The sequence below is a fragment of the Trachypithecus francoisi genome, unplaced genomic scaffold (assembly GCF_009764315.1).
Source record: "Trachypithecus francoisi isolate TF-2019V2 unplaced genomic scaffold, Tfra_2.0 Lachesis_group20, whole genome shotgun sequence".
Lineage (NCBI taxonomy): Eukaryota > Metazoa > Chordata > Mammalia > Primates > Cercopithecidae > Trachypithecus > Trachypithecus francoisi.
The window spans coordinates 51,941,374-52,008,009 of record NW_022681466.1 but is presented as its reverse complement, the minus strand read 5'-3'; the positions used below and the strand labels follow the sequence as shown (position 1 = coordinate 52,008,009).

The following is a 66,636-nucleotide window of genomic DNA, read 5'->3' as shown; positions in this document are numbered from 1 at the left end:
AAAAATACAAAATTAGCCAGGCATGGTGCCGCGGGCCTGTGGTCCCAGCTATTCGGAGGCACAAGAATTGCTTGAACCCAGAAGGCAGAGGCTGCAGTGAGTCAAGATCGCACCACTGCACTCCAGCCTGGGTGACAGAGCGAAACTCTGTCTCCAAAAAAACAACAATAATTATATACACAAGATCATCATTGTATTATTTATAATAGCAAAACTGGTAAAATCCAGTGATGCAATTGTGTTTTGTAACAAGGAAGAACGTTAACACCGTATTAAATTTTTAAAAGGGTTAGGAATAGCACAATCCCATTTTTGTTGAATAAATATATACACAAGTATACAAATAAATAAATACATATATATCAAAAAAAAGATATATATCCAAAAGATAAATACTAGCTGGCAAGGTAATCTTTCTTTCTTTTTTTTTTTTTTTTTTTTTTTTTGAGACGGAGTCTCGCTCTGTCGCCCAGGCTGGAGTGCAGTGGCGCAATCTCGGCTTACTGCAAGCTCCGCCTCCTGGGTTTACGCCGTTCTCCTGCCTCAGCCTCCCGAGTAGCTGGGACTACAGGCGCCCGCCTCGTCGCCCGGCTAGTTTTTTGTATTTTTTAGTAGAGACGGGGTTTCACCGTGTAGACCAGGATGGTCTCGATCTCCTGACCTCGTGATCCACCCGTCTCGGCCTCCCAAAGTGCTGGGATTACAGGCTTGAGGTAATCTTTCAACAATGAACATTTATAATTGTAGAGGACTTTGTTGTTGTTTATGGATCATTTGGATGGGAGAATTTTGATATCATGTGAAGTTTTTAAAAAGTACCTTTATAGGCCTGGCCGCGGTGGCTCACGCCTGTAATCCCAGCACTTTGGGAGGCCAAGGCAGGCAGATCACAAGGTCAAGAGATCAAGACCATCCTGGCCAACATGGTGAAACTCCGTCTCTACTAAAAATACAAAAATTAGGCCGGGCGCGGTGGCTCAAGCCTGTAATCCCAGCACTTTGGGAGGCCGAGACGGGCGGATCACGAGGTCAGGAGATCGAGACCATCCTGGCTAACACGGTGAAACCCCGTCTTTACTAAAATATACAAAAAATTAGCCGGGCGAGATGGCGGGCGCCTGTAGTCCCAGCTACTCGGGAGGCTGAGGCGAGAGAATGGCGTAAACCCGGGAGGCGGAGCTTGCAGTGAGCTGAGATCCGGCCACTGCACTCCAGCCTGGGCGACAGAGCGAGACTCCGTCTCAAAAAAAAAAAAAAAAAAATTAGCCGGGCGTGGTGGCGGGCGCCTGTAGTCCCAGCTACTCAGATGGCTGAGGCAGGCGAATCACTTGAACCTGGGAGGCAGAGATTGCAGTGAGCTGAGATTGCACCACTGCACTCCAGCCTGACAACAGAGCGAGACTCCATCTCAAAGAAAAAAAAAAAAAGTGTGTATAGGCCAGGTGCAGTGGCTCACACCTGTAATCCAAGCACTTTGGGAGGCTGATGCAGGAGGATTACTTGAGCTCAGGAGTTTGAAACCAGCCTGGGCAACATAGTAAGACATCATCTTTACAAAAAATTTAAAAATTACCCAGGCTTGGTGGTGGGTATGTATAGTCCCAGCTACTCGGGAGGCTGAAGTGGGAAGATCACTTGTGCCCAGGAGGTTGAGGCTGCAGTGAGCCATGATCATACCACTGCACTCCAGCCTAGGCCACAGAATGAGTCCCTGTCTCAAAAAAAATATAGATATAGATATAGATATAGATATAGATATCTTAGAGGTTAGAAAGATGAACAAAATTAGTAATATTTGCTTCTGGATGGTGAGACTTAAAACCTATTTCCTGCCTTTTTTGTTTGTTTGTTTGTTTGTTTTTTGAAATGGAGTCTCGCTCTGTCGCCCAGGCTGGAGTGCAGTGGCACACTGCAAGCTCCGCCTCCTGGGTTCACGCCATTCTCCTGCTTCAGCCACCTGAGTAGCTGGGACTACAGGCTCCTGCCACCACGCCCAGCTAAATTTTTGTATTTTTAGTAGAGACGGAGTTTCACCGTGTTAGCCAGGATGGTCTCGATCTCCTGACTTCATGATCCGCATGCCTCGGCCTCCCAAAGTGCTGGGATTAAAGGCATGAACCACTGTGCCCGGCCTTCCTGCCTTTCTTGTTTTACTGTACATTCCACTTTTTTGAAATAATTAAGTAAAAGTTGGCCGGCATGGTGGCTCACACCTATAATCCCAGCTACTTGGGAGGCTGAGGCAAAACTGCTTGAACCCGAGAGGTGGAGGTTGCAGTGAGTCGAGATCACACCACTGCACTCCAGCCTCGGCGACAGAGGGAGACTCTGTCTCAAAATAAATAAATAAATAAATTTAATTTAATTTAATTTAAAAAATTAAAAAAAAGAGGGTTGCTGCATCTGAGACTGCAAGTTCTACTCTGGGTTCTGGAAAGAGGACAGATCAGAACTAGGCTCTCCTTGGTACCAGCAAAGAGCCAAGGGACCACAGCACAAGAGGGAAGGAAGCCCCTGGAGGCCAGTTAGGGCAGCCACTACCAGTACCTTGGTGAGGAAAGTACTCTCCAGATGGAATGCAGCCCTGGGGACACTAGTCCTAGCAAGAAAAGAGTGTCCTTGTGCAAATTATCAAAAGGTAGTCTTTCCTGCAGGCAACACATTCCCTCCCCAGGGACAGCCACCAACAGCCTTGTAGAGAAGGAGCAGAGACTTAAGCATCCACTTAACCAGATGCCCTTGTTTGGTTAACAACCTGCAAAACTAGGCAGCAGTAGCCCCGAAGCCTGGAGCAAAAATCAGAATTTCATGGTTCCTTGAAGGAACACCAAAAAAAAAAAAAAAGAAAAAGAAAAAGAAGAAAGAGAAGAGAGAGAATTCTTTCCTCCAACTGCCCAAATAAAAAGGATCTCAGTGAACTAAGAATCCTCTGGGAGGGGCAGCATCCACTTGCTCAGAGACCTGGAGAGCAACCAGGCCGGGGTGGGTGTGCTGAAGTCAGGAGAGGGTCACCCCTTGTCAGAGAGACCTGCAAACAATCCCCCACCCACATCCTCAGCAAGGGCTGATGGTTTGCCAGTTCTCACCTCGGTCCAGAGAGCAGAAACTGCCGTCTTCAACCACTCCCCACTTGGCCACCACTCAGCAGCCCTGACTCATTAAGGAAACACAAAAACGGAGAGCAACCAGACACAACAGAAAAGGGGAACCCTGACCTGAGGAGGCTCAGACGGAGGGGAATAGGGCAGATCTCACTGAAGTAGCAATTAAATGGAAGAGACTTTATCAGAAATAGTAGGGAAAGCCCGGGCACTGACCCAGACAAAAAAGCATGCTTCTCCATGGTGACGAAATTAGTAATGTGGAATATCAAGTAGAAGATAAATTGTAGAACAAAGAGGTAAAAAAGCCAAGAAATAGAAATAAGGGTGGGAAAGAGATTTGAAAACACATTAAGGAGAGCCTTAATGGATGAATGAATTCCATGAATAATGGAAGTTTCAGAAGGAGCAAAAGCAGGAGGGTAATAAAGGAGAACTTCCATAAACTGAAGGAGACTGAGTACACTAAAAGAGCCTGCCAAATCCTAGGCAGCTTTGATTTTTAAAACAGAAGCACAAATATGCTATGAAATTCCTAAATTCCCAGTGAGAAGGGGGAGATTAAAGTATTCAAAAGGTCTCCTCTGGGGGCCAGGCACCATGGCTCACACCTGTAATCCCAGCACTTAGGGAGGCCAAGGCAGGCAGATCACTTGAGGTCAGGAGTTTGAGACCAGCCTGGCCAACATGGTGAAACCCTGTCTCTACTAAAAATACAAAAATCAGCTGGGTGTGGTGGCGCATGCCTGTAATCCCAGCTACTCAGGAGGCTGAGGCAGGAGAATCACTTGAATCCAGGAGGCAGAAGTTGCAGTGAGCCGAGATTGTGCCATTGCACTCCAGTCTGGGCTACAGAATGAGACTCTGTTTCAAAAAAAAAAAAAAAAAAAACCGGCCGGGCACGGTGGCTCAAGCCTGTAATCCCACCATTTTGGGAGGCCGAGACGGGCGGATCACAACGTCAGGAGATCGAGACCATCCTGGCTAACACGGTGAAACCCCGTCTCTACTAAAAAAAATACAAAAAACTAGCCGGGTGAGGTGGCGGGAGCCTGTAGTCCTAGCTACTAGGGAGGCTGAGGCAAGAGAATGGCGTGAACCCGGGCGGTGGAGCTTGCAGTGAGCTGAGATCTGGCCACTGCACTCCGGCCTGGGCAACAGAGCAAGACTCCGTCTCAAAAAAAAAAAAAAAAAAAGCCAGGCCGGGTACGGTGGCTCATGCCTGTAATCTCAGCACTTTGGGAGGCCAAGGCGGGCGGAATCATGAGGTCAAGAGATCAAGACCATCCTGGTCAACATGGTGAAACCCCCGTCTACTAAACATACAAAAAATTAGCTGGGCATGGTGGAGCGCACCTGTAGTCCCAGCTACTCGGGAGGCTGAGGCAGGAGAATCACTTGAACCCAGGAGACGGAGGTTGCAGTGAGCCAAGATTGCGCCACTGCACTCCAGCCTGGCAACAGAGCGAGACTTCATAAAAAAAAAAAAAAAAGGTGTCCTCTGGGGTCAAGGGGAGGCTGGGCTGGGGGTAAAGCCGCATGGTTCAGGGTGACAAATAGACAAGTGATGGGCTGCAGTCTGGATTGTGAGGAACTGAAAAACATGGGATCTCAATGAACAAAGAGGAAAGCAGGAAACGAAGAGAAACTTAAAAGACTGCAAAAGTAAGAAAAAAGGAAAATAGCATAAAATGTAATAAATATAATAGAAGTAATACAAAAAGAATAAAATCAGAGCTACTTCAAAAAATATGAATAGGTTGAATTTCCCCACCAAAACAGACTGTCAATGTGTTAGAAAACAAAATCTAGGTACATCTAAAAGTAACAAAGGCTAAAAATAAAAGGATGAACCATATACCATATAGCAGGAGGACAAAAAGAAGGAAGAGCAACACCAGAAATCCAGGCCAAGCCCAATATGACACCAAGAAGCATTAAACTGGACGAAGATGGGTATGTTAACAGGTTCACTCCATGAGATGACAGGCACTGAACATCACAGTAGCCAGATACATAAAACAAAACCTCCCAGACATACAAGACATTTATTAAAAAACAAAAATAAACAAAACACCACGATAATAGTAGTTGGCCTCAGTATTCTTTCAGAATTTTGGAAAATCAAGTTGGCAAACAATAATAACATCGAACATCTGAATAAAGCAAACATTCACTTATGTGATAGAATGTTTACAAAAGTTGACTGTTTATTGGCCACTGATAAATCTATTTATTTATTTATTTATTTATTTATTTCAGACAGGGTCTTGTTCTGTCAGCCAGGCTTGGAATGCAGTGGTGTGATCACAGCTCACTGCAGCCTCAAATTCCTGGGCTCAAGGAACCCTCTGCTTCAGGCTCCCAAGTAGCTGGGACTACAGGCATGTGCCACCACCCGCGCCCGTCCCTGCTAAGCTAATTTTTAAAATTTTTTTGCAAATATGAGGTCTCCCTGTGTTGTCCAGTTTGGTCTCAAACTCCTGGCCTCAAGTGGCCTTCCTCATTTGGTCTCCCAAAGTGCTGGAATTACAGGTGTGAGCCACCACACCTAGTCCCAGAAAGATATTCTCAAACAAGAAATAAATCACAGCCAGATGCGGTGGCTCACGCCTGTAATCCCGGCACTTTGGGAGGCTGAGGCAGGTGGATCACAAGGTCAGGAGTTTGAGACCAGCCTGACCAACATGTTGAAACCCCGTTTCTACTAAAAATACAAAAATTAGCTGAGCATGGTGGCATGCACCTGTAATCCCAGCTACTCAGGAGGCTGAGGCCGAGGCAGGAGAATCGCTTGAACCCAGGAGGTAGAGGTTGCAACGAGCCGAGATCATGCCATTGCACTCCAGCCTAGGCAACAGAGCCAGACTCCATCTCAAAAGAAAGAAAAAGAGAGAGAGAGAGGGAGAGGGAGAGGGAGAGGGAGAGGGGGAGGGAGAGGGGGAGGGGGAGGGAGGAAGGAAATCACACACAAAAACAGAAAACCCAAGTCAGAGAGCCATTAAGACAAAAAAAAGACTAATAGTGATGGAGTCAAAAATTAAAACTCGGCCAGGTGTGGTGGCTCACGCCTGTAATCCCAGCACTTTGAGAGGCCGAGGTGGGTGGATCATGAGTTCAGGAGTTGGAGACCAGCCTGGCCAGCTACCTGGGAGGCTGAGGCTGGAGAATCCCGTGAACTAGGAAGGCAGAGGTTTCAGTGAGCCAAGTCACGCCATTGCACTCCAGTCTGGGCAACAAGAGCGAAACTCCATCTCAAAAAAAACAAAAAAAAACAAATGCATATCTTTCAGCTCAGCAATCCCACTTCTCTATTCTCAAATAATACACATATGTATGTATAAAGAGGTACAAGAATGTTCACTGTTAACACTCTTGGTAGTAGCAAAAAACTGGAAACAATCATAATTTCTGTGAAGAAAAGAATAGCTAAACTATACTCACACTATGCTATTCTACACAACAGTTAATAATGAGGATATGTTTATTGATATGAAAAGATCAAGATGTGATTAAATAAAAAAATGCAACCAGGTGCAGTGGCTCCCACCTATAACCCCAGCACTCAGGGAGGCTGAGGCAGGAGGCTCACTTGAGGCCAGGAGTTTGAGACCAGCCTGGGCAACATGGTATGACCCCATCTCTATAAAAAATTTTTAAAAATTTGCCAGGTGTGATGGCACACACCTGTAGGCTGTGGTAGGATTGCTTGAAGTAAGGAGTTCAAGGTTACAGTGAGCTGTGATCACATAAGACGGAGTCTCGCTCTGTCACCCCGGCTGTAGTGCAATGGTACAATCACAGCTCACTGCAGCCTCAACTTCCCAGGCTCAGGTGATCCTCCCACCTCAGCCTCCTGAGTAACTAGGACTACAGGTGAGCACAACACACCCAGCTAATTTTTTTTATTATTTATTTATTTATTTATTTTTGAGACGGAGTCTCGCTGTCACCCAGGCTGGATTGCAATGGCACACAATCTTGACTGACTACAACCACCGCCTCCCAGGTTTAAGCAATTCTCTTGCCTCAGCCTCCTTAGTAGCTGGGATTAAAGGTGCCTGCCACCATGCCCGGCTAATTTTTGTATTTTTAGTAGAGACGGGGTTTCGCCATGTTGGCCAGGCTGGTCTCAGACTCCTGACCTCAGGTGATCCACCTGCCTTGGCCTCCCAAAGTGCTGGGATTGCAGGCGTGAGCTACCGCGCCCGGCCCGATTTTTTGTATTTTTAGTAGAGACAGGGTTTTGCCATGTTCTCCCAAAGTACTGGGATTACAGGTATGAGCCACCGTGCTTGGCCCCTGTATAATTTTAAAATTTTTTTAAAAATTAAAAATACCTGGAGTTCTGACCTTGAAAATCCCATCCTTGCGGGTGTTCCTTCCAGTCTTGAGGAGTGAACCTGGCCATCAGTGATTCTGAAGAGTCAGTGACCACACAGAACCCCAGCACAGCAAACTGAGAAACTGCCATTTTTATTGTATTTTATTGTTTCCTGTAGAGATAGGGGGGGTCTCACTATATTGCCCAGGCTGGTCTTGAACTCCTGGGCTCAAGCAATAATCCTCCTGCCTCAGCCTCCCATAGTGCTGTATTACAGGTTTGAGTCACCATGCCTGGCCTGGCTATCTATATTTCTTTCTTGTTGGTTTGTTTGTTTTTGAGACAGACTCTCAGTCTGTCTTCCAGGCTGGAGTACAGTGGTGTCATCTCAGCTTACTGCAACCTCTGCCTCCTGGGCTCAAGCCATTCTCCTGCCTCAGCATCCCGAGTCGCTGGGATTACAGGCGCACGCCACTACGCCCAGCTAATTTTTGTATTTTTAGTAGAGACGGGGTTTCACCATATTGGCCAGGCTGGTCTTGAACTCCTGTCCTCAGGTGATCCACCCGTCTTGGCCTCCCAGAGTGCTGGGATTACAGGTGTGAGCCACCACACTTGGCTTTTTTTTTTTAATGTGTTTTTTTTTTTTTCCTCAGAGACCTTTGTTCTGAGATCTTTATTTCTTCTCCCTGTTCTTTTTCCTTGTCTAGTCTACCTCACAAATCATTTCATGATTAATTTGCCTAAAGCAAAGAGCAAAAATTTATTAAGCATTTGCCATTATTTGTACTCAGTGTTTGGTAATGGCAGGAATATTTGAGGAAAGTTAATATGATAGTAATATGGGGCAATGTGAAGTTAAGAAAAGAGGGAGATGGCAACCAATCAAAAGACTATATCAGGCCAGGCTTTATTCATCCTGTTCAGAGGTGGTCACAGCTTCCCAATGCCTATAAAATAAAGGCCAAATTCCTGAGCCTTTATTTTATCCAAGACCGTCCAGTCTATCCTCAACATACCTTTCTGATCTCTTCATTACTTCTTCCCATTAAAAGCCTCCAATTCAGCCTTTTTTTTGTTTGTTTGAGATAAGGTCTTGCTGTGTCTCCCAGGGTGGAATGCATTACACCATCAAGCTCACTGCAGTCTCAAAACTCCTAGGCTCATGAGGTCCCCAGCTTCCTGAGTAGCTGCAACTACAGGTGTGCACCACCACATGCAGCTTCAGCCTGGCTTTCGCATGTGTGCATACCTCTGTTCACAGTTACTTCTCCTGTCTCCTTAAATCTTGCTTCCTTTACTGATTCATTGATTGAGATGGAGTTTTGCTCTTGTTGCCCAGGCTGGAGTGCAATGGCGCAAACTCAGCTCACTGCAACCTCCACCTCCTGGGTTCAAGCAATTCTGCCTCATCCTCCCGAGTAGCTGGGATTACAGGTGCCTGCCACCACGCCCAGCTAATTTTTGTATTTTTAGTAGAGACAGGGTTTCACGACATTGGCCAGGCTGGTCTTGAACTCCTGATCTCAGAGCATCCACCTGCCTTGGCCTCCCAAAGTGCAGGGATTACAGGCGTGAGATATTGCGCCCAGCCGAAATCTTGCTTCCTTTAAAAATAGGATCAAAGTTGTTGTTTCATGGGTACAGAGTTTCAGTTTTGCAAGGTGAAGAGTTCTGGAGATGGGTGGTAGTGTTAGCTGCACAACAATGTGAATGTACTTAACACTGCTGAATTGTACACTTAAAAATGGTTAAGACCAAGTGCAGTGGCTCATGACTGTAATCACAACACTTTGGGAGGCCGAGGCAGGAGGACTGCTTGAGCCCAGGAGTTTGAAACCAGCCTGGGCAACATGGTGTGACCTTGTCTCTACAAAAAATATTAGCCGGATGTGGTGGCACACACCTGTAGTCCCAGCTACTCCAGAAGCTAAGAGTGGGGAGATCTAAGTCTAAGTCAAGGCTATAGTGAGCCATGTTCATGTACTGCACTCCAGCCTAGGTGACAGAGCAAGACAGTCTCAAAATAACTCAAGAGGGAGACTGTCTCTAAATAAATTAAGTTTATGGTAAATTTTATGTGTATTTTACAACTGAAAAAGAAATTAGAAGCTGATTTAACTTTTTAAAAATAGACTCAAATCGGCCGGGCGCGGTGGCTCAAGCCTGTAATCCCAGCACTTTGGGAGGCCGAGACGGGCGGATCACGAGGTCAGGAGATCGAGACCATCCTGGCTAATACGGCGAAACCCCGTCTCTACTAAAAATACAAAAAACGGCCGGGCGCGGTGGCTCAAGCCTGTAATCCCAGCACTTTGGAGGCCGAGACGGGTGGATCACGAGGTCAGGAGATCGAGACCATCCTGGCTAACACAGTGAAACCCCGTCTCTACTAAAAATACAAAAACTAGCCGGGCGAGGTGGCGGGCGCCTGTAGTCCCAGCTACTCGGGAGGCTGAGGCAGGAGAATGGCGTAAACCCGGGAGGCGGAGCTTGCAGTGAGCTGAGATCCGGCCACTGCAGTCCAGTCCGGGCGACAGAGCGAGACTCCGCCTCAAAAAAAAAAAAAAAAAAAAAAAAAAAAAATACAAAAACTAGCCGGGCGACGAGGCGGGCGCCTGTAGTCCCAGCTACTCGGGAGGCTGAGACAGGAGAATGGCGTGAACCCGGGAGGCGGAGCTTGCAGTGAGCTGAGAGCCGGCCACTGCACTCCAGCCTGGGCGGCAGAGCAAGACTCCGTCTCAAAAAAAAAAAAAAAAAAAAAAATAGACTCAAATCATTCTCTCCTCAAGGCTTCCCTGAGTTCTCTCCTTTGAACTCTTAGAGCTCTTATTATCTTTACAGCGCACATGGATTGTAACCATTCACAATTTTTTTTTTTTTTTGTGAGACAGTAATGTTCTGTCACCCAGGTTGGAGTGCAGTGGCGCAATCTTGGCTCACTACAACCTCTGCCTCCTGGGTTCAAGCAATTATCCTGCCTCAGCCTCCTGAGTAGCTGGGTAGCGCCCGCCACCACACCAGGCTAATCTGTATTTTTAGTAGAAATGGGGTTTCACCATGTTGGCCAGCCTGGTCTCAAATACCTGACCTCAGGTGATCTACCTGCCTTGGCCTCCCAAAGTGCTGGGATGACAGGTGTGAGCCATGGTACCCACCCTTTTTTTTTTTTTCTTTTTTGAGATGGAGTCTCGCTCCATCACCCAGGCTGGAGTGCAGTGGCGCAATCTCCACTCACTGCAACCTTTGCCTCTCAGGTTCAAGTGATTCTCCTGCCTCAGCCTCACAAGTAGCTGGGTACTACAGGCACACACCACCATGCCCAGCTAATTTTTGTAATTTTAGTAGAGACGGGGTCTCAACATCTTGGCCAGGCTGGTCTCGAATTCCTGACCTCAAGTAATCCACCCACCTCAGCCTCCCAAAGTGCTGGGATTACAGGTGTGAGCCACCATGCCTGGCCACAATCTTCCATTTTTAGTAATTGTTTATGTCTTCTTTCCAATTTGGCTACAAACTTTTTTTTTTTTTTTTTTTGAGACAGTCTCATTCTGTCACCCAGACTGGAGTGCAGTGGCGCGAACACAGCTCACTGCGGCCTCAACCTCCTGGGCTCAATCAACCCTCCAGAGTAGCTGGAACTACTGGCTTAAGTCACAATGCCTGGTTGCAAACATCTTGATAGTGCTGAGTACATATCTGCTATTAATCGACTGGCCTCAGAAGCAAATCACAGTACAAAAGAAATGATAAACCAAAGTAACTGCTTTAATGTTAAAAATATTTATTTTTTTTCCTAAAAGATCACACAAAAGTTGGAAAGAGAAGGATGTCAACTAGACTACATCAAAATCTGGGCAGAGGGAGGACAAAGAGCTGCCTAAAGAAACTGGTAGCTGGAGCAAACTGCAGAGATCAAGATGGCGCTAGTCAACGGAACCAGCAGCCCAGGTCAGCCACATTCAGGAGCACCACCGAGGCACGGCAGGGAGAGCAAAGTTGCTGGCCCCAATCATTCCTCCTTTTCAGGGCAGGAGAGGCAGAAGCTCACTCTTTAGACATGTTCTTGATGGTCTTGTGCTCTTTCATGGCCTTCTCCCAATCACTGCCATTGAATTCCTCAGTGACCATACTCCGCACAGTGCCCTCATCCAGGCAGTGGGGGGCGATTCCTAGGAGAAAGTGGCACAGACAAAGGGGGATCCTCAGTATGGGTGAGACCAGATGGTGTACTGGCTCCTGGATAAGCTCCCACCTGCAGGCATCACCATGCTACACATTAGGGCTTCCAAAGGATATGCCACAGCTTATGGCTTCAGTGATGAGACCCACAGGCTGCCAGCTGGCTCAGAAAGCACGGGCTCTAGCCTACCGTGTCAGCCTTCTGGCTCACGTTCCTCAACTGCCAGATGGGAATCACACTCCCTGAACCAGGGATGGCCAAGGCTAGACATCATTCAATACCAAGTTGACAGTGCAACATGCAGAAAGGCACAGCCCAGAGCAATCTCTGACTGGCGGCCTAAAGAATTCACAGGCCTTCCCTGTGTTTAGATAGATAACTTTCTTTCCTCTTTTTTGAGACAGAGTTTAGCTCTTGGTGCCCAGGCTGGAGTACAATGGCGTGATCTTGGCTCTTGGCAACCTCTGCCTCCCGGGTTCAAGTGATTCTCCTGCCTCAGTCTCCCAAGTAGCTGGGATTACAGGTGTGCGCTACCAAAGCCTGGCTAATTTTGTATTTTTAGTAGAGACGGGGTTTCTCCATGTTGGTCAGGCTGATCTCGAACTTCTGACCTCAGGTGAGCCACCATGCCTGGCCTTAGATAGATAACTTTCTAAGAATTAAATGTCTTCCTATTTGTACAAGATTTCATACTTTTCAAAACTCTTTCCTGTTCTGCGAGGTAGACAGGAATGAGTCTCCATGTGAGAGCTGAGGAACAGAGCCCCTGAAGAGAGGGGTAAGGATGGGGGAGGGGTAAGGATGACACCATGCGCCCCTCTGCAAAAGACACTGACATAAAGCAAAAGACACTGACAGTCACAGCTGCTCTCGCAGCTCTGGAGGCTGCACTGACACAGAGAACAAGAATCCTCAGGAACATCTTCCACCTCTGCTTTCCCCTTCAATTAACACTACAATTGGTATGATTCTCAACAACTGTCAGACCCAAGTAGGCCCTGAAGCGGGGCTTGGAGGGTCCCCTGCTTGTTTATTTTTTAAAAAGAACAGAGATAGGGTCTTGCTATGTTTCCCAGGCTGGTCTCAAACTCCTGAGCTCAAGAAATCCTCCCACCTTGGCCTCCCAAAGTGCTGGGATACAGGTGTGAGCCACCGCAGGCAGCCAGTCCTGCCTAATTTTTGAACAACCAAAAAGCTTTCAAATGGCATTATCAATGCTCCCCAATCTTGCCTCCTTCACTCCCTTAACCCCTGTCATTATTAAACCTGCCTCCCCTGGCCCCACAAGCCCATCTCCCCACCCCTCTACTCCCTACCCTTCAACACGATCCCCAGCAACACCAGCTCTGGCAGCACCAGTGAATGAGAGTCACAACCTGGATGGGCTCCGACTCCAACTTCACCACATTCAGATATGGGATTCAGACAAGTTTCACCAGAGCCCGACTCACATTCTATCACGTGGAAAGCGCTCTGCTGAGGAACCCTGTTCCTCTAAGATATGCACGTGACAGGGTCTAGTCAGCGTCCCCCCGTCCAACCAAGACTTTAAGTGAGAGCACCACGGGCCTCTCTGTGACCCCCTGAGCTCGCAGTCCATCCCCATTACTCACCGAAGCCTCCAGGGTTTGAGCGTGGAGTATAGAAGCTCTGAACGCCACATCTCTTACAGAAGGTGTGCTGGGCTTTGTGAGTATTGAATGTGTAAGTCGTTATGTGCTCAGCTCCCTGGGTGAAAACAGACAAACAGGTGTTCTTTTTTACAAAGAGCTTTGTTTATTTATTTATTTATTTTTCGAGACAGAGTCTCCCACTGTCTCTCAGGCTGGAGTGCAGTGGCGCGATCTTGGCTCACTGCAACCTCCGCCTGCCCGAGTTCAAGAGATTTTCCTGCCTCAGCCTCCCAAGTAGCTGGGATTACAAGCGTGTGCCGCCAAGCCCGGCTAATTTTTTGTATTTTTAGTACAGACAGGGTTTCACCATGTTGGCTAGGTTGGTCTCGAACTCCTGACCTCATGATTCACCTGCCTCAGCCTCCCAAAGTGCTGGGATTACAGGTGTGAGCCACTGTGCCCGGCCACAAAGAGATTTTTTTTGTCACTTAAAAAATACACCTTTGGCCAGGCATGATGGCTCATGCCTGTAATCCCAACACTGAGAGATTGGGATTGCTTGAGCCCAGGAGTTCAAGACCAACCTGGGCAATATGGCAAAACCCTGTTTCTACAAGAAAACCCCAAAAATTAGCCCGGTGCAGTGGCGCACACCTGTAGTCCCAGCTACTTAGGTGGCTGAGATAGGAGCATCAGTTGAGCCTGGGGAGGTGGAGGCTGCAGTGAGCTGAGATTGCACCGTTAAAAAATATATATTGAAAAAATTTAATGGGGGGAGGTCTTTTGTAGGGCTCTTTGTATTAAGAGGCCATTTCCTATCTCCTATAAGAGACTGGGACCTTCTTGAGGACAGAGACCCATCTACACTATAGAGAGTCATGTCAGTCTGGAGTGTGACAGCTCACAGCTTCCCTTAGGTCAGCTGCACACAGAATTCAGCCTTGAGCCTTCCCTCATACATCACATCAGGGAGGGAGAGAGCTTGCTTCCCAGGGCCTATGTGGAGAAACAGTACACCCAAGGGACTGGCTCTCCATGTCCCCAAACAGAACGGCTCAAGGTCTTAAGAAAACTGATGGCTGTGCTTAATTTATCCACAAAGGACAAACCGGGAAAAAAATATTTGCCAGACATCATAGAGAGGCTAATTTCCTTAATGGAGAATACAAATGGGAGACTGGACAAAGGACATGAATGGCCAGTTCAGATAGAAAAATAAATCACTCTTTAGCTTATGAAATGCTCACCCAAATGAACTTCAATGAGATGTATTTCACTGTCAGGTGGGCAAAATCAAAGCTGTTAACATGGTATTGACAAGTATGTAGAGAACTATGTGCTCACATACATCAGTCACAGGAATAGGAATGGGTACAATTCAGCAACATCTACCAAAATTTTAAAGTGTACATACGCTTTAGCACATAATTCCATTTCTTGAAATTTATCTTACAAGTATATTCCAAATATCTCAATGACATAGGTATATAGATACTATAGCACCGTTTATAAAGGCTAAAGATTGGAAAAGTTGAAAATGTCCATCAATAGAGGACCGGTTAGGCATTATGGACACTCATAAAATGGAATATTCTCCGACTTTTGAGAAGAATGAGACAGCGCTACAAATACTAACATGGAACAATTGCCAAGGTTACAAAGTTAAGCAAGGTATAGGCCAGGCACAGTGGCTCATGCCTGTAATCCCAGCACTTTGGGAGGCCAAAGTGGGCAGATCACTTGAGGTCAGGAGTTCAAGACCAGCCTGGCCAACATGGCGAAAACTCGACTCTACTAAAAATATAAAAATTAGCCAGATGTGGTGGCGGGCACCTGTAGTCCCAGCTACTCAGGAGGCTGAGGCAGAAGAATCACTTGAGCCTGGGAGGCAGAGGTTACAGTGAGCCAAGATCACACCACTGCACTCCAGCCTGGGCGACAGAGTGAGACTGTCTCAAAAAAAAAGTTAAGCAAGGTATAAAACAATGTATGTGGTATACTACCATTCCTTTTTTCTTTTTTTTAAAGGCCATATACTGGTATGTGTGTTGTTTTTTGTTTTTGTTTTGTTTTTTTTGAGACAAGGTCTCACTGTTACCCAGGCTGGAGTGCAGTGGTGTGATCACAGCTTACTGCAGCCTTGACCTCCCAGGTTCGATTCTCCCACCTCAGCCTCCCGAGTAGCTGGGACTATAGGCATGAAACACCATGCCTAGCTGATTTTTTAATTTTCTGTAGACATGGGGGTCTCACTGTGTTGCCCAGGCTGGTGTTGAACTCCTGGGCTCAACTGATCGGCCCGCCTTGGCCTTCCAAAGTGGTAGGACTACAGGCATGAGCCACCCTGCCTGGCTTGTATGTGCTTTTATATGCATGTGTATCTTTGAAGAGGGATCCAAGAAACAATGGCCTACCTTTAGGGAGAGAAATCAGACAGCTGAAGGGGAGGGGTAGAGGTTTCTTATCATTGTTTTTTTTTTTTTTGAGGCGGAGTCTCGCTCTGTCGCCCCCGGCTGGAGTGCAGTGGCCGGATCTCAGCTCACTGCAAGCTCCGCTTCCCGGATTTACGCCATTCTCCTGCCTCAGCCTCCCGAGCAGCTGGGACTACAGGCGCCCGCCACCTCGCCCGGCTAGTTTTTTTTCGTATTTTTAGTAGAGACGAGGTTTCACCGTGTTAGCCAGGATGGTCTCGATCTCCTGACCTCGTGATCCGCCCGTCTCGGCCTCCCAAAGTGCTGGGATTACAGGCTTGAGCCACCGCGCCCGGCCAGTTTCTTATCATCGTTAACCCTCTTTACGCTTCCCCAGCCACTAACATACCATCCAGAATTGTGCTTCCTATAGAAATAGCTCCCTGAGGAGCCTTGCTCACTCCATAGCCACTGCAGGGCAGAAAAGCAGCAAAGGACTGCCAAGTGGTCCCAAGTCATCCAGCATTATCTGGATGGAATTAAAGCGCGCTCTCTTTCTCTTTTTTTTTTCACTGCTCCTTGTAGAGCAGGGTATAGAAGTGTGCCCAGAATAGCCAGATAACTGATTTCTAAGAGAATTGATCCTAAAGAAAACATTTCTAAATTGTCAAAAATTTATACCAAGGAGGTTCACCAGTGTTGTTGATAATCAGAAAAAAAACTAGACTCAACCTAGAAGTGCAATGATGCAGAGACAGTGATGGGATAAGTAGAGTAGGAAATCGGCTGTGGGGAAGACGGAGTCTGGGGCATGGGGACAGTGGGGAAAGACTTTTCACTGTGTATATATACATTTTCTTCTACCTTTCAAATTTTGTACCAAGTACCCAAAATAATAAAATTAAAGTTAAAAATATGTATTAAGCTTTTCATTGGGAAATGAGATAAGCAGATTATCAACAAAAAGAATGGTAAAATTCTATTTAATAAACATAAGACAATAGGTTTAGATGTATTCTCAGATGTATCTTCTCAGAGTAGAAAATAATACACAAGGACAGACACCAAAATATTAACAATGGTTACCTTTAGTTGATAGGATTTAGGTGATTTTATTGTTTTTTGATTCTCTGAATTTGAAAATGTTTCCACAATACCAAATAGGCCTCCAAAAAATAAAGGTAAAAAATAACACAACTTTTTATTTTTTATTTTCATTTTTTTTGAGATGGAGTTTCGCTCTTGTTAACCAGACTGGAGTGCAATGGCACGATCTTGGCTCACTGCAACCTCCGCCTCCCAGGTTCAAGTGATTCTCCTGTCGTGGTCTCCCAAGTAGCTGGGATTACAGGCATGCGCCACCATGCTCAGCTAATTTTTGTATTTTTAGTAAAGATAGGGTTTCACCATGTTGGCCAGACTCGTCCTCAACTCCTGACTTCAGGTGATCCACCCATCTTGGCCTCCCAAAGTGCTGGGATTACAGGCGTGAGCCACTGCGCCCAGCCCACCTTTTAAATGTCAACCTGAAACCAAAGCCCGTGAGAGGCCCTGCTATGCTCCAGGCCCCTCCCATGCTACAGAGGGCATGCTGAGGGTTCGTTGGGGAGTGTTGTAAATCGCACCAATGGGTTCTGCACTCCTTGACCCTGCTCTTAACCACTGACCTTCAGGAGCTTGAAGCGAGAAGCTGGAACAATGAAGTGTCTATTCTGCTTCTTCTTGCAAATGCTGCAGCTAGAGAAAGAGAGCAAATTCCAGATTGTGAGCAGCCACCTGCATCCTCTGTGCCTGAGCAGCCCAGCCTGATACGTTTTCAGAGCCAGCCGACCCCACAGATAAGGCTCTTTTCAGTACCATCCAGGGCCAAGGAGCTGGGGCAAAGGCCTGAATATCCAGGGCCTCTGGTTTGCAGATACAGCAGAGCCCAGGGGGGTCCCAAGTCAGCAGTCGAGGCTCTGCAATGCTCAGAACACAGGACCAACAGACATGTCTGTACTGCCCACCCCCCAGTTCTTTATAGTGAAGAGAAGCGCAGGACTTCAGAGACACTTAGAAAACAAATTTCAGACACTTCTACAACCTGATGTCTCTGAGACATCCACATCAAAAATGGACAAGGATGTTTAGGTTGCCCTCTTTCTTCATCACCACGTCACAAAAAGTCCAGCTCCAAGTAAAACACGTCCCCAGAATTACCATCTCTGGAATTAAACTGAAGTCCCCTCTTTTCAGGCCACCTTTGAAAAAGTTCTAATTTAGTATAGAATCCTCTCACAAGTTATTCCACAGTGCTTCTTTTCCAATCTGGACTCTATTGTTAGTAGCCTGGTCAGTTCTCCATTTGAGTAATTCCATCGTATGTGCTTATTATTCATATATAATTCCGGTACCTAGGGGCAAAAAGGACTGGATGCTGTTAAATAATTAGCTGCATGCCAACTTTGGGTCCCAAAGCCAGAGCCTGTCGTCCCTGCTCCATCATAATGCCGGGGAAGGTGGTACAAATCAGGCCCTCCACAGCCAGCAGCACCATCTGCCTCAACCAAAGAGCAGAGCGAGAGTGTAGGACCTGGGGAGCCTCCAGGTGTACACACCCTTCACTAAAGCACCCTCCAATTCTCCCCAACTCCAGACTCCTACGAAGATTCTGCCCAAGGCTTTCCACTCAGTACCCAGCCAGGCACACCTGCAGCTAACTGCCCCCGGCTCCTCAGCAGTGTCAGTCTGAGGGTGACGCTGCCACAAGTCACGAGCCCTGAGGACTCTGCTCTGTGTCACCTGGGCCATGCTGTTGAAGCTCTGTGGTGAGCCACACAAAAGGAGAAAGAATAGAACAATGAACCTTTCTGTCCCCATCACCTGACTTCAGCAGTTACCAGCCCATGGCCAATGTTTCCTCTGTACCCCAACTCCCCAGATTATTTTGAAATACTGCATTTTAACTCTGAAATTCTTTTAGGTCAATTTAGGGGAAAAAAAAATACTCACTTGCAGTCAAATATATGCAAGTCTGCTGAGGCCCAAACTTCAAAACGAACTGCTCCACAGTGGCAGCCTCCTGTGTGCTTCACCAGGCCCTGGTATTCACTAAATGAAACAAAAATCAGAAAGATAAGAATTTCTGAATAGCTACCTCCTGCTCTCTTTCTTTTTGTTGTTGAATGAAAGATGTAAAATTAGACAAAAGTCTTTTCTACATGACAACCAAATGCACTTCTGCTTTTAAGGAGATACTGTCAATTTTCTAAGTCAAGAATGGTTTCAGCACCTTCTTTATCCATGAGCTCTCTCTTCTCCAATTTCTTAAATTGTATTAAGTTGCAAAATAGAAGATTCCAAACATTTCGAAAATGTGAGGGATCCTAACCCACTACCAAACGTTTTTATTTATATGTCAAATACAAATTTTTTTTTATTTTTTATTTTTATTTTTTTGAGATGGAGTCTCACTCCATTGCCCAGGATGGAGTGCAGTGGTGCAATCTTGGCTCACTGCAACCTCTGCCGCCTGGGTTCAAGCAATTCTCCTGCCTCAGCCTCCCAAGTAGCGGGGATTACAAACGCCTGCCACCACACCCTGCTAATTTTTGTATTTTTAGTAAAGACAGGGTTTCACCATCTTGGCCAAGCTGGTCTTGAACTCCTGACCTCGTGATCCACCCACCTTGGACTCCCAAAGTGCTGGAATTATAGGCATGAGCCACCGCTCCCGGTCTCAAATACTAAAAATTTTTATGAGCTGGGCACGAAGGAGAGAACAGTAAACAAGACACAGCAGACACAATTGCTGCCCTTACCGACATTAACAAATTACTCATACAATAATTATGATTGTGATAAAGGAGGTACAGGCTGCTATGAAAATTAAGACTGGGTACCCAATCAAGTCCAGAGGTTCAGAAGAGCCTTTTGAAAAAGTTAATAAAGGCTCTTATATTTTTACTCTATTTCTTTCCACTATTCTTCATACACATGCGTTTTATATAGTTGTAATACACATTACATACAAATTTTTTTTTTTTTTGAGACAGAGTTTCATTCTTGTTGCCCAGGCTGGAATGCAGTGGCACAATCTCGGCTCACTGCAACCTCTGCCTCCAGTGGTGAAACAATTCTGCCTCAGCCTCCCGAGTAGCTGGGATTACAGGCATGCGCCACCACACCTGGCTAATTTTGTATTTTTAGTAGAGAGGGTGTTTCTCCATTTGGTCAGGCTGGTCTCAAACTCCCCACCTCAGGTGATCCACCCGCCTTGACCTCCCAAAGGGCTGGGATTACAGGCGTGAGCCACCTCACCTGGCCTATATACCATTTTAATCCTTTTAAAGCTTATATATAAGCCAAACTCAGAAATGAACATTAAGATCTGATAAATGTCATAAAATCGCTTTCCAAAAGGACTGAACACTCTTACCCGATATATAAATGAGAAAACATTTCACGGTACAGTCTCCGGCAATAATCACAGGAAAAATAGCTCACTGCAGTTTTAATTTGCATGATTAAGACTGATCATTTTTTCATGTTTCTTTACAAGTTTATGTATTTTAATTTTGGGGGCATACATAATGCTTATTGTAAAAAATCCAAACTTTACAGTATCTGAGAGTGCTCAAAGTGAAAGCCTCCTGTAATCTTTACACCCAGAGGGATCTACAGGTAATTATTTGCTATATATTCTCCCAAACTTTTTTCTATACAATATTGTAACGAAAATGGTACAGTTATACACACTTTTTGAATATAATTTAGTGGACTTTATAAGTACAAAGTCATGGCAATCTAGTGGGAGAAAAACATTTCTTTTATGTCACTATTTTAAATCTTTTTCTTGACCATTTATCAGTTTGTCCTAAAGTAAAAATTTACCTCAAATTTGAGTTTTACATTCCTTTTTTTCCTTTTTCTGTATGCCTTGAAGACACCATGAGTTTTACATTCCTAAGGATCTTCATATTCCTTCTGCCCAGAGGCAGCCGTCACCCCATAGGTGCTCAAAAAATGTTTGATGGATGAACGTTTTTTAAAAATTCAATGTGCAGTCCAAGATGAAAAACCAAAAAGTGAAGCACAGAGAAAACCAAATATGTATGAAGCACACAGAAAACCAAATATATATCTTCTGTCGGGGACGACCCATCCTAAGAGAATTTCTTCTGCAAGAAGCTCAAAGGAACATGTTCAAGAAAAGAAGTAATTCTCAGGTTATGCAACTGCTAGGTTATTCCTGTCGGTTTTTCCCCCTAGTGTTTTGATCGTTCTTTTTAATTCGTAAAATTGACACTGAAATACATTATCAGGCCGTTAAAATATCCTTCGTAGCACAACTTTTCCCCAAGGCAGGAATCCAGATCACATTTGGAGAAGAGAAGGCAGCCCTTTAACAGCCCAGTTAACAGCTCTTTTCTAACTCGCGGACACTCGGGATGCTCATTGGGCCATCTAAAAGACTGCGGAGCAGCCAGGGCGATGAGCGGCCGGGAGCATTAGCTGGCGGAGCACATAAAAGCCTCCTTGCGCAGGCATCCCCGCCGCCGCCGCCGCCGCCGGAGCATCTCTTTGCGCGCGCTTCTCTCCGGGATCAATAACCCCCGCCCCCTGCTCCCTCCCTGGCAGTGCTTGGAACAATGACGGGATTTCGCTTCCCAGTTAGTTCAAAACTACTCATGCTTCCTCCTTCAGCGCTTCTACCTTTCCCTTCCACCCACCCTCAAAAACACGTGTGCAAACATAAAAAAAAGGGATTCGGATAAGAGAAAGCCGTGGGATTTATCTTCTTTTCATTAGGAAAGGCCCCCACACCCTTTGCGCGCCAGCGAGACAATGTCCCCGAGCACGATGCTTGTGGCCGGGAAAGACCCTTTGTGTCCCAAGACGGCCGCGCGCGCCCTCAAGCTCCGGACGAAGCCCCCTTTCAATTCCCGGGCCACACAGCCCTAGAAGCACCGCCCCGCCGCCCTTAGAATTAGCTAACAACCCCGGTGCTAACGGCGGAGCCGCGTCGGCTCCGTAACGTGGAAGGATCAGAGCTGAAAGGCGCCCAAGGCCTGCGCGCGGGCGGCGAGCCCGACTCCTGCCGAGGGGGTCCGCGTGGCACCGGCTCCCGCGCGTCCCGGCCCGCCGCACTCACAAGGTGTCCAGCAGGAGCTTGGCGGCGCCCTCGGAGGTGAGCTTCTGCCGCTTCTGGAACGTCTCCCAGCGCTCCCGCTGCTCGCCCAGGTCCAGGTTGGACGCCGAGGGCGTCGGGGTCGCGGGAGTCGGCGGCGGCGGTGGCGGGAGCAACGCCAGCTCAGGCGGCGGCGGCGGCTCCCCCGGGCCCTCCTCCTGGGCCCGCGGCGACGAGCGCCTCAGCCGCGGCTTCTCCGACGGCGGCTTCGCCGCCGCCTGGCTCTTGCTCTCGGCCTGGCTCGCGGAGCGCCGTGTGCGGATGGCGCTGGGGGCCGAGGCAGCGGCCGCGGGGGCCCCGGAGGCCCCAGAGGCCCCGGACCGCTTCTGCCCGCGCAGCTTGGCGGCCGCAGAGCTCCTCGATCGCCGCATGGCTCCCGCAGCCTGGCGCGCAGGCCTCGCAGCGCGGCGCGCCCCCGCTGGCCCGCGCGCGCCCCCGCCGCCCGCCAGTCTTCAGGCCCAGGGGGCGCTGCGCCCGGCTTCCCCGCTCTGCCCGCCGCGTCCCGCAGCCAGGCGCCTGCCCGCAGGAGGGAGACCCGGCCCGCCCGGCCGCTGGGACGCACCTGCCTGTTTAGTCCCGCAGGTCTAGAGGGGCTGCGCCCGGCCTACGCTCGCGATACCCAGAATCCACTCGCACCTGCGAAGGCGCCCCTGCCTTATGTGAATCCAGCGGGCTCTTCGTACCTTCCTGACCTGGAGGGGCCTGGGTCGGGCCTGAATTCGCAGGCTTATCCGAGCGGGCAGCCTGGGGTAACTTCGTCTCCAAAAACGAGTTAATTTGTGTAAACGGCCTGCCACCTGCTACCTCCTGGGTAACAGCGGCCAAAACCATAGTTCTTCACCTTCGTCTTTTCTGTCACATTATAGAACAGTGTCATGAGGATACAAGTAGTCAACAGATTTGGGGTTTCATTTTAATTAAATGACCCGCGCATCGAATTTCATTAGTATGATTTTGATGAACGCAGCACCAAAGTTTAAAGACAAAAGGCACAAGAATCGTTGATGGAACCCAGATAGTCCCCAAACCTATTAGTTGCTCTATTTTAATCATATCTGCAAAGAACTCGCGTTTTCTTTGACTCATTTTTATTTTTCTACGTCTTTAATTTCTTCTTCTTTCTTCTTCTTTTTTTTTTTTTTTTCGGACGGAGTTTCGCTCTTGTTGCCCAGGCTGGAGTGCGAGGCTCACCGCAACCTCCGCCTCCCAGGTTCAAGCGATTCTCCTGCCTCAGCCTCCCGAGTAGCTGGGATTACAGGCATTCGCCACCACACCCGGCTAATTTTGTATTTTTAGTAGAGACGGGGTTTCACCATGTTGGTCAGGCTGGTTCTGAACTCCCGACCTCAGGTGATTCATCCTCCTCGGCCTCTCAAAGTGCTGGGATTACAGGCGTGAGCCACAGTGCACGGCCAATTTTTGTATTTTTAGTAGAGACGGGTTCACCATGTTAGCCAGGCTGGTCTTGATCTCCTGACCTCTGGTGATCTGCCCGCCTCGGCCACCCAAAGTGCTGGAATTACTAAGTAACCGCGCCCAGCCTATCTTTCTTTCTTTTTTTTTTTTTTGGAGTCTCGCTCTGTCGCCAGAGTGGAGTGGAGTGGCACGATCTCGGCTCACTGCAACCTCCGCCTCCCGGTTCCAGCGATTCTCCTGACTCAGCCTATCTTTCTTCTTTATTCTGATTTTCTTCGTGGTATTGTTAAATAGTTTACTGAATTAAAGGCGTAGTTTAACTGTCTTCCCCCCGCCCCCCATACAGGATCTAACATACTGGAGTGCAGTGGCGATCTCGGCTCAGTGTATACAACCAAGAACTCCTGGCCTCAAGCGATTCTCCCGCCTGGGCCTCTGGAGCAGCTGGGACAACAGGCTGCGGGCGCCACCATGCCCTGCTAATTGTTGCTATTGTTTTGTAGATACCGAGTTTCCCTATGTTGCCCAGGCTGGTCTCTATCTTACTCCTGGCCTCAAGCGATCCTCCCGCCTAGTCCTTCCCAAGTGTTGGGATTACAGGCGTGAGCCACCGAGCCCCACCTTGCCATTTTGTTGTTGTTGTTGTTGGAATTATGGTTTACACAGAGCAACGTGCAAATATCTTAAATGAACAAGCTTACGTGACCACCACCACTTCAGATACAGAACATTTTCAACCCACCAAAGTTTCTCTCAGGCAAAAGAAAACAGAGGTGATCACTGTTCTTTTACCACCATAGGTTGGTTTTGCTTATTCTTGAACATCATTTTAAAACGGCATGTAGGCCGGACGCACTGACTCATGCCTAATCCCAGCACTATTGGAAGGCCTAGGCGCGCAAATCGCTTGAGCCCAAGAGTTTTGTAAGACCAACCTTGGCCAACATGGTGAAACCCGTCTCTACAAACAAACAAACACAAAATAGTCGGGGCCGGCGCGGTGGCTCACGCCTGTAATTCCAGCACTTTGGGAGGCCGAGGCAGGTGGATCACTTGAGGTCAGGCGTTCGAGACCAGCCTAGCCAACATAGTGAAAACCTGTCTCTACTGAAAAAAATATAATTAGCCAGGCATGGTGGCACCTGCTGGTAGTCCCAGCTATTCCGGAGGCTGAGGCATGAGAATTGCTCCAACCCGGGAGGCAGAGGTTGCACCGAGCTGAGACCGCGCCATTGTACTCTAGCCTGGGCAACAAGAACGAAACTCTGTCAAACAAAAAAAAAAAAAAAAAAAAAAAGCCAGGCATGGTAGCTTGTGCCTGGGGTCCCAGCTACTCGGGAGGCTGAGGTGAGAAGATCGCTTGAGCCCCGAAGGTCGAGGCTACAGTGAGTGGAGATCACATCATTGCAGTCAAGCCTCAGCAACAGAGAGACCTTGTCTCAAAACCTTAAAAAATTTAAAAAATAAAAACAGCATTATCGCTTCTCGGCCTTTTGGCTAAGACCAAGTGTAAAAGCAGCATGTACTCTGTTACACCTGACATCTTTCACTCAACATGTTTTTGGGAATCATCCATGTTATGTATATTGATTTTTTATTGCTCTGAAATATTTGATTTGTGAATATATTAAAATTTATTCTGTTAATGGATATTTGTGTTGTTTCCAAATTGTGGCAATTATGAATAAAGCTCCTATTTACATGGACATTTGTGTACCAGGTTTTTGTGGATTAACATTTCTCTTCAGTACATACATTGGAGTGGACTTTCTGGGTCACAGGTTAGCACTGTTGTTTTTTGGTGTGGTTTTTGTTTTTGAGACGAGGTCTTCCCCGTCACCCAGGCTGGAGTGCAGTAACATGATCGGGCGCACTGCAACTTCCACCTCCCAGTCTCAAGCAATTCTTCCACCTCAACCTCCTGTAGCTGGGAACACAGGTGCCCGCCACCACACACCACACAAACCACCAACAGTCCAGTGGGGTTAGGGGGTTGCAACAATATCATAGCGGCCTATTCAAATAGCCAAAAACTGGAAACACCCTAAATGTTCTTCAACCATAGATTAAATAAAATGTAGGCCAGGCAAGGTGGCTCACACCTGTAATCCCAGCACTTTGGGAAGCCGAGGCGGATGGATCACTTGAGGTCAGGAGTTCAAGACCAACCTGGCCAACATGTTGAAACCCTGTCTCTACTAAAAATACAAAAATTAGCCGGGTGTGGTGGCAGATGCCTATAATCCCAGCTACTTGGGAGGCTGAGGCACGAGAATCACTTGAACCCGGGAGGCGGAGGTTGCAGTGAACCGAGATTGTGCCACTGCACTCTAGCCTGAGTGACAGAGTGAGACTCTGTCTCAAAAAAAAAAAAAGGTATAATCATTTAATGGAATACTACAGCACAATGCAAATGAGTGAACCACAGATATGTACAACAACATGGATTAATCTCACAGACATATTGAGTAAAATAAGTCATACACAAGAGTACATATTGTGTGAATACATTTAAATGAAGTTCAAAATCAACCAAAACTATTTCACAGTGATAATATGAGTGGTGGCTGGGTGTGGTGGCTCATGCCTGTAATCCCAGTACTTTGGTAAGCCGAAGCAGGTGGATCACTTGAGGCCAGGAGTTCCAGACCAGTCTAGGCAACAGAATGAGGCTGCATCTCTACAAAAAATACAAAAATTAGGTGGATGTCATGGCACACACCTGTAGTCCCAGCAACTCAGGAGGCTGAGGCGAGAAGGAGGATTGCTGAGCCCAGGATGTAGAAGCTGCAGAGAACTGTGATTGCACCACCATACTCTATCCTGGGTGACAGAGTGAGACCTTGTCTCAAAAAAGAAAACAACAAAACAAAAAACAAAAAACAAAAAACACTGGGTGTGGAGAGTGGTTATCCTTGAGGGGAACTAACTGGGAAAGAGAACAAAGGATTCTTCTAAAATGCTGGATATGGCCAGGCACAGTGGCTCACGCCTGTAATCCCAACACTTCGGGAGGTGGAGGTGGGCGTATTACCTGAGGTCAGGAGTTTGAAACCAGCCTGGCCAACATGGCAAAACCCTGTCTCTACTAGAAATACAAAAACTAGCTGGGCGTGATGGCAGGCACCTGCAATCCCAGCTACTCGGGAGGTTGAGACACGAGAATCTCTTGAACCCGGGAGATGGCGGTTGTAGTGAGCCGGAGGTTGCAACATTGCACTCCAGCCTGGGTAACAGAGCAAGACTCCGTCTCAAAGAAAAACAAGATGCTGGATATGTTCTCCACATTATCTTGATCTGGGTGGTAGTTATGGAGGTATGTAAAACACATAAAAACACTTCAGTGTATATAAGACTTAGCTCAATTTAAAAATGAAGAACGTGTCTGGGCACGGTGGCTCACACCTGTAATCCCAGCACTTTGGGAGGCCAAGGTGGCAGCTCACCTGAGGTCAAGAGTTCAAGACCAGCCTTGACCAACATGGAGAAACCCCATCTCTAATAAAAATACAAAATTAGCTGGGCATGGTAGCTCATGCCTTTGATCCCAGCTACTCAGGAGGCTGTGGCAGGAGAATTGCTTGAACTCAGGAGGCGGAGGTTGCAGTGAGCTGAGATCGTGCCATTGCACTACAGCCTGGGTAACAAGAGTGAAACTCTGTCTCAAAAAAAAAAAAAAATCCATAAGTTAGGGTTTTATTTTAAAGACATTATACCATTAAGTAGGCTTGAAGTGAAGAAAACAATTGAATAGTTATTGCAAACCCAAAACTCAAGAAGGCAATTAAAAAGGCATGTGCTGGCTGGGTGCAGTGGCTCACGCCTGTAATCCCAGCACTTTGGGAGGCCTAGGAGGGCAGATTATTGAGGTCAGGAGTTCGAGACCAGCCTGGCCAACATGGTGAAACGCCATCTCTACTAAAATTACAAAAATTAGCCTCGTGTGATGGCAGGTACCTGTAATCCCAACTACTCAGGAAGCTGAACGAGGAGAATTGCTTGAACCCAGAAAGCGGAGGTTGCAGTGAGATTGCACTCCAGCCCGGAACAAAACTCTGTCTCAAAAAAGAAAAAAAAAAAAAAGGCCGGGCGCGGTCGCTCACGCCTGTAATTCCAGCACGTTGGGAGATTGAGACAGGTGGATTACTTGAGGTCAAGAGTTCAAGACCACCCTGGCCAACATGGTGAAACCTCATCTCTACTAAAAACATACAAAAAATTAGTCGGGCATGGTGGTGCGCGCCTGTAGTCCCAGCTACTTGGGAGACTGAGGCAGGAGAATAGCTTGAACACGGTAGGCAGAGGTTGCAGTGAGCCAAGATCGTGCCACTGCATTCCAGTCTGGGCGACAGAGCAAGACTCCGTCTCAAAACAAACAAACAAGGCATGTGCCCGAACAGTCTGACTCTGGGAATGAAGTTGAGTTGATTTAATCATGGCATTGGAAAATCAAGGAGTAACTAGAATAAGATGAAAATTATTCATTAGGCTCTCAGAAGACTAGAAATGAAAAACTGAAAATTACAGGAATGAGGTTAAGGCTATCAAATTGGAGGAAGTGAGAGATTTTCATAGAAATACGATTGATAGGCTGGGCGCGGTGGCTCACGCCTATAATCCCAGCACTTTGGGAGGCCGAGACAGGTGGACCACGAGGTCAGGAGTTCAAGACCAGCCTGGCCAAGTTGGTGAAACCCCGTCTCTACTAAAAATACAAAAATTAACCAGGTGTGGTGGCAGTCACCTGTAATCCCAGCTACTTGGGACATTGAGTCAGGAGAATCACTTGAACCCGGGGGGCAGAGATTGCAGTGAGCCGAGATCGTGCCACTGCACTCCAGCCTGGGTGACAGAGTGAGACTCCATCAAAAACAAAACAAAACAAAAAAACAGAAATATGATTGACATAGCATATCACATCAGGCTTTTCTGTAGAAATTAACAGCCAATTCTATACTTTATGTGGATATGCACATGACTTAGACGGACCAAAACAATCTTGAAGAAGAACAAATTTGGAGGACTTGATTTATCTGATTTCAGAACTAAGAAAATAAGCTAAGTAGTTTAAACAAAGTGGAACTGGTCTAAGGATAGGTAAGTAGATCACTGGAACAAAATGGAGGATTGAGACATTGATCCACATGTAATGGATCACTTGATTTTTTTTTTTTTTTTTTTTGAGACAGAGTTTTGCTCTTGTTCCCCAGGCTGGAGTGCAATGGCACCATCTCGGCTCACAGCAAGCTTTGCCTCCCAGATTCAAGCTATTCTCCTGCCTCAGCCTCCTGAGTAGCTGGGATTACAGGCATGCGCCACCATGCCCGCCTAATTTTGTATTTTCAGTAAAGATGGGATTTTTCCATGTTAGTCAGGCTGGTCTCAAACTCCCAACCTCAGGTGATCCGCCTGCCTTGGCCTCTCAAAGTGCTGGGATGACAGGCGTGAGCCACCGCACCCGGTGATCACTTGATTTTTGTTTTTGTATTTGTTTTTGTTTTTTGAGACGGTGTCTCACTCTTTCGCCCAGGCTGGAGTGCAGTGGCATAATCTTGGCTCACTGCAACCTTTGCCTCCTGGATTCAAGCTATTCTCCTGCCTCAGCCTCTGAGTAGCTGGGATTACAGGCACCCGACACCATGCCTGGTTAATTTTTGTTTTTAGTAGAGACAGGGTTTCTCCATGTTGCCCAGGCTGGTCTTGAACTCCTGGCCTCAAGTGATACGCCCGCCTCGGCCTCCCAAAGTGCTAGGATTACAGACGTGAGCCACTATGCCCAGCCAACACTTTTAAATGAAAATAATTAATAGGTGAACTTTTTAAGAACTCAATCGACTTATCTTTTTTTTGAGATGGAGTTTCGCTCTTGTTGCCCAGGCTGGAGTACAATGGCATGATCTCGGCTCACTGCAAACTCTGCCTCCTGGGTTCAAGCAATTCTCCTGCCTCAGCCTCCCGAGTAGCTGGGATTAATGGCACATGCCACCACGCCTGGCTAATTTTTGTATTTTTAGTAGAGACAGCCTTTCACCATGTTGGTCAGGCTGGTCTCGAACTCCTGACTTTGTGATCCAACCACTTAAGCCTCTCAAAATGCTGGGATTACAGGTGTGAGCCACCATGCCCAGCCCTTATCTTTTTCTTTATACTGACTTGGAAAAGTTTTCTTCATTCCCTTTTTGCCTTTCTGTTGATTTGGAAATTCTATCGTTTGTCTTTATAATGGTGGTGGTTTCCCTTCTTATATCTAGTAGTTATGATAAAACCTGTGTTCCTCTAGTAATGTTGCCAAATTGATCAACAAATATGTTTCCCAAAATATTTTATCCACTCACTCCCCAACCCTTCACCTAGAGGAAAATTTTGGAAATTGAAATTTTTAGTTCCTCACTTTCCCACTGACCCCATGCCCAGCTTCTCTGAAGTAAACTTTCTTCTGAAGACTCCTTCATGAGCATTTACATTTGGTATTTCTTATTTGGTATCATAACCGTAAGGCCAGCTCCAAGAATTGCTGATGACTTTTGTTGTTCTTTTGTGTCCACAGAGCTAAGAACTGAGCCCAGCACTCAAAATATTTGTTGAATGAATAAACTATCCATTTAGATATAACTGTATTTATTACAAGATCAATTGTTCACAACAAGCATTGTGCTCACCATCTACCATACTGAGGTTTCCTTTTTATTTTACTTTATTTTCTTGAGATGGTGTCTCTCTGTGTCACCCAGGCTGGAGTGCAATGGCATGATCTTGGCTCACTGCAAACCCCGCCTCCCAGGTTCAAGCAATTCTCCTGCCTCAGCATCTCGAGTCACTGGGAATAGAGGGGTAGGCCATTATACCCAACTAATTTTTGTATTTTTAGTAGATACATAGCTTCATTCACCATGTTGGCCAGGCTCAGCTGGAACTCCTGACCTCAAGTGTTCACCTGCCTCAGCCTTCCAAAGTGCTGGGATTACAGGTGTGAGCCACTGCACTCAGCCTGAGGTCTCTCTTTAAATATGATTAACAATTGATTAGAGAATTTTTTTTCTTTTTTTTTTTTTTTTTGAGACTGTTTCACTATTGTCACCCAGGCTGGAGTGCAGTGGCCCGATCTCGGCTCACTGCTACCTCCACCTCCTAGGTTTAAGTGATTCTCCTGCCTCAACCTCCCAAGTAGCTGGGATTATAAGCAGCCACCACCATGCCTGGCTAATTTTTGTATTTTTAGTAGAGACAGAGTTTTGCCATGTTGGCCAGGCTGGTCTTGAACTCCTGACCTCATGATCTGCCCGCCTCGGCATCCCAAAATGCTTGGATTACAGGCGTGAGCCACTGCACCCGGCCTAGAGAACTTTTCAGTATTTTCCTCAGGTAGGGTGCACGGGTGATACTGAGTACCTAAGTGTTTAACTTATCTTCTTTTGCCCCAAAAGATGAATGACATTTTGTCTGGGGACAGATTTTTTTTTTTTTTTTGAGACATGGTCTCACTTTGTCACCCAGCAATTTGATCATGGCTCATTGCAGCCTTGAATTACTTGGCTCAAGGGATCCTCCCACCTCAGCCACCCCTGTAGCTGGGACCACCGTGCTCAGCTATTTTTTCATTTTATTTATTTTTATAGAGACAAGGATCTTGATATTTTGCTTAGGCTGGTCTCAAACTCTTGGGCTAGAGTGAGTCTCCCACCTCGGCCTCCCAAAGCGCTGGGATTACAGGTTTGAGCCTTTTTTTTTTCCAGACAGAGTCTCGCTCTTGCAGTGGCACGATCTCGGCTCACTGCAACCTCTGCCAGCTTGGTTCAAGCGATTCTCATGCCTCAGCCTCTCAAGTAGCTGGGACCATTGGCATGCGCCACGATGTCTGGCTAATTTTTGTATTTTTTTCTAGAGACGGGGTTTCACCATGTTGGCCAAGCTGGTCTCGAACTCCTGGGCTCAAGCAGTCTGCCCACCTCAGCCTCCCAAAGTACTGGGACTACAGGCATGAGTCACAGTGCTGGCTGGAAATGAGAATTTTTTTTTTTTTTTTTTTTTTTAAGATGACTCTCACTCTGTTGTTCAGGGTGGAGTGCAGTGGTGTGATCTTGGCTCGCCAGAACCTCTTCCTCCTGGGTTCAAGCGATTCTCCTTTCTCAGTCACCCCAGTAGCTGGGACTACAGGCATGTGCCACCACGCCTGGCTAATTCTTGTATTTTTAGTAGAGATGGGGTTTCACTATGTCAGCCAGACTGGTATCGAACTCCTGACCTCGTGATCCGCTCGCCTCAGCCTCCCAAAGTGCTGGGGATTACAGGTGTGAGCCACCATGCCTGGCCAGAAATGAGAATTCTAATGCTAGTTTTGTTTTCCTTTTTTATAAAACAGCCTCTTTCTTCAGTGTGAAAACTTGTGCACCTCTCTCTTTTCCCATGGAATTTAGGACTTTCGCCAGGATGTGTGTATAGGTATACATATATGTTTATTACTCTTGTCTAGATGGCCTGATAAAGAAGAAAATCAAAATTACATTTATACATTATAAATTAAGAAGAAAATTTAACTAGAGAAACAGAATAAACTCAAAACGCTTATTACAGGATCTTATATGCTTTCTTGGGTCCTTTGGAAAATATTTTCATCATCTCTGTTATACCCTCTTAGTAGCATACATGAGTTTGGGTAGGTTTTGATAAGACTTACTAAATCATAACGTCTATTTTTATTTTTATTTTCTGAAACAAGGTCTAACTCTGTCACCCAGGCTAGAGTGCAGTGGTGTGATCATAGCTCACTGCAGCCTTGAACTCCTGGGCTCAAGGCATCCTACTTCAGCCATAAAGTAGAATAGAGATTGCCAGGGGCTGAGGGAGGAGGGAGTGGGGAGTTACTGTTTTTTGTTTTTTGTTTTTTTTTTTGAGACGGAGCTTCCCTCTTGTCGCCCAGGCTGGAGTGCAATGGCGCAATCTCAGCTCACTGTAACCTTCACCTCCCAGGTTCAAGCAATTCTCCTGCCTCAGCCTCCCAAGCAGCTGGGATTACAGGCATGCACCACCACACCAGGCTAATTTTGTATTTTTAGTAAAGACAGGGTTTCGCCATGTTTGTCAGGCTGGTCTGGAGCTCCCAACCTCAGGTGATCCACCCACTTTGGCCTCCCAAAGTGCTAGGATTACAGGCGTGAGCCACCGCGCCTGGTCCGAGTTATTCTTGATGAGTTTCTGTTTGGGGTGATGAAAAAGTTCTGGAAATAGTGGTGATGCTGCACACTGTGAATATATTTACTGCCACTGAACTGTGCACTTATATAGTTAAAATTTTATGTTATACAGTATATATTTTACCACAAACAAAAAGAATTCTTCCTGGACTTTAAAGCACAAGCAGAATGAATAAAGAAAAGAATGCCTCATCATTTGCACATTGTGGATGCACAATACGGCAGTAGAGTCCCAATATCAATGCCCATTCATGAAAATCAAAAGTGGTTGTTTTTGTACCTAGAGTAGTCAAATTAGTAGACAAAAAGTAGGATGGTGGTTACTAGGGGCTGAGTGTACGGGGATTAGAGAGTTTTTGTTGTTGTTTTTGGGCTTTTTTGAGACGGAGTCTTGCTCTGTAGGCCAGGCTGGAGTGCAGTGGCCCAATCTCAGCTCACTGCAACCTCTGCCTCCCAGATTCAAACAATTCTCATGCCTCGGGCTCCTGAGTAGCTGGGATTTCAGGTGCCTGCCACCACACCCAGCTAGTTTTTTTGTTTTTAGTAGAGACTAGGTTTTGCCATGTTGGTCAAACTCATCTTGACTTCCTGACCTCAGGTGATCCCCCCGCCTTGACCTTCTAAAGTGCTGAGATTACAGACGTGAGCCACTGGACCCTGCCGGGAGTTCTTTAATGGGTATAGTTAGGGAAGAAGAAAAAGTTCTGGAGAGGGATGGTGGTGATGGGTGCACAACAGTATGAACACACCTAATGCCACTGGACTGTACACTTAAAGAGTTAAAACGGTAACTTTCGGCCGGGCGCGGTGGCTCAAGCCTGTAATCCCAGCACTTTGGGAGGCCGAGACGGGCGGATCACGAGGTCAGGAGATCAAGACCATCCTGGCTAACACAGTGAAACCCCGTCTCTACTAAAAAATACAAAAAAACTAGCCGGGCGAGGTGGCGGGCGCCTGTAGTCCCAGCTACTCGGGAGGCTGAGGCAGGAGAATGGCGTGAACCCGGGAGGCGGAGCTTGCAGTGAGCAGAGATCCGGCCACTGCACTCCAGCCTGGGCGGCAGAGCAAGACTCTGTCTCAAAAAAAAAAAAAATAAATAAAAAATAAAAAAAAATAAAAAAAAAATAAAAAAAAAAAATAAAACGGTAACTTTCATGTTGTTGTTGTTTTTCTTTTCTTTTCTTTTCTTTTCTTTTTTGAGAGAAGGAGTCTTGCTCTGTCACCCAGGCTGGAGTGCAATGGTGCAATCTCAGGTTCAAGCAATTCTTCTGTCTCAGATTCGAAAGTAGCTGAAACTACAGGTGTGCACCACCACACCCAGTTAAGTTTTGTATTTTTCAGTAGAGACGGGGTTTCACTATACATTGGCCAGGTTGGTCTCGAACTCCTGACCTCAGGTGATCTGCCTGCCTCAGCCTCCCAGTTTTGGGATTACAGGTGTGAGACACTGCGCCCAACCTTTCGTGTATGTATGTGTTTTTCACAATTTAAAAAATAAAAAAGAATTTTTTTTTGAGACAGGGCCTCACTGGTGCCCAGGCTATAGAGCAGTGGCAAGATTTCAGCTCACTGCAGCTTCGACCTCCCCAGCTCAAGGGATCCTCCCGCCCCAGCCCCCCAAGTAGCTGGGACCACACATGCAAGCTACCACAACTCACTAATTTTTTTTGTAAAGACGGAATTTTGTGGCCGGGCGCAGTGGCTCATGCCTGTAATCCCAACACTTTGGGAGGCTGAGGCGGGCGGATCACAAGGTCAGGCGATTGAGACCACCCTGGCTAACACAGTGAAACCCCGTCTCTACTAAAAATACGAAAAAATTAACCGGGCGTGGTGGTGGGCGCCTGTAGTCCCAGTTACGCGGGAGGCTGAGGCAAGAGAATGGCTTGAACCCGGGAGGCGGAGCTCGCAGTGAGCCATGATCCTGCCATTGCACTCCAGCCTGGGCGACAAAGCAAGACTCTGTCTCAAAAACAAAAAAAGAAAGAAAGAAAGAAAGAAAGAAAAAAAAAAGGAGGAGGAATTTTGCCATGTTGTCCAGGCTGGTCTCGAGCTCCTGGGCTCAATTGATCCGCCCACCTTGGCCTCCCAAGGTGCTAGGATTACAGACATAAGCCACTGCACCTAACTGACATTTTTTATTTCTTTTTTTTTTTTTTGAGTCGGAGTTTCACTTTTGTTGCCCAGGCTGGAGTGCAATGGTACGATCTTGGTTCACTGCAACCTCCGCCTCCCGGGTTCAAGCAATTCTCCTGCCTCAGACTCCCGAGTAGCTGGGATTACAGGCATGCACCACCACGCTCAGCTAATTTTGTATTTTTAGTAGAGATGGGGTTTCTCCATGTTGGTCAGGCTGGTCTCGAACTCCCGACCTCAGGTGATCCGCCTGCCTCAGCCTCCCAAAGTGCTGGGATTACAGGCGTGAGCCACCACGCCCAGCCTGAAAAAATGTTTTAAATGGGCATTTTTGACTCCAGCTTAGGCCCCTAAAACCAACATGATGAAGTCTCTGGTGACTCAGGATAAGGAGAAACAGAACTAGTATGTGATGTGTTCACAGAAGGAGAACAGATGCAACACTGAACTCCAAAGGGAAAAAAAAAGTCCTGGTAAATCTGTACAGGCTTTTAAGGGAATCTGAAAATGGTATGGTGTGTTTGATTTGCTTTTCTCTAAAGCACTGCTCTGTAAGTTCCTATGCAGGGGGTGGAGCTGCTAGAAATAAAGAAGCAAAAGAGAGTAAATAATGGTACCTTCATATGCAAATGTGCTTTTCAGATTGGATCTGTCTGTGCTTGTTTTGAGCTGTACCTGGTAAGGCTCCCTCCAGAAACAGAATTCAGCAGAATCCGCAACAGCCGCTAGGGGGCAGGAAGCATGTGTCATACAGATCGGGCACTGACAAAGGGTTAATGCAATTAACCAAGGGGCACCATTTCGTACCCCCAGGCTTGAGAGGCGGGCAAGCTACTCCAGCCTCCTACAAGTGGGGAAAGACTTTGATGGAGTTTCAGGTGGACTGGCAGGCTGTACTCTCAACCATAGCAGGAGCACTCAAATTTCTCAGCTCATGCAGCAGGCCTCATTTCTATCCCTGATGGTATTATTTATCTCAATATTTATATCTCTCTTATCAGCATACTTGTGGTAAATGTTATTTTTCTCAGCGTTTTCAGGGGCACCACTAACCTTTGTGCCAAGAAGAAAAAGAAGCCTCTCCTGGACAGACACAACCTATTAGGCCCAGAACTTGGCAAGCTGCCTGATGCCGTTAAAGGAAAAGTTATTCAATGATACTTGTAAAGGACAGTAAACAAGACTTTATCTGGGACCATCAAGATGGGTATAGAAACCACCGTAGTCGGATTTTGCTATAGGGGAGAGAGATTGGCCTCAACTCTAAATACAGCATGGGCAAGTGGGAATTTACAGCCAAGGAGCAGGGTGGAGGTCAGTGGATAGAAAATTACTAAGAGGAGTAAGGGGGATTCTGGCCAAACCTACCTAACAGGACTCTTGCTGAAGACAGGCCAAGGTGACCCAACATCCGCTGGAGGATGATGGGGGATGAGAAACCTAATCAGATATTGAAGATGATCAGATATCAAGATACAGGGTTCTGGCTAAAATGACTTAGCAGAGTTCTTTTGCTAAAACCAAATTTATAAGGAAGTACACAGATGGGCCTCTGGAGAAGGTTCAGAAGCCTGACTGAAGTTTGTCCAAGCAAAGAATCTTTGTCAGTGCCTCTGAGTGAATTAGAAAAAGACACCCCTTCTTCCTGTGCAGCCCTATGTGGTAGTCCTGAGTGTTTACTAAGCACCAGGCACTGTGCTGAGACGAACTTTGCAAACTTTGTCTAACAATCTTCACAAAAAGGCAAACACTTTTATTGTCCACATTTTTCTGCTGAATCCCAAAGTGCTGGGATTACAGCCGTGAGCCACCACGCCCAGCCTGAAAAAATGTTTTAAATGGGCATTTTTGACTCCAGCTTAGGCCCCTAAAACCAACATGATGAAGTCTCTGGTGACTCAGGATAAGGAGAAACAGAACTAGTATGTGATGTGTTCACAGAAGGAGAACAGATGCAACACTGAGAAAATTGAGGGTGTGTGTAAGTAACTCACTCAGGGTCACACAGCTAGCAAGTGGTAGAGCTCAAAAGGATGGATAATGACCTCAGATGTCCTGAACTTCTTCTCACATCCACTGAACTCACCAGAGTCTCCCCCCGCCTCATCCCAAACTACATCCTCACAGCAGCAAGAGTGATTTTCTTAACTCTTTATTGCTATACTAACTAATGTATATCATGTACAGGTAGAATTCAAACAATAGTAAGAATATCCAACTATGACAAGCAATGGAGCTTTATCAATTGCTCTGATGTGCCCCATCATCCCCTCACCGCTCAAGAGGTAACCACCCTTCTGACTTTTGTGCTCATCTTTATCACATAGAAGTACATATATCTAAATAACATTTAGTATCATCTGGTTTCTTCGGGGTTTTTTTGAGACAGGGTTTCACTCTGTCACCCAGGCTGGAGTGCAGTAGTGCCATCTCGGCTCACTGCAACCTCCACCTCCTGGATTCAGGTGATTCTCCTGCCTCAGCCTCCTGAGAGCCTGAGATTACAGGCACGAGACACCATGCCTGGCTAATTTTTTTTTTTTGAGATGGAGTCTCATTCTGTCTCCCAGTCTAGAGTACAGTGGCGTGATCTCGGCTCACTGCAACCTCCGCCTCCCAGGTTCAAGCAATTATCCTGCCTCAACCTCCTGACTAGCTGGGACTACAGGCTCATGCCACTATGCCCAGCTAATTTTTGTATTTTTAGTAGAGACGGGGTTTCACCAGGTTGGCCAGGCTGGTCTTGAACTCCTGACCTCAGGTGATTGGTCTGCCTCGGCCTCCCAAAGTGCTGGGATTACAGGTGTGAACCACCACTCCCTGCAGTCTCATGTTTTTGAACTCATTATATAAGTTAACAATGCATGCATTCTTCTGAGACTTTTCTTTTGTGATTCATGCATATTGATGTGTATCCTAGAGTTGATGTGTGTTCATTATTGCACAGGATGAACTTTCTACAATCGTCCATTTTTCTGTTGATGGAATATATATTTACAGTTATTGCTATTCTGAACAATGTTGATATAAACATTCTTGTTCATCTCTCCTGGCACACATGTGCAAGAGATTCTCTAGTGTATGAGATGTTTAAAAATCTTTTCAGCTAGGCACGGTGGTTCGCGCCTGTAATCTCAACACTTTGGGAGGCCAAGACAGGAGAATCACTTGAGCCCAGGAATTCAAGACCAGCCTAGGCAACATAGTGAGACTCCTGTTGCAACAAAAATAAAATAAAATAAATGAGCTGGGCGTGGTGGTGCATGCCTGTGGTCCCAGCTATTTGGGAAGCAGAGGAGGGAGGATCACTTGAGCCCAGGAAGTCAAGGCTGCAGTGAGCTATGATCATGCCAGTGCACTCCAGCCTGGGTGACAGAGCAAGACCGTGCCTCAAAAAATAAATAGTAGAAAAAATTTAAAAATAAAAATACTTTCAGGCAATTTGATTATGAATATGTGACAAAGTTTCACTATAGTCTTGCTACAACAACAAAGGCCTCTGACAGACCAAGTCAAAGATTTCTCTCTTGGTAGAAACAATGGGGAAAAATGACTACATAATCACTGTTTAGACTGTATACAAAAGAAATGCCTAATTGAAGATCTTGATAGACTCTTGACTGATAGCTGATATTCACCTTGGTGAGTGGGGATCTAGTTTCTCAGGAGAGTGTCTTAATTCGATTACAAACTATCAAAAAATTGCTTAAATTTTTTGTTGGGGTCGAGGGTAAGAGACAGAATCTCCCTCTGTCACCCAGGCTGGAGAGCAGTGGTATGATCATAGCTCACTATAGCCTTGATTCCTGGGCTCAAGGATCCTCCTGCCTCAGCCACCAAACAGTTAAGACTGCAGGTGCATGCCACCACATGAGGGAATTTTTTAAAGTTTTGTGGAGATGGAGGGTCTTGCTATGTTGTCCAGACTGGTCTCAAACTCCCAGCCTCAAGCGATCCTCCCAACTTGGCCTTCCAGAGCGCTGGGATTACAGGCATCAGCCACCACTCCTGGCCCAAATATTTTATTAGGAATACTACTGTCTTCCTTGAGGAGGTTGTGAATTACATAACCCAAAAATATTCCACCTCAAGCCAAGTTTAGGACAATTTTTCTTTTATAATAACTGCAGTTGGATTGCTGTATCTAGGATATGTGCATATTCAATTTTGTTTCTAAAGGGGTTATACCAGTTTACAGTCTTGCCAACAGTGGGAGAGAGTTCCTATTGCTCTACATCCTATCCAATACTTGATGTTGTCTGAACTTTTAGTTTTTTGTTTTTTTTTTCTAGAAATGGGGGTCTCACTTGTTGCCCAGGCTGTTAAATTCTCAGCCTCAAGCAACTCTTCCACCTTGGCCTCTTAAAATGTTGGAATTACAGGAGTGAGCCACCACACTTGGCTTTAATATTTTTTTGCCCATATGGAGGTTGTGAAATGGCATCTTGTCATGGGTTTTATTTATTTATTTATTTATTTATTTATATATATATTTTGAGGCAGAGTCTCACTCTGTCACCCAGGCTGGAGGGCAGTGGCACCATCTCGTCTCACTGCAACCTCCGCCTCGTAGGTTCAAGCGATTCTCCTGCCTCAGCCTCCTGAGTAGCTGGGATTACAGGCATATGCCACCATACCAGGCTGACTTTGTGTTTTTAGTAGAGACAGGGTTTCACATGTTGGCCCGGCTGGTCTTGAACTCCTGACCTTAGGTGACCCACCTTTCTCTGCCTTCCAAAGTACTGGGATTACAGGTGTGAGCCACTGTGCCCAGCCTTACCTTTTTAAAAGAATAGTTTGGCTATTCCAGATCCTTTCCATTTACATATAAATTTTAGGAACAGTTCGTCAATTTCTATTTTTAAAACAGGCTGGATGCAGTGGCTTATGGCTATAATCCCGACACTTTAGGAGGTCAAGATGAGAGGATCACTTGAGGCCAGGAGTTTGAGACCAGTCTGGACAACATAGGAAGAGACCTCATCTCTACTTTAAAAAAAAAAAAATTAGTCTGGCAAGATGACTTATCTTTGTGTCCTAGCTACTTGGGAGGGTGAGGGGGGAATTGCTTGAACCCTGGAGTTCAAGGTTGCCATATCTATGAATGTACCACTGCACTCCAGCCTAGGTGACACAGTGAGACCTTGTCTTAAAAAAAAAAAAAAAAAGTCAGCCAGATGCAGTGGCTCACGCCTGTAATCGCAACACTCTGGGAGGCTGAGGCAGGCAGATCACCTGAAGTCAGGAATTCGAGACCAGCCTGGCCAACATGGAAAAACCCCGTCTGCAATAAAAATACAAAATTAGCCGGGCATGGTAGTGCATGCCTGTAATCTCAGCTACTCAGGAGGCTGAGGCAGGAGAATCACTTGAACCCAGAAGGCGGAGGCTGCACTGAGCTGAGATCTGGCCACTGCACTCCAGCCCGGGTGACAGAGCGAGACTCCGTCTCAAAAAAAAAAAAAAAAAAAAGAAAAGCAGGCAGGAAAACACGAAAAGGAGAGATAGGCCTGGCCTCCCAGGCTATATCTTTCTTTTTAATTTTTGAGACAAGAGTGTCACTCTGTTGCCTGGGCTGGAGTGCAGTGGCATGATGTCAGCTCATTGCAACCTCTGCCTCTCGGGTTCAAGTGATTCTCCTGCCTCAGCCTCCTGAGTAGCTGGGATTACAGGTGCCCACCATGACACCCGGCTATTTTTTATATTTTTAATAGAGGTGGGAGTTCCCCATGTTGGCCAGGTTGGTCTTGAACTTCTGATCTCAGGTGATCCGCCCACCTTGGACTCCCAAAGTGTTAGGATTACAGGTGTGAACCACTGATCCCGGCCCCAGCCTACATCTTTCTCCTGTACTGGATGCTTCCTGCCCTCGAATGTTGGACTCCAAGTTCTTCAGTTTTGGGACTGGGACTGGCTCTCCTTGCTCCTCAGCTTGCAGACGGCCTATTGTGGGACCTTGTGATCACATAAGTGAATAGTTAATAAACTCTCCATTATGTGTATATATGTATATATACACACACACATATAACCCCGTTATGTGTGTGTCTATATATACATGCTATTAGTCCTGTCCCTCTAGGAGAACCCTGATTAATATACCCATCTCTGCTAAAAATACAAAAATTAGCCAGGCATGTTGGCACGCACCTGTAGTCCCAGCTATCCAGGAGGCTGAGGCAGGAGAATCGCTTGAACCCCAGAGGTGGAGGTTGCAGTGAACTGAGATGGCGCCACTGTACTCCAGCCTGGGCAGCAGAGTGAGACACCATCTTAAAAAAAAAAAAAAAAAAAAAAAAAAACTTCCTGTTGACCAGGTCTGAAAAAATTAAAAAAAGAAAAAGTAGGCTGGGCACGGTAGCTCACACCTGTAATCCCAGCACTTTGGGAGGCCAAGACGGGCAGATAAGAGGTCAGGAGATCAAGACCATCCTGGCTAACATGGTCTTGTGAAATCCAGTCTCTACTAAAAATATAAAAAATTAGCTGGGCGTGGAGGCCGGCGCCTGTGGTCCCAGCTACTCCGGAGGCTGAGGCAGGAGAATGGCGTGAACCCAGGCGGCGGAGCTTGCAGTGAGCCGAGATCGTGCCACTACACTCCAGCCCGGGCGACAGAGCGAGACTCCGTCTCAAAAAAAAAAAGAAGCCTGTAATCCCAGCACTTTGGGAGGCCAAGACGGGCGGATCACGAGGTCAGGAGATCGAGACCATCCTGGCAAACACAGTGAAACCCCGTCTCTACTAAAAAATACAAAAAACTAGCCGGGCGAGGTGGCGGGCGCCTGTGGTCCCAGCTACTCGGGAGGCTGAGGCAGGAGAATGGCGTAAACCCGGGAGGCGGAGCTTGCAGTGAGCTGAGATCGGGCCACTGCACTCCAGCCTGGGCTGCAGAGCGAGACTCCGTCTCAAAAAAAAAAAAAAAAAGAAAAAGAAAAAGAAAAAATAATAATAAAAAAAGAAAGTCTTTTACTTTTACTTACTGGGATGCCTTCATGCTCATTGAGGATTTACTTAACTATATATATAGAATATAAACAGATACATTTCTATACATGCTTATACCTGTGAAACAATCACCATAATCAAGATAATAAACATTTTCCTCACCCCTAAAAGTTTTTCCTGCCTTTATAATTCATCCCATCTCATTCCTCCTCCTTGCCTCCATCCTCAAGTGATCACCGATCTTTCTCTTTCATTAGTTTGCATTTTCTAGAATTTGATATGGAATGAAATAATACAGCTTATGCCCTTTTTTGGTCTGGGTTCTTTCACTCAGCATAATTATTTTGAGATTCATCTATGTTATGTGTATCAATGGTTCATTTCTTTTTACTACTGAGTAGTATTCCATTGTATATACTACAATTCATTTTTATTTTGTTGTTATTTTTGAGACGGAGTCTCGCTCTGTCGCCTAGGCTAGAGTGCAATGGCATGATCTTGGCTCACTGCAACCTCCGCCTCCCACGTTCAAGCAATTCTCCTGCCTCAGCCTCCCGAGTAGCTGGGACTATAGGCGAGCACCACCATGCTGGGCTAATTTTTGTATTTTTAGTAGAGATGGGGTTTCACCATGTTGGCCAGGCTGATCTCAAACTCCTGACCTCAAGCAATCTGCCTGCCTCGGCCTCCCCAAGTGCTAGGATTACAGGTGTGAGCCACCACACCCAGCCTACAATTCATTTTTTAAATCACATGACCTTATTATGTGCCCTTCTCTTTGCACTGGCTAGGGAAGAAAAACCAAAAATCTCTCCCAAAACCCCACTAAATCTATGGCCTACCTCTACCAAAGGAAAAACTTCAAAACCAGCATTTTGTATACTAATCTCATTCCTAACTGCATTTTCTCTTTTTCTCTCCCTTTGTATATGTTCCTTGTCCACTTATCTTTATTTTATTTTGTTATATATATATTTAATTTAGTTATCTTGGATATTTTCTGGAACAAGAACTAATTACAAGTAAACAAGGCCAGGCGCAGTGGCTCATGCCTGTAATCCCAACACTTTGGGAGACCAAGGCGGGTGGATCACTTGAGGTCAGGAGTTCAAGACTAGCCTGGCCAACATGGTGAAACCCCGTCTGTACTAAAAATACAAAAAATTAGCTGGGTGTGGTGGCACGTACCTGTAATCCCAGCTACTCAGGAGGCTGAGGCAGGAGAACCACTTGAACCCGGGAGGCGGAGGTTGCAGTGAGCCAAGATCTCACCACTGCACTCCAGTCTGGGCTACAGAGTGAGACTCCGTCTCAAAAAAATAATAAATAAATGAATACAAGTAAACAATGCTCTGTTTTTATTTGACTGTATCAGTTCCTTCCTCCTGCTTTCTTTAGGGACACTGGCTTTTGTAGACTGAGCCTACTTATAGATGCTCATCATATCCTGCTTGGACAAATGCCACAATCTCTGAAGTGCTGTAATCTAATCTTCCTTCTAATCACCTGCTATGATGTCACCAAATTATCATTCTAAAATAGAAATCTGATCATGTCATTCCCATGCAATACACAGGAAGAAGTCTTAAGTTCTTAATATAGCAAGGTGGGTCCTTCATTTGTCACTCATTCATTCAATAAATATTTACTGGCTGGGCACGGTGGCTCATGCCTATAATCCTAACACTTTGGGAAGCCGAGGTGGGTGGATCACTTGAATCCAGCAGTTCAAGACCCATGTGGGCAATATGGCAAAACTCTATCTCTACAAAAAAAAAAAATATATATATATATATATATGAAAAATTAGCTGAGCATAGTGGTGTGTGTCTGTAGTCCCAGCTACTTGGGAAGCTGAGGTGGGTGGATCCCTTGAGGCTGGGCGGTCGAAGCTGCAGTGATTGCGTCACTGCACCCCAGTCTGGGTGACGAGTGAGACTCTGTCCCCCAAAAAAAAAAAAAAAGATTAATTACTTAAAAATAAATATTTACTAAGTGCTGATTAGGTAGAAGGCACTATGCCAGCTGGCTACGTGTGGAGATATGGTGATAAACTAGATAGACAAGGACTGTACCCTTGTGGAGTTTACGTTCTACTTGGGGGAAAACAAAGAGATAAGCAACCAATCAAGCAGTAAAGTTACAGACTGAACAAATACAAAATATTTTTTTTTTTTTTTTTTTTTTTTTGAGACGGAGTCTTGCTCTGTCGCCGGGGCTGGAGTGCAGTGGCCGGATCTCAGCTCACTGCAAGCTCCGCCTCCCGGGTTCACGCCATTCTCCTGCCTCAGCCTCCCGAGTAGCTGGGACTACAGACGCCCGCCACCTCGCCCGGCTAGTTTTTTGTATTTTTTAGTAGAGACGGGGTTTCACAGTGTTCGCCAGGATGGTCTCGATCTCCTGACCTCGTGATCCGCCCGTCTCGGCCTCCCAAAGTGCTGGGATTACAGGCTTGAGCCACCGCGCCCGGCCACAAAATATTTTTTTTTGAGACAGAGTCTCGCTCTGTCACTCAGGCTGGAGAGCAGTGGTGTGATCTTGGCTCACTGCAACCTCTGCCTCCCAGGTTCAAATGATTCTCCTGCCTCAGCCTCCCAAGTAGCTGAAATTACAGGTGCCCACCACCACGCTCGACTAATTTTTGTATTTTTAGTAGAGACGGGGTCCACTACCACATCCAGCTAATTTCTGTATTTTTAATAGACACAGGCTTTCAACATGTTGGCCGGGTTGGCCGCCTTGACCTCCCAAAGTGCTGGGATTACAGGCGTGAGCCACTGGCACCCAGCCTAATATGAAATTGTTGAGAAAGAAATAACCTGGGTGTTATGACTGAGTTGCAGGAGCAGAGGTGGATGTCAGAGGTCTTTCTGAGGTGGCAACAGTTACTCTGCCTAAAATATGAAACAGAAATGGCCATGAGAAGAGTTTTAGGCAAAGGAAACATTGGTTGCAAAGGTCCACAAATGGGAAAAAATTTGGTGTTTCCTAAGAACTACAGATGGCCAGGATGACTGGAGATGACGAGGCTGCTGGCGAGTTGAGCCCTGGCTGCTTCTCCCGTGGAAAACCACAGGCCCACAAGCAGCTGCCCTAAATTCCAGCTATAAATTGCTCCCCACTATTTCCTCAATACTCTATGCCTTCTCATCTTTCACCTATTCCCTCCTGCCTTGTGACTGGGTTTCTAAATAATGCCTTCTCTGAAATGTTCTGGTTCCCCTCCTGCCCTACTCCAGACAGCTAAACGGCCCCTTCCTCCTCTGTGCCTCCACAGAAGTCTGTATGTGCCTCTGATTGGTCTGTCTCAGTCAGCAATCAGTTAGCTTTCTACATAGCTAATATTTATTGAGTGCTTTCAATGCCCAGGATCTGTTCTAAGCACTTTAGCCATATTAATGCAACCACATGAGGCAAGTCCATTTAATCCTTAAGAACATGGCCAAGTGGCTCCCGCCTATAATCCTAGCACTCTGGGAGGCCAAGGCAGGCAGATCACCTGAGATCAGGAGTTCGAGACCAGCCTGGCCAACATAGTGGAACCCTGTCTCTACTAAAAATACAAAAATCAGCCAGGTATGGTGGTGCATGCCTGTAATCCCAGCTACTCGGGAGGCTGAGACAGGAGAATCGCTTGAACCCATTAGGCGGAGGCTGCAGTGAGCCAAGATTGTGCCACTGCACTCCAGCCTGGGCAAGTCAGAGTGAGACTGCATCTCAAAAATCAATCAATCAATAAATAAACTCTCGACACGAATCAACTCACTGAATTCTCCAACAACTCCTTAAGGTGGATACTGTTAGTCCTCACAATGACCCCTTACAGGCACCAAGACCATCTTTCTCTTGGGTGGAGTCCATATCCTGTCTCAGTCAGCAATCCAAATGCCTCCCACACCCAGAACTTGCTCAACAAATGTCTGCTGACTGGATGAATGACCTAGTATCTTTCTCTTGGCTCAGGATTCAAACTTCAAGAGCATAACAGTGCCCAGGAATAGCTAGCTGGAGGAATTTACGATAATGGTTGTAAATGCGTTGTAGTATGTACACATCAATAAGAACATAATATAAAGGCTGATTTAATATGTATAATCACTGCATTTCAAATTTATGTATCAGAGATTGTAATATATATATATACACACACACACACATATATATACATACACATATATATATGTATTAGGTCCCTTAAGTGTAATCGATGTTTAAATGCAACACAGCTGGCCATAAATCTAATGGGTCTCGCTCTGTCACCCAGGTCAGAGTGCAATAGCATAATCTTAGCTCACTGAAACCTCCGCCTCCCAGGTTCAAGAGATTCTCCTGCCTCAGCCTCACAAGTAGCTGGGATTACAGGCACCCGCCACCACACCCGGCTAATTTTTTGTATTTTTAGTAAAGACCAGGTTTCCCCATGTTGGCCAGGGTGGTCTCAACTCCTGGCATCAAGTGATCCACCCACCTTGGCCTCCCAAAGTGCTGAGATTACAGGTATGAACCACCGTGCCCGATCTAATCTATGTTTAAATGTCCTATCTCGGCTGACTGCAACCTCCACCTCCTGGGCTCAAGCAATCCTCCCACCTCATCATCCCAGATAGCTAGGACTACAGGTGCATGCCACTGCACCCAGTTGTTTTGTATTTTTGTAGAGATGGGGTTTTGCCATGTTGCCCAGACTGGTCTCAAACTCCTGAGCTTAGCTCAAGGAATTCACCCGCCTCAGCCTCCCAAAGTGCTGGGATTACAAGTGTGAGCCACCGTGCCCATCCATAACATAACTTTCTGACAGCTTGGGAAATTGCTACAGCAAGCCTCAGTTTCTTGATTTCTTGACTAGGCTTGAGAATTCCCTAGAAAAGCATAGGAAAAAATAAAATATCAGTCTCCTAAAGGACAGCTCTGAAAAGGCAATGGAAACTAGGCAAAAAGACAAAGATTTAAGACTCATCTTAATTTGACAAGGTAGGATGACATCTAGTCCACATTTTTTTCTTTACAAATAGGGAAACCAAAGGTTAAAAATGAGTAAATCGGCCGGGCGCGGTGGCTCACGCCTGTAATCCCAGCTCTCAGGGAGGCAGAGGCGGGAGGATAGCTTGAGCCCAGGAGTTCGAGACCTGCCTGGGTAATACAGCGAGACCCCGTTCTCCACAAAAAGGAAAAAAAAAAAAAAAGACAAAAAAAAAAAATGAGTAAATCAGGCCAGGCGCAGTGGCTCACGCCTGTAATCCCAGTACTTTGGGATGCCAAGGCGAGCAAATCACAAGATCAGGAGTTTGATACTAGCCTGAACAATATGGTGAAACCCCATTTCTACTAAAAATACAAAAAAAAAAAATTAACCGGGCTTGGTGGCGGGCGCCTGTAGTCGAGCTACTCGGGAGGCTGAGGCAGGAGAATCGCTTGAATCCGGTAGGCAGAGGTTACAGTGAGCTGAGATGGCACCACTGCAGTCCCGCCTGGGTGACAGAGCGAGACTGCATCTCAAAAAAAAAAAGAATAATAATAATGTCAGGTGCAGTGGCTCACGCCTGTAATCCCAGCAATTTGGAAAGTCAAGGTGGGTGGATCACCTGAGGTCAGGAGTTCGAGACCAGCCTGATAAACATGGTGAAACTCCCTCTTTACTAAATACAAAAAATTAGCAGGGTGTGGTAGTGCATGCTGTAAACCCAGCTACTTGGGAGGCTGAGACAGGAGAATCACTTGAACTCGGGAGGCAGAGGATGCAGTGAGTCAAGACTGCACCATTGTACTACAGCCTGGGCAACAAGAGAAACTGTACCTCTAAAAAAAAAAAAAAGGAAAGGAAGAAAAAAATGGTGCAACTGCTACGGAAAACAGTATGGTGATTCCTCAAAAATTAAATATTGATCTTTTCTGCATTTTGGAAAAGAAAAAAAATAAAATTTTAAATTAAAAACTTTTTTTTTTTTTTTGAGATAGAATCTCGCTCTGTCGCCCAGGCTGGAGTGCAGTGGTGCAATCTCAGCTCACTGCAAGCTCTGCCTCCTGGGCTCACACCATTCTCCGGCCTCAGCCTCCCGAGTAACTGGGACTACAGGTGCCCGCCACCACGCCTGGCTAATCTTTTTGTATTTTTAACAGAGACAGGGTTTCACCATGTTAGCCATGATGATCTCAATCTTCTGACCTTGTGATTCGCCCACCTTGGCCTTCCAAAGTGCTGGGATTACAGGCGTGAGCCACCGCGCCCGGCCAAAAACATTTTTTTACAGAGACAAGATCTCACTATGTTGCCCAGGCTGGTCTCAAACTCCTGAGTTCAACTGATCCTCCTGAATCGGCCTCCCAAAGTGCTTGGATTACAGACGAGAGCCACCATTTTGGGCCAGGCACTGTGGCTTGCGCCTGTAATCTCAGCACTTTGGCAGGCTGAGGTTGGAGGACTGCTTGGGGCCAGAAGTTTGAGACCAGCCTGGGCAACATAGTGAGATTCCTGTCGCTACAAAAAAGTTAAAAATTAGTTAGGCATGGTGGTACATGCCTATAGCCCCGACTACTCTGGGCGCTGACATGGAAGGATCCCTTGAGTCTGGGACATCAAGGCTACAGTGGGCTGTCATTGCACCACTGCACTTCAGCCTGGGCAACAAAGCAAGACCCTGTCACCAAAAAAAAAAAATTTTTTTTTACATTGAATTATCGTATGGTCCAGCAATTCCACTTCTGGGTATATACCCCAAAAGATCTGAAAGGACTTGAACAGATATTTGTACACCCATGTTCACTGCAGTATTATTCACAATAGCTAAAATGTAGAAACAACTCAAGTGTCCATCAACAGACAAATGGATAAAGAAAATGAGGTAGAGGCCGGGCGCGGTGGCTCAAGCCTGTAATCCCAGCACTTTGGGAGGCTGAGACAGGCGGATCACGAGGTCAGGAGATCGAGACCATCCTGGCTAACATAGTGAAACCCCGTCTCTACTAAAAATACAAAAAAAAACTAGCCGGGCGAGGTGGAGGGCGCCTGTAGTCCCAGCTGTTCCAGAGGCCGAGGCAGGAGAATGGCGTAAACCCGGGAGGCAGAGCTTGCAGTGAGCTGAGATCCAGCCACTGCACTCCAGCCTGGGTGACAGAGCAAGACTCCGTCTCAAAAAAAAAAAAAAAAAAAAAAAAAAAGAAAATGAGGTAGATACAAGGGAATATTAGTCTTAAAAAAGGAGGCCGGGTGCGGTGGCTCACACCTGTAATCCTAGCACTTTGGGAGGCCGAGATGGGCAAATTACTTGAGGTCAGGAGTTCAAGACCAGCCTGGCCAACATGGTGAAACCCCGTCTCTACTAAAATACAAAAAAAATTAGGCGGGCATGATGGTGGGTGCCTGTAATCCCAGCTACTAGGGAGGCTGAGACGGGAGAATTGCTTGAACCCAGGAGACAGTAGTTGCAGTAAGCTGAGATCTTGCCACTGCACTCCAGCCTGGGCAACTGAGCAAGACTCTGTCTCAAAAAAAGAAGGAAATTCTGTCACATGCTAAAACATGGATGAACCTTGAGGACATTATGCTAAATGAAATAAGCCAGTCCAGGCATGGTGGCTCATATCTGCAATCCCAGCACTTCAGGAGGCTGAGGTTGGAAATCGCTTGAACTCAGGAGTTTGAGACCAGCCTGGGCAACATGGTGAAACCCCATCTCTACAAAAAATACAAAAAAATTAGCCTGATGTGGTGACGTGTGCCTACAGCCCCAGCTGCTCAGGGGCTGAGGCAGGAGGATCACTTGAGCCTAGGAGGTCAAGGCTATAGTGAGTCGCGTCTGCACCACTGCACTCCAGCCTAGGTGACAAAGCAAGGCGCTCTCTTAAAAATAAATAATTAAATAAGCCAGTAACAAAAAACACATATTGTACAATTCCACTTATATGAGGCATTCAAGTAGTCAAACTCATAGAGACAGAAAGTAGAATGGTGGATGCCAGGGTTGGGAGGAGGGGGAAAAGGGAGTTATTGTTCAATGTAGACAGAGCTTCAGTTTTACAAGATGAAAAAGTGCCAGAGATCTGTTGCACATGGCCGGGCGCAGTGGCTCACGCCTGTAATCCCAGCACTTTGGGAGGCCAAGGGGGGTGGATCACTTGAGGTCAGGAGTTTGAGACTAGTCTGACCAACATGGTGAAACCCTGTCTTTATTAAAAATACAAAAATTAGCTGGGCGTGGTGGTGGGCACCTGTAATCCCAGCTATCTGGGAGGCTGAGGCAGGCGAACTGCTTAAACCCGGGAGACGGACGTTGCAGTGAGCAGAGATCATGCCACTACACTCCAGCCTGGGCAACAAGAGCAAAACTCTGTCTCAAAACAAACAAACAAAAAAACAAACAAACTGTTGCACAATAATATGAATATAGTTAACACTAGCAAATTGTACAGTCAAAATTGGGGGTAAATGTCAGGTTATGTGTTTTCTTTTCTTTTTTTTTTTTTTTTTGAGACAGAAATCTTGCTCTGTTGCCCAGGCTAGAGTGCAGTGGCGAAATCTCGGCTCACTGCCAGCTCCGCCTCCCAGGTTCATGCCATTCTCCCACCTCAGCCTCCCGAGGACTACAGGTACCCGCCACCATGCCCAGCTAATGTTTTGTATTTTTAGTAGAGACATGGTTTCATCGTGTTAGCCAGGATGGTCTCGATCTCCTCACCTTGTGATTCACCTGCCTCGGCCTCCCAAAGTGCTGGGATTACAGGTGTGAGCCACCGCACCCGGCCAGATTATGTATTTTTTTTAAATCACAATTTAAAATTTAAAAATAAAAGTTTTTTTTTTTTTTTTTTTTGAGATGGAGTTTCGCTCTTGTTGCTCAGGCTGGAGTGCAATGCCACCATCTTGGCTCACTGCAACCTCTGCTTTCCAGGTTCAAGTGATTCTCCTATCTCAGCTTCCCAAGTAGCTGGGATTACAGGCATGCGCCACCATGCCTGGCTAATTTTGTATTTTAGTATAGACGGGGTTTCGCCATGTTGGCCAGGCTGGTTTCAAACTCCTGACCTCAGGTGATCCACCGCCTGTCCTCAGGCGATCTGGCCTCCCAAAGTGCTGAGATTATAGGTGTAAGCCACCATGCCCGGCCAAAAAAAAAGGTTTTTAAATGCTTAAGCAAATTGGGGATTATATGGTATTTGGTTTGTTACCTTCAGCTTTCATGAATTTATGTAATATTTCATGATAACAATATTGTAGCCAGGCAGAGCGGCTTGTATGTGTAATCCCACCTACTTGGAAGGCTGACACAGGAGGAGTGCTTGAGCCCAGGAGTTGGAGGCTGAAGTAAGCTATGTTTGCACCACTGCACTCCAGCCTGGGCAACAGATACTTTAAAATAGATAATAAATACATATGTTAAAAAACATTTAAAATAGCTATTTTTTTGTTTGTATTTGAGATGGAGTCTCACTCTGTCACCCAGGCTGGAGTGCAGTGGCGTGATCTCAGCTCACTGCAACCTCTACCTCCTGGGTTCAAGGGATTCTCATGCCTCAGCCTCCCAAGTAGTTGGGATCACAGGAGTGCGTCACCACGCCCAGATAATTTTTGTATTTTTAGTAGAGATGGGTTTTGCCATGGTGGCCAGGCTGGTCTTGAACTCCTGGACTCAAGTGATCCACCTGCCTCAGCCTCCCAAACTGCTGGGATTACAGGCGTGAGCCACTGAAATCTGCCTAAAGTAGCTATTTTTTAATGGATAGATTTCTGTACTTTTCAGGCCTAACATGAAAACAGTACAGAATTTTGCTCTGTGTTCCTTTGGGCATTCAATATCAACGTTTCTCACTTGCTTATAAAAAATCAGGAATTCATTTACATAATTGAACTGAAATAGCCAAATGTGAAATATAAAGGAATTCACAAATCAGAGATTAATTCCACATTTTAAACATCACCAAATAATGTCAAGAAAACAACTGTGAACTTTTAATTGGAACTACAGTTTTCTCACAGATTTTCATTAAAAGGCATCTAGCCAAGCAAAATCACTTCGATCTCAGAATCAATCCCCCTTTGTTTCTTTTGAAGGAACTGCCAAGGCAAATAGCATTTGCCTATGGAGATGAAATACAGTACTCTACTGTCTTTTTGCTTTGTGTTTCAAGGCTGTCACAAAATTTCTTTTCTCCAGTTGAACAAAAGAGAAAATTTTTCGTCTTTTTCGTCACTGAACAAACATTTATTGAGCACAGTGCCTACTGTGCCAGATTACCAAATTCTTGATCTTAGGTTACCAAATTACCTACTTTGGGAAAACACTGAACCAGGAGCCTGTATGACTAACTATAAGTTCTGGCAACTGCTAGAACTTCCCAGTGAAGTCATTATACCAGTCATGAGATCTGCCTTCTAGCTCATTCTTCGATCAACATGTATGATTCAGGAGGAGCTGCTTGTTGGTGAAATAAATTTAGAATCACTGTTAGGCTAACAAAAAGGAAAATCCATACTTTGTATAATCAAATAAACGTTTTATAAACTACCTCCCAAGTCGTTCAAAATCACTTCCAAAATTATCTTAAACTGTTTATTTCTATCTCCTGCTTATTCACGTCAGGAGACAGTAGATCCCGGTTTTACTTAATTTAACTGAAAGTTGTCTAGGTGTTAACTCATATACCAGCTCATTTGTCAACAGTTTCTTAACGTTATGATCAGGTATGTTGAATTTAGTAATTAGCGACCTTTCTAAGTGATGTTTACTTAATTGTATTAAGTAAACATTTCTAGACTACTTCTCACATTATGCACATTTCTAGACTACTTCTTACATTATGAAGGTTGCTATCACGTGAAAAACAGGCAATTTCATGTTTACTTCCACCCCACCCCCGTGACTCTGCCAGGCACCAGGATCCAAACACATCTGCCTTACTCACCTTCCTTGGGTTATCTCCTTCCAGGACGAGTGGCCACACCCAGGGTGTAGGGAAACCCGTCGCTTGGTCCTAGCTGGTTAACCCCACCCTTGCACAACAAGCACGTCAATGGGAGCAGTATCAGCTACTTTCTTATAAGTGAATTCCCGTTTCTTGAAATGGGGTTTCGGCTCCCTAATCTGCACTTTTTTTTCCTACCAGTTTGGAGAAACAGGGAAGGACTGGATTTGCAGGTATTACCGGAGCCAGAGCGAAGCCCAGCCACTGTCACCCTGGACTCCAGCCTCACCTCTCTGGGCCTGGTGGTGAGGGGCTTCAGCAACAGGTGCCCGGTCCCCACAGAGGGTCCCACTCTCAACTCCAGATTTACAGACTGTCCTAGGGCCGTGATGAGGATTAAGACAACGCAATTAAGAGCACTCTGACTACAGAAGCATGATTTAAAGCTCCACAACCCTGCAATAACCATGAACAAAAATAAAAAATGGCTAGTCTGCCAGGCACAGTGGTTCATGCCTGTAATCTTAGCACTTTGGGAGCCCGAGGGAGGCAGATCTCTTGAGCCCAACCGTTCAATGACAGCATGGGTAACATAGCAAGACTCTGATCTACCAAAAAAAAAAAAAAAAAATCAAAAAAATTAGACCGAGCACGGTGGCTCACACCTGCAATCCCAGCACTTTGGGAGGCCGAGGCAGACAGATCACCTGAGGTCAGGAGTTCAAGACCAGCCTGACCAACATGGTGAAACCCCACCTGTACTGAAAAATACAAAAATTAGCCGGGCATGGTGGCAAGCACTTGTAATCCCAGCTACTCAGGAAGCTGAGGCAGGAGAATCGCTTGAAACAGAGAAGCGGAGGTTGCAGTGAGCCACATCGTGCCACTGGCCTTCAGGTTGGGTGACAGAGCGAGTCTCTGTCTCAAAAAATAAATACAAAATGTAAAAGCCAGGCATGGTTCACGCCTGTGGTCCAGCTGCTTGGGAGGCTGAGGTGGGAGGATAACTTGAACCCTGGAGGTCGAGGCTGCAGTGATCCTGCACTCCAGCATGCGGGACAGAGCCAGACTTTGTCTCAAAAAAGCAAAAACATCTGGCCAGTGTATGAGGGGCTCGCGTTTTTTGTTTGTTGAGACGGAGTCTCGCTCTGTCGCCAGGCTGGAGTGCAGTGGCGCGATCTCGGCTCACTGCAATCTCTGACTCCTGGGTTCAAGCAATTATCTGCCTCAGCCTCCCAAGTTGCTGGGATTACAGGCGCCTGCCACCACGCCCGGCTAATTTTTAAAATATTTGCAGTAGAGATGGGGTTTCACCATCTTGGCCACGCTGGTCTTGAACTCCTGACCTCGTGATCCACCCGCCTCGGCCCCCCAAAGTGCTGGGATTACAGGCGTGAGTCCCCGCGCCCGACCAGGGTCGCGCGTTTTTTAAAACATGGGACAGGAAACTGTGCTTCACAATCACCACCAGGTGTCGCGACATCGGGTGCCATGCCTTCCCGCTTCTGAGGCGCGGCGGCCCACTCTGGGAGGCCGAGGCGGGTGGATTACCTGAGGTACGGAATTCGAGACCAGCCTGGGCAACACGGTGAAACCCCGTCTCTACTAAAGATACAAAAAATTAGCCGGAAGTGGTGGCGCATGCCTGTAATCCCAGCTACTTGGGAGGCTGAGGCAGGAGAATCACTTGAACCCGGGAGGCGGAGGTTTCGGTGAGCCGAGATCGCGCCATTGCACTCCAGCCTGGGAACTAAGAGCGAAACTCCCTCTCAGTAAAAAGAAAAAAAAGGTAAAAAAAACAAACACCCTCTTCCTTCTCCCGCCGGAAATACCCTCTTTCAGGAAGGCGCGCCCGTGCAGCGCACGCGCACTCAGTTACTTAGCAACGTCGGCGCTAAATCACCCCAGGCGGAGCCCAGCAACAATAGAGTCACTGCGTCCCCCACCAATCAGCGCCGACCTCGCCTTCGCAGGCCTAGCCAATCAGTGCCGGCGCTGCAAGGAAGTTTCCAGAGCTTTCGAGGAAGGTTTCTTTAACTCGAATTCATCCGCCTTATAATTTTCTTATATTTTCCTAAAGTAGGAAGAGAAGCGCATAGAAAAGAAGGGACATAATTTGTTAGAATCCTTCCTTACGGCTATGAGGAATTTGTGGCTCAGTTGAAAAGCCTAGACTACGTCTCGGGATGTTGGGCGCGACGAACTACTTTCAGCGGCGCACGGAGACGGCGTCTACGTAAGAAGTGATAAGTGACGCAACACACGTTGGATAAATTTGCGCTCCGCCAAATCGGAGCATTCAGGGGTGGCTGGCTTTGTTGGGTGTGTTTGTTTTCGTGTGTCTGCGGCTGACCGTGATTGGTGATTCGCAGCATCCTCGTAACTGCTAACAGGTACTGTCCCGGAGCCGTAACGACCTCCGGGGGCGTGAGAGGGGGGAGTGGGTGAAGTCAAGCTGGAGGCTTCTTGGGGTTGGGTGGGCCGCTGAGGGGAGGGCGTGGGGGAGGGGAGGGCGAGGTGACGCGGCGCCGGGCCTTTCCGGGAGAGTGGGTCTTGTTGCCCTGAGGGGGGCGAGGGCGGTTGCCCCGCGCGCGCGCGCGCGCGCCGACAGAAACTAACCGACGCTTAACCGACGGCGATTCCCTCGCGTTTACTTCGGGGGAAGGCGGAAAAGAGGTAGTTTGGCTTTTGGAAACCTTTACTTCGGCATCCCAGTATGAGAAAGGTACCCCTTGTGTTTAGTGGGATTTTTACTTAGTGAGTCTTGTGGGTTCGGTTTTGTTTTCAGTTTACCTAACACCGTGCTTAGGTTTTAGGCAGATTGAAGTTCGGTCGGGGGAGTTTGAATATCCGCAACTGTTAGTGGAGAAAGCTGTGGACGCTTGTTAAAGAGCGCTCTGGATTCTCCGCTCTTGACGTTGAAACCTTGAGTGACGAATTTCATATTAAGTGACTTAGGCTCGTATAAATGAGGGAAGATTTGCGGAATGTTAACGTGTTTAAGGCATTTTGAAGGAATAGTTGCGAACTTTGAAGCATATTAGATGAAGCAAGAATTCTTGAAGCAAGAAATACAATGATCCTGAGATGACACGCTTATGTTTTACTTTTAAACTAGGTCAAAATGCAGATCTTCGTGAAGACCCTGACCGGCAAGACCATCACCCTTGAGGTGGAGCCCAGTGACACCATCGAAAATGTGAAGGCCAAAATCCAGGATAAGGAAGGCATTCCCCCCGACCAGCAGAGGCTCATCTTTGCAGGCAAGCAGCTGGAAGATGGCCGCACTCTTTCTGACTACAACATCCAGAAGGAGTCGACCCTGCACCTGGTCCTGCGCCTGAGAGGTGGTATGCAGATCTTCGTGAAGACCCTGACCGGCAAGACCATTACCCTGGAAGTGGAGCCCAGTGACACCATCGAAAATGTGAAGGCCAAGATCCAGGATAAAGAAGGCATCCCCCCCGACCAGCAGAGGCTCATCTTTGCAGGCAAGCAGCTGGAAGATGGCCGCACTCTTTCTGACTACAACATCCAGAAGGAGTCGACCCTGCACCTGGTCCTGCGCCTGAGAGGTGGTATGCAGATCTTCGTGAAGACCCTGACCGGCAAGACCATCACCCTTGAGGTGGAGCCCAGTGACACCATCGAAAATGTGAAGGCCAAGATCCAAGATAAAGAAGGCATCCCCCCCGACCAGCAGAGGCTCATCTTTGCAGGCAAGCAGCTGGAAGATGGCCGCACTCTTTCTGACTACAACATCCAGAAGGAGTCGACCCTGCACCTGGTCCTGCGCCTGAGGGGTGGCTGTTAAAGTCTTGCATTTGCAGTGCCCATTGATGGCATTACTCTGCACTATAGCCATTTGCCCCAACTTAAGTTTAGAAATTACAAGTTTCAGTAATAGCTGAGCCTGTTCAAAATGTTAATAAAGGTTTCGTTGCATGGTAGCATACTTGGTGTTTTGTCATGAAATTCTGTAGTGATGTGGGTACACTTAAAACTGGTGAAAATGTCGAAGGGGAGGGATTTAATTTTGAGATTGGTAATGTGCCCAAAGTGAAGTCACTTGACTCTGGAATACAGTTGGGTGAGCTGAGGGGTAAGAGCCTTCTTTGCTGTAAGTCATTACTAGGATCCTGGATTAATGGCGAAGTTTCTGAAGCTCAAATTTAAATGTTGGGAGACTGAGGCAGGCACATGACGAGATCGAGACTTTCCTGGCCAACATGGTGAAACCTTGTCTCTGCTTAAAAAAATTAGCTGGGCGTGGTGTCGCGTTCCTGTAGTTTCAGCTACTCCGGAGGTTGAGGCAGGAGAATCACTTGAACCTGGGAGGCAGAGGTTGTAGTGAGCCGAGCTCGTGCCTCTGCACCCCAGCCTGGTGACAGCAAGACTCCATCTCAAAAAGTTGGATATGCAGGCTTTTTTTAAAAGAGAGGGTCTTGCTCTATAGTCCAGACTGGTATGCAGTGGCACAATGATAGCTTACTGTACCTTTCCTGGGCTCAAGTGATGCAGGCATTTTCTTTACATTGAAGGAAAGCAAATGTTCCTGCCTAGACCAAATCAAAGATGGCTGGAGAAATAGTTTTAATTGAGGCTGCTTGAGTAGTGGTAACTGCTTTCAACTCTGCATTACTGAGTGACTTAACCAGTTGTATGTTTATTGCTCTGTAGTGTATTACAGCAAAGTGTTTAACCTGGGTGGTAATACGGGGCCATAATGTCTCTTTGCTGTATATGTTTTAACTGATGAGCCAAGAAGCAGCTAATCAGAGTATGGAAGAAGACTGGCTGTGGAAAAAGATGGCTTGCAGGTACTTAATGTTTAAAACGGTATCCTGATCTAAGACAATCTTCCTGATCTTGATGAGTTAGGTGGCAAATTAGAGTGGTTCCTTACACTTTTTTTTTTTAACTCACAATCTTACTCTTTCCCCAGACTGGAGTGCAATGGTGCGATCTTGGCTCACTGCAACCTCCACCTCCCAGGTTCAAGCAGTTCGCGTGCCTCAGCCCCCCACATAGCTGGGGACTACAGGGGCACACCAGCTAATTTGTGTATTCTCAGTAGAGATAGGGTTTTACCGTGTTGACCGGGTTGGTCTCAGACTCCTGGCTTCAAGTGATCTGCCCACCTTGGCCTCCCAAAGTGCCTGGTTTACAGGCGTGAGCCACCACACTTGGCCACACTGTTGGTTCTTAAGGACTAACAGCTTAACTTTATTGTGAAAATATTGCAGCAACAAATGGGATTTTACCTGTATTTGGTAAAAATGCTTATCCTTGTCTCAGTCTGGCAACATAAGCAGTTCTTAGGCTTCTATGCCAATGGATACTAGGCAGAAATACATGCACAGTGCTAATAGAAAATATTTGAGGGAGTGAAGGTGTACTAAGGAAGGTCTCAGCCCTCCCTCTTCACTATCTTCTGTAATATAACTTCAGTAAATGTGATTCTTGGCACAAAATTGGGAGTGGTGTGGGGAGCCCTGTTTGGTTTTTTCAGGTTTATAGTAGAGAAATAACATTTTCTGGTACTAAAACTGGCATGATTTAAGCACATACTTAGGACTTTAAATCACTGGCCAGTTAATCTCTAGTTAGTGGTTGGCATGCAAGAAGTACCCATGGGTATATTACACAAATGCAGGAATAGCATATCTATAAATATGCCTTTGATATTCATGATGTACCTGAGAATGGTTTCACGCATTATTTTAGGTAATCTGCCTTAGTCACTCTGGTTTTACCGTTCTTTGCCCACAGTTCCTGTCTCATAATTTCTATAGCCCTTGTTATAGTCATGTTGGGTCTGTTAGGCCACAGGAAACTCACCTAACTTGGGTCCTTTTACCTTCCCTAAGACAGGACTTGTAATCTTCCCCTACCTTTCTGTGAGTCCTAAGACCCCCATTTCAGAGAGGGTTCTGTCCTATACCCTGGGGAAAGGAATGCTGTCATCGTGAAGCCTCCCTAGAAAACCAAGAGGACTGAGTTTGGATATCTGAACACATGGCGGTTCCTGGAGGATGGCACACCCAGGCAAGGCATTAAATCTTTGCACCCCTTCCCCCATACCTTGTCTTATGCATCGCTTCATCTGAGTCCTTTGTAGTATCTTTATAATAAACCAGTAAACGTGGCCAGGCGTGGTGGCTTATGCCTATAATCCCAGCACTTTGGGAGGTGGAGGCGGGAGGATCATTTGAGGCTAGAGCTTGAGGCCAGACTGGGCAATTGGCTCTTTACCAAAAAAAAAAAAAAAAAGTTTAAATGGGCATGGTGGCATATGCCTGTAGTCCTAGTTACTTGGGAAGCTGAGGTGGAAAGATTGCTTGAGTTCAGGAGTTCCAGATCAGCCTACCACAGTAAGATCTTGTCACTAAAAACCTAGCTCTTCAAACCTGAAAAATTAGAACATTACACTGAATACCTAAAAACTTATTATCTGGGGCAATAGGGCTTAAAATATTGTGCGGTCATTTCTCCCAAAGCATCGCTGTCTGACAGGATAGGCTCATAGGTCTGTAGTCTGGTGAATCCTTCAGAAAAAGATTCAGCTATTGCTCTTTAGTTCTCTTTTGGAATCTTATTTTTTTTTTTTTGGAATCTCTGATTTTCTATAGAGATCCCCCTCTAAGTAATTCATGGATCTCAGCAAATTCAGTCTGCACACAAATGAATTTGAGCAATTTTGAGACAGAGTCTCACTCTGTAGCCCAAGCCAGAGTGCAGTGGCATGATCTTGGCTCACTGTAACCTTCCCCTCCCAGGTTCAAGCGATTCTTGTGCTTCAGCCTCCTGAGTAACTGCGATTACAAGAGTGGTCACCACACCTGGTTAATTTTTGTATTTTTAATAGAGACAGAGTTTTACCATGTTGGCCAGGCTGGTCTTGAACTCCTGACTTCAGGTGATCTGCCTGCCTCGGCCTCCCGAAGTGTTGTGATCGCAGGCGTGAGCCACCGCACCTGGCCAGGGAAAGGCTCTTTAAATATGTGTTGGAGGCCTGGTCTATGGCCTGATGCCAGTCCAAAATAGTTTTTGTCAGCTCTCAGGTAAATAAAAATGAGAACAGCGGCCAGGTGTGGTGGTTCATGCCTGTAATTGCAGCACTTTGGGAGGACGGGGTGGGGGGGGTGCGGATCACAAGGCCAGGAGTTCAAGACCAGCCTGACGTACATGGCGAAACCCTGTCTCTACTAAAAATACAAAAAATTAGCTGGATGTGGTGTCACGCGCCTGTAATCCCAGCTACTCGGAAGTGTGAGACAGGATAATTGCTTGAACCCAGGAGGCAGAGATTGCAGTGAGCCGAGATCGCGCCACTGTGCTCCAGTCTTGGCAACAGAGCGAGACTCCATCTCAAAGAAAAAAAAAAAAAAAGATAAGCTCAATGGATTTTACATAAAATTAAATGTATTCAACTTAAAAGACATGTCCTCTGTAAAAATGTTGTGGTCTAATGGTTTAGTGTGGCTCTGGATACAAGACTTCTTGAGTAAATCTGGCTACTTACAAGCTTGTAACATTGGGCAACTAATTTATCCTGTCAGTACATCAAATTCCTCATCTATAAACATTGGGTTAATGGCCGGGCGCGGTGGCTCAAGCCTGTAATCCCAGCACTTTGGGAGGCCGAGATGGGCTGATCACGAGGTCAGGAGATCGAGACCATCCTGGCTAACACGATGAAACCCCGTCTCTACTAAAAAAATACAAAAAATTAGCCGGGTGTGGTGGCGGGCGCCTGTAGTCCCAGCTACTCCGGAGGCTGAGCCAGGAGAATGGCGTGAACCCGGGAGGCGGAGCTTGCAGTGAGCCGAGATCACGCCACACTGCACTCCAGCCTGGGCAACAGAGCAAGACTCCTTCTCAAAAAAAAAAAAAAAAAAAAAAAATTGGGTTAATTACACCTGTCTCAGAGTAGTTATAATTACATGTGAAGTACTTAAAACAATGTTAAAAACTTGGCCAGGTGAGGTGACTCATGCCTGTAGTCCCAACTACTTGGGAAACAAGCAGAATGGCTTGAGCCCAGGACAGGGCTGCAGTGAGTTACGGGTAATGCCACTGCACTGCACTCCAGCCTGGGCAACAGAATGAAACTCTGTCTCTAAAAACAAAACCAAAAACCCCACACACTTGCATAGTGCTTAATATGCTATTTTTTGTAATAAAATTACCAATCAAAAAGAGATGATAGGTTGGGTGCTGTGGCTCACACCCGTGTAATCTCAGCACTTTAGGAGCCCGAGGTGGGAGGATCGCTTGAACCTGGTAGTTTGAGATCAGCCTGGCGACATAGTAAGAACTCATCTCTACAAAAAATAAAATAAAATAATAATAATAAGGCAGGAGGATCACAGCAATGAGGTTAAGACTGTAATGAGCTGTGGTCTTGCCACTGCACTCTAGCCTGGGTGATGGGAATGAGACCCTATCTAAAAAAAAAAAAAAAAAATGATAATGCAATAAGTAACTGAATGAAGGTGATGGGAACTTCATGGGGCAATATCCAATAGAGTAAAAAATGCTATAGGAAAAAAATATGCCTAAGCACAAAGACGGGTGGGCCACTGTTAACAATGGTTGCTTCAGGAGAATAGAGTAGTAGTTTTAAAGGGGGGCATATTTCAGCTCCTCCCTAGATATTCTTAAATCTGGCACCCACATAACATCAGCATTGTTCACAAGTACCCCATGTTTAACAGCCAGCAATGTAACTCAGCCCTGAAGTCAGACTGTGTTTCTGAATTGGATAGAGTAGACATTTTGCACAAGTCTCTAGTTCAATCTCTATCACTCCTACAGGGCCTCTAGAAACTCTATCTCATGAGACTTCCTGAACTTCAACATACTTTATTTTAGCTATACCTTATTCATTCCTCAAAGAATGTGAGGGGGGGCAATTCATGACTCCATTTTAATCGGGCCCAGCTATCTCCAAATGGAAGCTTTAGATCCATATTGGGTTCTAGGAAAGGATCTTATACTTAGTGCAGCAATAATTACTTAGTGATATAAGTACTTAGTTTCCTTAGACCGACAATAAGTACTCAGTTTCTTCAGTGCAACAAGGAAGTAGGTTTTGAGATTTTTCCTTTTTTCATACTTTTTTCTTTTTTTTTTTGAGACAGAGCCTCTCTGTGTCATCCAGGCTAGAGTGCGGTGGCATGATCTTGGCTCACTGCAATCTCCACCTCATGGGTTCAAGCAATTTTCCTGCCTCAGCCTCCCGAGTAGCTGGGTTTTATACTTTCTTAATCTCTCACTTTTTTTTTTTTTTTGAGATGGAGTCTTAGTCTTGTCTCCCAGGCTGGAGTGTAGTAGCGCGATTTCGGCTCACTGTAACTTCTGCTTCCCAGGTTCAAGCGATTCTCCTGTCTCAGCCTCCCATGCAGCTGGGATTACAGGTGCCCATAGCCACGTCCAGCTAATTGCTATATTTTTAATAGAGACGAGGTTTCATCATGTTGGTCAGGCTGGTGTCGAACTCCTGACCTCCACCAATTTGCCAACTTCGGCCTCCCAAAGTGTTGGGATTACAAGCGTGAGCCACTGTGCCCAGCTGATCTCCCACTTTTTATTTATTTTTTCTTTTTTCTTTTTTGAGAAGCAGTTTCACTCTTGTTGCCCAGGCTGGAGTGCAATGGCACAATCTTGGCTCACTACAACCTCCACCTTCCAGGTTCAAGTGATTCTCCTGTCTCAGCCTCCTGAGTAGCTGGGATTACAGGCATGTACCACCACACCCGGCTAATTTTGTATTTTTAGTAGAGACAGGGTTTCACCATGTTGGTCAGGCTGGTCTCAAACTCCTGACCTCAGGTGATCCGCCCACCTCAGCCTCCCAAAGTGCTGGGATTATAGGTGTGAGCCACTGCGCCTGGCCTCCCACTTTTTTTAGTATCAAAAGTTGGGTGGTGAAGTTCACTCTCCAGCCAGCAGGTCCTAGCCAGCTTCTACAAAATTCTAAAACCTATTCTAACCACACAACACTAACCAGGACCCGTTTTAAGAAACACCATTATCTTCAGAAATTTCTGATGTCAGTGTTTCCCCAAACTGTATCTTCCAAACATTACAACCACTATGAAAAAGGATGCTGTGATCACAAGGAGCTTGGGAAGTTATCCATTATCTCCCTCCGGAAGACCTACAATGTCCTACAATGTACATTAGTATATTTAAGTCTCCAAGGAGTGCTACCTTATAGGAACTGGTTTAAACATTGTTTAACCCAGTGTTTTCCAATTTTCAATTACACTTATTGAGCCACAGTGCCTGGCCTTACGTTTTTTTTGATGGGGGAAGACAAAGTCTTGGTCTGTCACCTAAGCTGAAGTACAATGGGGCAATCTTGCCTCACTGCAGCCTCCACCTCCTGCGTTCAAGAGATTCTCCTGCCTCACCCTGCCGAGTAGCTGGGATTACAGGCATGTGTCACCATGCCCAGCTAATTTTTGTATTTTTAGTAGAGACAGGGTTTCACCAGTTTGGCCAGGCTGGTCTTGAATTCCTGGCCTCAAATGATCCACCCGCTTCAGCCTCTCAAAATGTTGAGATTACAGGTGTGAGTCATTGCATCTGGCCTTCATGCCTTTTTTTTTGTCCCCAAGGCTGGAGTGCAGTGGCGCCATCTCAGCTCACTGCAACCTCCACCTCCCGGGTTCATGTGATTCTAACAGGAGGTGACATATTATTATTAATGAACTATAATAGTTAACTCTTATTTACACTTACCATGCAATAGGCATTATTCTAAGATTTTACATGCACTGTCTTGTTTGATTTTCACAACTATCCACCCACTCAGGCACACAGAGCTGGGGTTTGAGCCCAGGCAGGCTGGCTCCAGAGTTCTTGCTTTTAATGATTCAAGATAAAATCTCCTGAGAGAATAAGCAGAAGACAGTCACATAAGGATCTGGAAAAGAACATTCCAGAAAATGGACTAAGCAAGGCTCAAGTTTCTGAGGCTAGCTGGCACCGAGATATTTGGAGATCCACCTACCTCAGCCTCCCAAGTAGCTGGGACTACAGGTGCGCACCACCATGCCCAGCTAATTTTTGTATTTTTAGTAGAGACAGGGTTTCACCACGTTGGCCAGGATGGTCTCAATCTCTTGACCTTATGATCCGCCCACCTTGCCTCCCAAAGTGCTGGGATTACAGGCGTGAGCCACTGTGCCTGGCCATCACTTTCTTTTTCAATGACTTAACATTTTTCATACTTTGAGAAACAGTGATCAAGCCATGCCCTCTCTCCTGTCTCCATATCTAGTACTACTGATTGTGCTTGGTTCTAGGCATGTTTCAATGACAGAAACATGCTGCTGTGAATTTGAGGCAGGCTGCACACTGGGCTTGGATCTTCTACTTTTAAAATAGAACAATATGGCCAGGTATGGTGGCTCATGCCTGTAATGCCAGCACTTTGGGAGGCCGAGGCGGGCAGATCACAAGGTCAGAAGATCAAGACCATCCTGGCTAACACGGTGAAACCCTGTCTCTACTAAAAATATAAAAAATTAGCCAGGCCTGGTGGTGGGTGCCTGTAGTCCCAGCTACTCAAGGGGCTGAGGCAGGAGAATGGTGTGAACCCAGGACGAGGAGCATGCAGTGAGCCGAGATCATGCCACTGCACTTCAGCCTGGGCGACAGAGCAAGACTCCGTCTCAAAAAAAAAAAAAAAGAACAATACAGGCCAGGCGCGATGACTCACGCCTGTAATCCTAGCACTTTGGGAGAACGAGGTAGTTGGATCACCTGAGGTCAGGAGTTCACTACCAGCCTGGCCAACATGGTGAAACCCTGTCTCTACTAAAAATACAAAAATTAGCCGGGCATAGTGGTGGGCACCTGTAATTCCAGCTACTCAGGAGGCTGAGGCAGGAGAATCGCTGGAACTCGGGTAGCAGAGGTTGCAGTGAGTTGAGATCCCGCCACTGCACTCCAGCCTGGGTGACAGAGTGAGATTCTGTCTCAAAAAACAAAAAAAAGAAAGAAAAGAAAAGAAAAAAGTATGAAAAAAAGGAAAAGCAAGACTGTGTCTCAAAAAAAAAAGAACAATTCAAATACTGGGGAGACGAAGTCTTGGTCTGTCACCCAAGCTGAAGTACAGTGGCATGATCTTGGCTCACTGCAACCTCCATCTGCCAGGTTCTGAGGCGGAAAATTAAAGAAAAAAAAATTTAAAAGAAAGAGAAATAAGTTTTCCTGTATTAGGCTGATTTGTCCCAGAGGCGGCAACAGGCACAACCCAGACCCAGGAAAAGTCTTGATAATATTATCTAATGTGTTCTGGAGACTCCCAGCACTCCCTCAACATTGAGAGAAGAAAAACAGATTTTCCTTTGTTTCATGGAATGAGTTTATAGATTCTTGTTCTCTGTAACTAATGACTTCAAGTATTCTGTTTTATCTAAGAAGTACAACGAAGGTCACAAGAAGCCTGAGTAGGCCTGAACTACAGCTGCCTGGGCACCATAGTGAAGGTTTAGGATAAGCCTGTGCCCAGACAAACCTAGATAACGAACATCTGGGTTGCTTGGCAACGGTCCTGTGCAATCCTGTCTTTGTCCTGCCTCTGTATGCCTGATTTCATGCCACTGTAACCTTGCTTCAAGCTAGTCCACCCCCTTTTGTGAAGTGTGTATAAAAGTCAGGTGCTGTCTTTATTCTGGGCTCAATCTTTTAGATATGAGTCAGCTGGGCCTGAGTGCGCTCAATAAAGATTCTCCTGTTTCAGCCCGAGGTCTCTCTTGTCCTCCTGAATCCTGCAACAGTTCAATCCATTCTCCTGCCTCAGCTTCCCGAGTAGCTGGGACTACAGGTGTGTGCCACAACACCCAGCTAATTTTTGTATTTTTAGTAGAGACGGGGTTTCACCATGTTAGTCAGGCTGGTCTTGAACTCCTAATCTCAGGTGATCCACCTGCCTCCGCCTCCCAAACTGCTGGGATTACAGGTGTGAACCACTGCACCCGGCCAATTTTTTGTGTTTTTAGTAGAGATGAGGTTTCACCGTGTTAGCCAGGATGGTCTGAATATCCTGACCTCATGATCTGCCTGCCTTGGCCTCCCAAAGTGCTGGGATTATAGGCGTGAGCCACCATGCCCGGTTTATAGATTATCTTAATCAGTTGCCACTTGGCTGCAGCTTGTCTTTAAGCATATGTTACCAGACAAATTAACAGACAAATTTTGACGTGGAATTTTTTTTTTTTTTTGAGACAGAGTCTCACTCTGTCGCCCAGGGTAAAGTGTAGTGGCAGGATTTCAGCTTTTTCAGCTCATTGCCGCCTCTGCCTCCTAGGTTCAATGGATTCTCCTGCTTCAGCCTCCTGAGTAGCTGGGACTATAGGCGCACGCCACCACATCTGGCTAATTTTTGTATTTTTAGTAGAGATGGGGTTTCACCATGGTGGCCAGGATGGTCTCAATCTCTTGACCTCGTGATCCACCCACCTTGGCCTCCCAAAGTGCTGGGATTACAGGCATGAGCCACTGTGCCTGGCACGCGCCTGGCTAATTTTTGTATTTTTTTTTTTTTTTTTTTTTTTTTTTTTTTTGAGACGGAGTCTTGCTCTGCCACCCAGGCTGGAGTGCAGTGGCCGGATCTCAGCTCACTGCAAGCTCCGCCTCCCGGGTTTACGCCATTCTCCTGCCTCAGCCTCCCGAGTAGCTGGGACTACAGGCGCCCGCCTCGTCGCCCGGCTAGTTTTTGGTATTTTTTAAGTAGAGACAGGGTTTCACCGTATTAGCCAGGATGGTCTCGATCTCCTGACCTCGTGATCCACCCGTCTCGGCCTCCCAAAGTGCTGGGATTACAGGCTTGAGCCACCGCGCCCGGCCTAATTTTTGTATTTTTTAGTATAGATGGGATTTCATCATATTGGCCAGGCTGGTCTCAAACTGTTGACCTCGTGATCCGCCCACCTCGGCCTCCCAACGTTCTGGGATTACAGGAGTGACCCACTGTGCTGGGCCTGGACATGGAATTTTAAAAAATTATCTAATTGGTTGTTTCCTTCTTTTTGAGACAGAGTCTCACTCTATCGCGTAGGCTGGAGTACAGTGGTGCAATTTTGGCTCACTGCAACCTTTGCCTTTTTTTGAGGCAGAGTCTCACTCTTGCCCAGAATGGAGTGCAGTGGCATGATCTGGGCTCACTGCAACCTCTGCTTCCAAGGGTCAAGTGATTCTCATGCCTCAGCCTCTGGAGTAGCTGGGATTACAG

The 66,636-nt window shown here is 46.4% G+C and overlaps 2 protein-coding genes and 1 long non-coding RNA gene across 5 annotated transcripts; 1 reads left to right on the top strand and 2 right to left on the bottom strand.

Annotated features, from left to right (window-relative positions):
- Positions 1-11,189: 11,189 nt before the first annotated feature.
- CENPV (centromere protein V) lies at positions 11,190-22,371 on the bottom strand. The gene is made up of 5 exons (XM_033181773.1): positions 21,766-22,371; positions 18,624-18,722; positions 17,300-17,369; positions 13,222-13,336; positions 11,190-11,597 (listed from the first exon to the last, which is right to left on the bottom strand). Exons 1-5 carry the CDS (start codon positions 22,170-22,172, stop codon positions 11,473-11,475), a joined length of 816 nt encoding a protein of 271 aa, XP_033037664.1. The 5' UTR covers positions 22,173-22,371; the 3' UTR covers positions 11,190-11,472.
- A 9,105-nt stretch (positions 22,372-31,476) lies between these two features.
- On the bottom strand, positions 31,477-52,931 carry LOC117066423. Its single transcript, XR_004430333.1, has 3 exons — positions 52,386-52,931; positions 35,162-35,269; positions 31,477-31,692 (listed from the first exon to the last, which is right to left on the bottom strand). It is a non-coding gene; the product is annotated as an uncharacterized LOC117066423 (long non-coding RNA).
- Positions 52,932-54,375: 1,444 nt separating this feature from the next.
- UBB (ubiquitin B) lies at positions 54,376-56,340 on the top strand. Of its 3 annotated transcripts, none has more exons than XM_033181778.1 (2): positions 54,376-54,778; positions 55,504-56,340. In XM_033181778.1, the coding sequence occupies exon 2, from the start codon at positions 55,510-55,512 to the stop codon at positions 56,197-56,199; it is 690 nt and encodes a 229-aa protein (XP_033037669.1). In that variant the 5' UTR covers positions 54,376-54,778; positions 55,504-55,509; the 3' UTR covers positions 56,200-56,340. The 3 variants fall into 3 exon arrangements, with proteins under 3 accessions (XP_033037669.1, XP_033037670.1, XP_033037668.1); XM_033181779.1 differs by lacking the exon at positions 54,376-54,778 and adding an exon at positions 54,888-55,061; XM_033181777.1 differs by lacking the exon at positions 54,376-54,778 and adding an exon at positions 54,939-55,110.
- Positions 56,341-66,636: the final 10,296 nt, after the last annotated feature.

What these genes read in the sequence shown, in the direction of transcription:
- CENPV (XM_033181773.1), bottom strand. Translation starts at nt 22,172, where the DNA reads ATGCGGCGATCGAGGAGCTCTGCGGCCGCCAAGCTGCGCGGGCAGAAG. An exon ending in AAGCTCCTGCTGGACACCTT is followed by an intron (nt 18,723 to 21,765) that starts GTGAGTGCGGCG and finishes TGTTTCATTTAG; the next exon opens with TGAATACCAGGGCCTGGTGA. An exon ending in TTGCATATATTTGACTGCAA is followed by an intron (nt 17,370 to 18,623) that starts GTGAGTATTTTT and finishes CTCTTTCTCTAG; the next exon opens with CTGCAGCATTTGCAAGAAGA.